Source organism: Nicotiana sylvestris, chromosome 1 (genome assembly GCF_000393655.2).
Source record: "Nicotiana sylvestris chromosome 1, ASM39365v2, whole genome shotgun sequence".
Taxonomy (NCBI): Eukaryota; Viridiplantae; Streptophyta; class Magnoliopsida; order Solanales; family Solanaceae; genus Nicotiana; species Nicotiana sylvestris.
This window is the reverse complement of record NC_091057.1, coordinates 16,596,887-16,668,827: the sequence shown is the minus strand read 5'-3', so window position 1 is coordinate 16,668,827 and position 71,941 is coordinate 16,596,887. Positions and strand designations below refer to the sequence as shown.

General features: G+C 35.6%; 4 protein-coding genes across 9 annotated transcripts; 2 read left to right on the top strand and 2 right to left on the bottom strand.

Moving 5' to 3' along the window:
• The first annotated feature begins 20,928 nt into the window (after positions 1–20,928).
• On the top strand, positions 20,929–26,189 carry LOC104234156 (uncharacterized). Its single transcript, XM_009787669.2, has 11 exons — positions 20,929–21,117; positions 21,200–21,271; positions 22,466–22,561; positions 22,643–22,718; positions 22,992–23,057; positions 23,177–23,256; positions 23,348–23,434; positions 23,538–23,675; positions 24,340–24,442; positions 24,731–24,939; positions 25,725–26,189. The coding sequence occupies exons 1-11, from the start codon at positions 21,049–21,051 to the stop codon at positions 25,791–25,793; spliced, it is 1,065 nt and encodes a 354-aa protein (XP_009785971.1). The 5' UTR covers positions 20,929–21,048; the 3' UTR covers positions 25,794–26,189.
• A 652-nt stretch (positions 26,190–26,841) lies between these two features.
• Positions 26,842–32,501, top strand: LOC104234155 (protein disulfide isomerase pTAC5, chloroplastic). 2 transcript variants are annotated; one of them, XM_009787667.2, is made up of 7 exons: positions 26,842–27,289; positions 28,286–28,522; positions 29,682–29,777; positions 29,886–30,008; positions 31,104–31,347; positions 32,013–32,050; positions 32,144–32,501. In XM_009787667.2, exons 1-7 carry the CDS (start codon positions 26,912–26,914, stop codon positions 32,246–32,248), a joined length of 1,221 nt encoding a protein of 406 aa, XP_009785969.1. In that variant the 5' UTR covers positions 26,842–26,911; the 3' UTR covers positions 32,249–32,501. The 2 variants fall into 2 exon arrangements, with proteins under 2 accessions (XP_009785969.1, XP_009785970.1); XM_009787668.2 differs by having other exon boundaries at positions 26,843–27,289; positions 32,147–32,501.
• Positions 32,502–32,666: 165 nt separating this feature from the next.
• Positions 32,667–44,230, bottom strand: LOC104234154 (glutathione reductase, chloroplastic). 5 transcript variants are annotated; one of them, XM_070168199.1, is made up of 18 exons: positions 44,141–44,230; positions 42,506–42,656; positions 41,661–41,725; positions 40,893–40,962; positions 40,682–40,753; positions 40,115–40,318; positions 39,660–39,733; positions 39,477–39,560; positions 39,130–39,217; positions 38,580–38,661; positions 37,981–38,054; positions 36,447–36,554; positions 36,246–36,310; positions 35,008–35,121; positions 34,482–34,581; positions 33,405–33,458; positions 32,965–33,061; positions 32,667–32,828 (listed from the first exon to the last, which is right to left on the bottom strand). In XM_070168199.1, exons 2-17 carry the CDS (start codon positions 42,644–42,646, stop codon positions 32,969–32,971), a joined length of 1,488 nt encoding a protein of 495 aa, XP_070024300.1. In that variant the 5' UTR covers positions 42,647–42,656; positions 44,141–44,230; the 3' UTR covers positions 32,667–32,828; positions 32,965–32,968. The 5 variants fall into 5 exon arrangements, with proteins under 5 accessions (XP_070024300.1, XP_009785966.1, XP_009785968.1 ...); XM_009787664.2 differs by lacking the exon at positions 44,141–44,230 and adding an exon at positions 43,634–43,755; XM_009787666.2 differs by having other exon boundaries at positions 32,667–33,061.
• A 4,193-nt stretch (positions 44,231–48,423) lies between these two features.
• Positions 48,424–61,879, bottom strand: LOC104234153 (uncharacterized). The gene is made up of 18 exons (XM_009787662.2): positions 61,188–61,879; positions 60,422–60,532; positions 60,261–60,317; positions 60,083–60,159; positions 59,889–59,988; positions 57,437–57,510; positions 56,733–56,833; positions 56,541–56,644; positions 55,489–55,542; positions 55,334–55,389; positions 55,205–55,243; positions 54,107–54,245; positions 53,720–53,904; positions 53,254–53,321; positions 53,091–53,163; positions 51,916–51,977; positions 49,858–51,055; positions 48,424–48,914 (listed from the first exon to the last, which is right to left on the bottom strand). Exons 1-18 carry the CDS (start codon positions 61,266–61,268, stop codon positions 48,665–48,667), a joined length of 2,829 nt encoding a protein of 942 aa, XP_009785964.1. The 5' UTR covers positions 61,269–61,879; the 3' UTR covers positions 48,424–48,664.
• Positions 61,880–71,941: the final 10,062 nt, after the last annotated feature.

Sequence of the window (71,941 nt, the reverse complement as noted above, 5' to 3'; positions counted from 1 at the left end):
GACTTCGTCTCGCCCTTCTTTGCCTAAATCATTCCACCATAGCCGCAACTGGAGGGGGATTTTATTCATGATTGAAAAAGGTTCATTTTGAGTCGTGCTCATTCTGCACATTTATTAATGTGATTAAACAAAAGAAAATTTATTTGACTCAAAACGATTTGATTATTTTTCATAAAAGAAAGACCCGATTTTCCGAACACAACCTTTCAGCACTTCAGGGACGAAGATTTTAAGGTTGTGTGAGTCAACCGATCAATAATCCAAAAAATGACAGAAGTGGCCGTTTATGCAAAGTCAGTCTTCCGACGTCCTTTTTGGGAACATTCGGCTATTTTTGATAAAAACGGCATCACCCGACTCATTTATGACTCTTTGCTTGTTTTTCAAATAAAAAATAAAAATCTGATATTGCAAACACTGCCTTTCAGCGCCTCGGGGACGAAGATTTTAAGGCTGTGTGGGGAAATCAGTCAAAAATCTAAAAAATGACTAAAGGTAGCCGTTTATGCAAAGTCAGCCTTCCGGCGTCCTATTTGGGAGCATTCGGCTATTTCTGACAAAAACAGCATCGCCCAACTCTAGGACGAAAAATTAAAAATTTTGACATTTTTTGGGCTATTTTTGCAAAATGGGAGGTTGGACCCGACGAGGGTTGCCTACGTATCTCACGCCCTGTGAGAATCAAACCGGCGTAGTTCGCCCAACATAAACTAAACTTGTAAACAAGACTCCTTTCTTTTCAAATAAATCAAACTAATTTTTTTTTTCATTTTTCAAAATTTCGGCAGGGTTTTGACACTACTTGGACATTGGTTTTATTTTTCTAAAAATAAGTAGTTTTCTCCTTACACTGCTATATTTTTTTTCTTTTTCATAATTTTTCAAAAATTCCCGATTTTAGAAGCCGGTCAGCATGCAGATCTGAAGCTAATAAATGTGCAAAACAAACAGGATGCAGCAGGATGGTCTTTTTTCATTTCAGGTTGCTTGTCCTAGACGGATCCAACCCCTGTATTGAGTCCCCTAAGTCAAATACAACATGATGCAAATAAACGTTCCTACTAGGGATCCGGCATGAAGTCAAGTTATTCTAGGTTCAACTGGGTATATGTTCTAGACAGTGTACCCGAGCGGACAACTCGAGTTGAGGAAGGAGCTCCTTTCCGGGAACCAAAAGGCCAGCCGACTTAGAAACTTTCGAGCCTCTTTTATTTCAGGGTATGACACTAACAGAATAGGGAGTCTCAACCAGTAAGCACATCCCCGGAGGTGAGAAGAGAAGGTTTCGGCACAGTTTACATGTACAATTCAAATAATATCAAAGCGGTAAAAAAAAAGCATCATTTTGCACATATAGGCCAAAACATGTAATAAGATCAAATAATAAATAAAGCCAAATATAACAATTCATCTAAGCTCGAATTCTGAACCCTGAACCAGAGATTCTGGGTTACCGAAGTCCCCAGCGGAGTCGCCAGAGCTGTCACACCTCCTTTTTGCCCGCGCCGCCGCAAAGTCGCGCGGAAGGGAGTTTTTCCAATTAAAAGACAATCGAAATGGGATTTATTTATTTATTTCAGAGTCTCCACTTGGGAGATTTATGGTGTCCCAAGTCACTGGTTTAATCCCGAATCGAGGAAAAGAATGACTCTGTTTAACAGTCTGCGAACCAGAAATCCGGATAAGGAATTCTGTTAATCCGGGAGAAGGTCATTCCCAAGTTCTGTGGTTCTAGCACAGTCGTTCAACTGTTATATTCGGCTTAATTATCTGATTTTATACAAATACGAACTTATGTGCAAATTCTAACTCTTTACCGCTTTTATTTTTATTATTTTACAGAGAATTGCAACGTTGTGAAAATGTATCTCGAACCACGTCACAATCAATGTACCCGTGGTCGTCGACACATTTCGACTCCGTTGAGATTTGGATTTGGGTCACATCAATGTACACCCACGTTCAAGAAAGTAAATTATTAAAGGCGCGCCTAAAGCGACTAGCGCATTATTATTTTTGAGAAGGCCGTGAAATCTTGCTAAAATGGCCCATCCGAAGTCTAATTAATTATTAACCATTTATTGAGGGCCCCGCAGCTTGCGTTTTATTTGGCGAGGCTCGTCTCATTAATTTTTAAAGGACAATCCTAAAGTGACTACATTTCTATTAAATTCGTCTCTAAAATAAAAGAGAAAAAATCCTAATTAATTACATGCTTGAAAAAAAGGCTTAACATATTAAATGCTAGATTAAGACAAATGTTAACGGAAAGGAATATTACTAAAATTGAAATTATAAATAAAATACGGAATCGACAAATAATATATTCAAAAGAAACTAATTATCCTATAACTAGATTAAACTCGCATTGTTAGATGACTTGAACCGTTGGAATTAATTATTTACAACTATTTGAAACTAGAATCAATCTTAATTACTAATGCATATTCGAAAGTTTATTAAATTTAAACGTTAACTCGTCTTGTTTGAACTCAAATCATGCCATAATGCCTAATTCACGAAGTTAATTTAAATTCATGCTTTAACTAAATTTAGCTACATGTTCACGGTTAACCTACTGTTGACAATATTAAAACCTTCATAGCTAGTGAACTAATCAGTTTTGCCAAGCCGATTCACTAAAGACCAACTTATGTTATTTTTCTCTTATTCCAATTATTAAACAGTTTGACAATAATGAGCATGCTTAAATATATACTACCTAATAATCAAACTAAAGCAGAGTATTATTTAATACATCACTACAAGATACCTGGTATTGGAAGTAAAAGAAGAGGAAGATCAGCATTAGCAAAGCAACAAGAACAATCAGCAATAACAGTAGCAAATTGAACACCCAGGGATGGATTTTAAAACCAACAGAGATGATTCCACATCCAATAACAGATTCAAAAATAACCCGACAGCAATACCAATACCAGAAACCCAAGCATTCAATGAAACAGCCCTCCAAAACCAAAAGAAAACCCAGGAAAACCAATCTGAAAATCAGTAGTACCAAATGCAAACCACAGAAGCAGTAACAATATTCTGATCCTCAGAAGTAAAGAAAGGCTTCACTTTCAGTTTTTTAATTCTCAAAGACTGAATTTCTTAAGTTCTGACAAATCAGTTTTCTTTTCAACTTAAGCTCTGAATTTTTGATGATAAAATCTAGTCTATTTTTTTTTAACTCTCTAACTCTTACTCTCCAAGATTGTTTTTAAAAAGTCCCTCTTTTAGTATTTTTCAGCCGATCCCCTTCAGTCTTCTTCTCCACCCTTTTTATACAAGTCTGTCTTTCTTTTAAAACTACTGCCCGACCCCTTTTTTCCACTAAAAATCTGAATTTTCCACTTAAAATCCACTAAGGAAGCTTTTCCTTATTTTCAGCCCCCCATTCCCCCCCAATTCCTTTTTGTTCCCCATTATCACATTAATTTAAGGACACTAACATCCCACTAACAAAACACTAACATTAACATATTATTCCTACTGTTTCATTCTCAAATTACCCCTGAAACCCCTTAATATTACTGCCTATCAGTTGTACCAACTCACCTAAGGAGGAAAGTTAATCATTTGACTAAACTAATTCCCATATGATCACCTAAATTACTACAGCCATAAACCAATTCTAGCTAGTAATTTTAAGGCAGAAAAATACATCAAATACAAGAGTTTCAATGATTCAGAACAATGCTCATAATCAAACAGAATCTTAATTAATCGGACAACTAACAATTGAAAACTATAAACAATAGAATGCCAAATGATTCAAACTATACGAACAACCTAATCAACGAAGCTTAATTAATTGATTACATATTACAATTGACACGAAACAATTAGACACAGAGAATCAGGCAATTCACGGGTAATTTCAGTGGTATTGACAGAAACAGGGACTAACAGGAAACTAATTAATCGACGCAACTTATTAATCGATTATACATACACAATTGGTAACAACAAATAGAATCAAACATACAAATAGGATGATTCATGGCTTTGTACAACACAGGGGACTTATGAAACTAATTATTCGACGACATTAATCAAATCGAATGTGTAGTTTATAACAGGTACAATTTAATCAACAAAAGAAAAATCGACCAAATAAAAAGGTCACTGGGATGAGAGAATGAATTGATAAAGAAAGGAAAAATCAATAAAACTAAACTAAACAGATAAACAGATATAAACACATACAAAACGGAACCAACCGGAAAGGACAAATACCTCAAGAACTCGGACACTAGACGATCCTGACTTGAACTCTGACTCGTATCTTTTTTTGAGGTCGAACGGACCTTAATCGAGTGTTCTCAACTGAGAACACTTTGACTAAGGTCCATTGAACACCCAAAACCTCTTTGATTTGGACAGAATTCCAGGCTTGGGTTTTTTTAGGGTTCTTGGGCTTGATTTGGGGCTCGAGTGTTTCTATCCAGATTCGAACAGAACCAAAGGTATTTAAGGTATGAGGGAGGCCAGGGGGTGCTGTGGTGTAAGTTTGGGGCCGGTTGGCGTAGGTTCATGTTTGGCTCGAATCTTCAAATGAATATTCGAGAAGTTCCAGGAAGATTCGAGCTAAACGGTTACTGGATTTGGATTGAGGGTGGTCAGGTGGTCTTAGGGTGTTGGTTTGGTGACCGGCGACGTTGTTGTCGCCGGGTTTCAGGCGGAGGTAACCTAAGGCGGCTAGGGTTTGGTCTGGCTCGTCTCTGAGTTAGAGAGACGATGAACAGGGAAAGGGGGGTGTTTGGTTTGGGGGGGCTGGGGTAAGAGATTAAGTTTATATAAGGGAGGGGTGGTTTGATCTTGGCCGTTGGATCAATCACGATCAACGGCCTAGATCAATTCACTTAAGGGGGACGACATCGTTCGGTCTCATTCAGAGACTGGGTCAACCCGGGTCGAAATGGACCGGGTTGTAAGGGAAGCTTGGGACCGCTGGATCAATGGAAATGGACGTCTTAGATCGACATGCCTGAAACGGCGCCGTTTCAACTATGCAGGGGCTGAACTGGACCGTTCGATCAGTTTCATCATCGTCTCAGATCTGAGACGCCAATACGGCATCGTTTGGGGTTATCTGAGACCAGGCAATGGACTGGGTCATGCATTGGTATTGATTTGCGCCCAATTTCATTTTAAACTTTTGGCCCAATCCGAGTTTTCTTCATTTTTTTCATTCTTTTCTTCTTCTTTTTCTTTCTTTTAATTCCTAATTAACAAAAATTCTACATTAAATTGTGAAATCAAAATTAGCCTTATAATATATTAATCAACCCTTAACAACAATTAATACACAAGTAAAAATATTTAATTAAAAATAAAATCACACGATTGCACATTTAAATGACAAAAAATAGACTAAGTGCATATTTTTGTGATTTTCTTCTTTTAAAACCAAATTATGTTTTAATTAATTCCTAATTGTAAGAAATAAAAATCCTAAGTGCACATGCCACATATTTTTTATTATTTCAATTAATTATAACAGGATAAACATTCACAGACAAAAACACAAATAATTATCCAAAAATGCCACGTCAATCCTAAAAATTGTACACCAAAAAAATTTTGTTTTATTTTTTGATTTCTCTTGGAGTAGTTTTCGTGAAGCAAAAATCACGTGCTCACACTATCTACTTGGTTCGATGCTCTTACATTATGTCTGTCTTGGTCGTCCTCTAAACATCGTTTCTTCTGGCTCGACGAGTGTCGAAAATGCTTGATGTAGAATAGGCCATGTCGTCTTTCACCGCCTTGCCGCCTAGACGGGACATTGGTCAGCTTGACAGCAACGGTCAGATTTTGACCAATACAATTAGTCCCTCCGTCTGTCGGGGTCGTCCCCTGTCGGGCCAGGCAGACGGATTATGATTGCTACGAATTCGAGAGAAATCTGACTGCTTGTTCCTCGGTTATGCTTTTTAGGTTTCAAGTGGGATGACGACGTTATTTCAATATTCTTGGACCGTTGCGGCTGTTTCGGAACCGAAACATCGTTTGGCATTGAAGCGTTGCTTTGTGGCTACCGCTATTATGACAAACTTTCCTGGGGAACCGAAACATTTTGTGCCCTATCATATTCGATTGGCGACTCTTGGGTTTCGTGCTTGGGGGATTTATGTCTCTTATAAATAGAAGGAACTCATCATTTGATTGACACACTTCTTTGCCTTTTGCTTGAAAGAATTCTGCAGATATACTTTCTTTCTGATACTCCGAGTTTTTGTTTGCCCTCAGTTAATCTGAAAGCTTTCATCCTTTCTTTCCATTGTCTTTTTGCCGCATCATCTTGACAAAATGGTTGGTGATTCCTCTCGTACCGATCTTCATGTTACAATTCCGGCATCGAAAAATGTTGCTCAAGACACTGGAGGGGCAGAAGTGGTGGAAGACAAGGAGGTCCCGTCTGTAGTTGAGATTTTGCCTCGTCCTGGGAGAGAATTGACCAACTTCAGCAGTCGTGTCGGGGCGGAGCTAGAACCTGTCCCTTCTGTTATGAGAGAAGAAGACATTACAGAGTTGAAAGCTAGGTAGGGTATTCCCAGTTACGTTGACATGCGATTGGCGATAGGGAACGACATAGTTCATTTTGACCGTCCTGGGTACTGCATGTTTTACGCCAACCCCTTTCTTATTGGATACACACTTCCTCTCCCTCTCCTAGTGGAAGATTTCTGCCGTTTTTATGAGGTATGCCCCGCCCAACTTTCGACGTACATGTACAATTTGTTCCTTATGTTGCTCAAGTTTGCGGAACTCGCCAGTCGTGAGGTCACTTTGGATCACATGCTCAATATCTTCGCCCCATAGATTATCTGCGGCATGATGTTTCACATGCGTCCTTGGTGGTCGAAGAGTCTGGTGGTGAAAATGGATGACAGGGATAACCGTCGTTTCTACGAGAATTATTTCTATGTGCGGACCGAGCACATTGTGGCGGATCCAATGGGGTTCCCTGAGAAGTGGAACTTTGCACGTAAGTTTCTTATGTTTTTAGTCGGAGATATATCCGACCACTTTCTGCTACAGTACTAAACCCTTTTATGTCTCCGCAACCGAGAAATTGCCTCCTCCATCTGTCGAAGGTATCCGCGAGTGGGTGAGCACCATCCTTCCCCATACGGTGGGGGTTCGCACATGGTCGACCTTTTATGAAAAATTTGGACGCAGACCCCTTACAAGTGAGATGTTTCTGTTTGTTATTTTTCCTCTCCTTTACTTAGTTTCCCATGTGATGTTTGTCGATGCTAGGGAGAGTGCGGAGAGCAAGAGCTCCTACATTGGCTTTTTGTCAGCTGACCTCGTCTGCTCGCCCTGTTACAGCACCTGCCGCTCGGCCTTTATCGAGGGTTACTTCAGTCGAGTCGACGACTGTAGTTATTTCTGCAGAGGACACTTCTCAAACTGAGGTCCCGACTTGTGTTGCTTGTCATAAGGATGAATCTCTCCGTGCTGAGGAAGAAGAAGGGACGTCCAAGAGGTGGTGAGTGGAATTCGAGGCAGCCCCTCCAACTGTAATTCACATGGACGACTCTCCCTTGATAGAATCCGGGGCGAGGGTTGATACCGCTCCGCCCATAGAGATGGAGACCATCGTCGTATCTGCCCCGTTGACGGAGATTCCTGCTGCTGTTGTTGATCATCATCTTGTCGTGATGGGGGGACAGATTTTCAAGGCTGCCCGTTGTAGTTTCGGACGTACCCTCGTCCTCCGTACCTGGTCTTGCTTCCTCCTCAGCTACTGAAAGAGGAAAGGCGTTGTGGTCGACGATTATGAATCCGAGTCGGACCTCCATCCTGATGATGTTAGGATGTTTGAAGAGGGTATTACCCACTCTGTGGTTCGTGCGTAAGGGTCGGCCCGTATTCTTGAGATTTCTTCGGATGTTAATCTCCTGGGGAACACAAAGGATCTGGTACCACAGTTCGACATTTTGTGTTCTGCTTCAGAGAATGAGGCTCTCTGGAACGTTCCTGATGTCGATTTGATGAATGAAGTGGCCGTTATGGGATTGAGGGTACGTTGCACTTTTCTTTTATACTTCTCTCATTTTTCTTGTTGATATGGCTTTAACCCATCTTCTCATTTTTCAGACGTACATGGTGGAAGTGGAGAGCATGGGCAGGGCCGACATTTGGGCCAAGCTTTTCTTGAAGATTTTGGAAAAGTATCGACGGTATCGCGACAAATGTCGTGAGATACACAAACGACTGAATGAGAATCCTGGTGCTCGATCTCTCGGCGAGGAATTGGAGAAGAGAGATCAGCTGTTGATGGATACCATTCGTAGGAACAGTGTGCTCAAAGAGCAGCTTCGCGTGAAGGATTAATAGCTCAAGGTAGGAAAGGGGGTGGCCGGCAGAGTGTGATTATCTGCAGGGGAGGCTGAGGTCAATGCAGGCTAAAATAGACCAAAACCTTATCAAGGTCGAGGCGATGAGTGCATAGTGGATGGGAAAGATGGCCGATTTGGAGAGAAAGGTTGTTAGGCTAGAGAGTATCAAGAGTACTTGGTCTGCGGCTTCAGCAAGAGCGACAGCCCTGGAGAACACTATCCGCGTCCTACAGTCTGAGCGGGAATCAGAGAGAGCAACGACAATGCTAATGGAGGCAAGGCTTAAGGAGCGCATTGATGAGATCGAACGGGAAGCTTCGACCTTAGGAGATCGGGTCGCCGCCCTTGAGGCTGAAAAGGAGCGACTGCTGGCTCAGATTGAGTCTTCCTCCGCCGTCGTTCCCACGAGCTTTGGGTTCATGCTAAAGCTCATCGGGATATATACAAGAGCCTGTGGGAGGTGGGCAATACTACTGAGGCCGCCTATGAAGGAGCACGAGCAAAGGCGCGAGAGGCCCGTATCAACTATGGTTATGACTCTACGACTCCGGAGGTCGAAGGGGGCGCGAATGATGAGGGAGAGCTTCCTAGAGATGCTGGTGGCGGTGATGACGCCGAGTGAAAGAATGTTGTCTTAGTTTGTTTTCTATTTGTATTATATTCATCGTCGATTGTCGCTGTTCCTTTCTCTTTTTTTATTGTTGGCTTGGGTCGTATGTAATCTGCGGCCATTAGCGTGGTGACCTTGTATAAAGAAGAATTCTTTCATTGTTATCTGCCCCGTACTTTATCTTTGTTTTCGCTTTTTGTGACTTTGGCGCGAGATGGATTCTCGCATGGCGAGTCCCGGTCTTTTCTTCCCTTTTTGCTTACTGACGGCCCTTGGCCTTAGATATATTTTGAACTTTTCCCTTTGGCGATGGCTCGTGGCCTTGAGGGTGTGATTTCGAACTTTTGTCGAAATATCGACCCCGTCGTTATTTGATTAAAGTCTAACTTCTTCTTTTTGGAGAAGGCCCTTGGCCTTAAAGCGTGTAATTTCGAACTTATTGAAATAGTAACTCATCGTCGTTTGATCGAGGTTGAACTCCTCCTTTTGGAGAAGGCCCTTGGCCTTAGAGGATGTTATTTCGAACTTATCGAAATAGTAACCCGTCCTCGTTCGATCGAGGTCGAACTCTTCTTTTTGGCGAAGGACCCTGACGTTAAAGGGTGTTATTTTGAACTTATTGAAATAGTAACTCATCATCGTTCGATCGAGGTCGAACTCTTCCTTTTGGCGAAGGCCCCTGGCCTTAAAGGGTGTTATTTGGAACTTATCAAAATAGTAACCTATCGTCGTTCGATCAAGGTCGAACTCTTCTATTTGGCGAAGGCCCCTGGCGTTAAAGGGTGTTATTTCGAACTTATTGAAATAGTAAACCGTCGTCGTTCGATCGAGGTCGAACTCTTCTTTTTACCGAAGGCCCTTGGCCTTAAAGGTTGTTATTTCAAACTTATCGAAATAGTAACCCGTCGTCGTTCGATCGAGGTCGAACTCTTCTTTTTGGCGAAGGCCCTTGGTTTTAAAGGGTGTTATTTTGAACTTATCAAAATAGTAACCCGTTGTCGTTCGATCGAGGTCGAACTCTTCTTTTTGGCGAAGGCCCTTGGCCTTAAAGGGTGTTATCTCGAAATTATCAAAATAGTATCCCGTCGTCGATCGATAGAGGTTGAACTCTTCTTTTTGGCGAAGGCCCCTAGCCTTAAAGGGTGTTATTTCAAACTTATCGAAATAGTAACCCGTCGTCGTTCGATCGAGGTCGAACTCTTCTTTTTGGCTAAGGCCCCTAGCCTTAAAGGGTGTTATTTCAAACTTACCGAAATAGTAACCCGTCGTCGTTCGATCGAGGTCGAACTCTTCTTTTGGCGAAGGCCCCTAGCCTTAAAGGGTGTTATTTCAAACTTATCGAAATAGTAACCCGTCGTCATTCGATCGAGGTCGAACTCTTCTTTTTAGCGAAGGCCCCTGGCCTTAAAGGGTGTTATTTCGAACTTATCGATATAGTAACCCGTCGTCGTTCGATCGAGGTCGAACTCTTCCTTTTGGCGAAGGCCCCTGGCCTTAAAGGGCATTATTTCGAACTTATCGAAATAGTAACCCGTCGTCGTTCGATCGAGGTCGAACTCTTCTTTTTGGCGAAGGCCCCTGGCCTTAAAGTGTGTTGTTTCGAACTTATCGAAATAGTAACCCGTTGTCGTTCGATCGAGGTCGAACTCTTCTTTTCGGCGAAAGCCCCTGACCTTAAAGGGTGTTATTTCGAACTTATCGAAATAGTAACTCGTTGTCATTCCAGTTTTTGGAGAATCAGACATCCTCTGGGGGAGTCCCAGTTCGTTTGACATTGTTTGCATCAGAGAGTGTAATGTCGGAGAGTACGAAACGTTGTTGTTTCGCTTATGTTCGTTATGTGCACACATTGTAGTTTCCTTATCTGATCCCTGCCTTCCAGATTGGAGGTGTCACCGGCGAGCGGTATTTCGGTTGTCTTGTAGTAGTTTCTCATTCTTTAATAGAGATGTTTCTTTGCTTGCTCGCCCGCGCGACATTTGTGGTCCTGCTTGAGCAGGGAGCAGAAGGTGAGTTAAAATGATACTTTCCTTTCCCCCATCTGATGGACTGGTGAATGAGAGCAGGTTTGTAGCGTTGCTCGTTTTGTTTGGCATTTCGATGGTTGATGGGGCGAGGATTTCTAAATGCGATGACTCTACTTGGCTCTCCTTCCCCTTCTATGTTGCACCTTTGTCCCGCGTGGGTTGGGTTTTGCCCTAGCGTTTTTTTCAGCGGGTAATCGTATTTCTTATCTTTGATCTGGAAGAGACTAGGAAATTTTACTAAGAAATCCCCACAGACGGCGCCAAATTGTTTGACTCAAAAGATATTGAAATATTTTTGAATAAATCAATCAAATAAAGTGAAGGGGTTAATCTTAGTGAAACATAATGAATTCCAGATCAATGAGCTAACTGAATAAGTAGCATATAAGTAAAACAGAGGTAACCAATCTTATTGGAACTTTCGTTGCGTCTCTCATTAATCAATGGGGGAGGTTATTTTACATATCCTCCTTCCGAGATTGTTGTATTGTTCCTTTTGTGTTTAGGAAGATTACAGAAGAGGGAAGTAAGGAGAGAGGGAGAAGCCCCAGAACCCCTTAATCGAAGGTTTTTCCTTACTATATATAGTCATGAGACCTTTGCAATCTACTTGGTCCGACGCTCTTACACTATATCTGTCTTGATCGTCCTCTAAACATCGTTTCTTCTGGCTTGACGGGTATCGAGAATGCTTGATGTGGAATAGACCATGTCGTCTTTCACCGCCTTGCCGCCTAGACGGAACGTTGGTCAGCTTGACGGTAGCGGTCAGATTTTAACGAATACAATACCGCCATAAAGGTCATAATTAGTTGGGGTTGAATTGTTTGGATTTGCTTCTTGCCCTTTTAATTATTAATTTATTTCTTACCATCTGACTCTAATGTTAATTTTAATTTTTTGATTGTTGTTCAGGCTTACTGTGGCAAGAATCAACTTCAATATTTTTGCCATCTTTCCGTTTCTTCTTTGCTTATGAGAATATTTAGTCAACCAAAGATGGAAGATCTCAATTCTCAGCTGTGTATATCATGTATCAATGGATTTGAATTGATGGTGTTAGGATAATATTTGTATTTGTTCAGTGTACAGTAAGAGTCTTAATATAGATTGCATTAGCAGTCTTAAATATTAAATGTGTAATAGGTAGGTTAAAGAAAAGAGAAATGAAGAATGTAAAAATTTTGTCTCCACTATTATTTTATACATAAACAAACATTTGTAGTATTTTGAAGAAATTAAAAGAGTCGTTGATAATAGTATAAATCATATAAGGTAGCCAAAGCAGAACATAGCTTACGAGTTACCACCTTAGTGATACAAATATACATAGGAAAATTAATAAATATTCTAAGAATGACACGGCCAAATAATATGTTTTTGTACCTTATAAATAATGGCAATGCAATTACAAATATGTAAATTATTTTAATCGTGATCCTTTGGAGGGACAAGCAATGTCCAATTATATTTTGAATTTCAAATATTAGTTTAGTAACAATGGTAATTTTTTATATACATGAATTAGTTCTATTCTATTGCTCTAACAAATGTTACTATTAGAACACCTATGCAATTAATATTTTACTATCTTTTGTACGAATTATGTGATATTTGACTTGAAATATTGTGCAAACGTACGAGTATAGAGACTAGTATTATTATAAAAGCCCGAATAATTTATGCTAAATGTTGAACGACTAAAATATCCTCAAAATATTGATCGACTTTCATAACCTTAAATATTTATATAAGTTGAGGATACAATTGTAAATCACCTAAGGCTGGAATTCTTTTCTCATTTAAACTACACTTGACAAGCCTACAAAGTTGATTTTGGGTCAAACTAACTTGGAATTTGCAACTAAATATATCACTTAATTAATTAATAAGTGTTTCAACGTGGATATGAAGCAAATTATGGAAGAAAAAAGAAAAATCGAACATAACTTAAGAATTTATTATTGTGACCACTTTGAGAATATTCTGCTCACGAATATTCAAGACTGCTGCTGCTACCTTTTGCTTTAAATTGTTGTTAAATTTTGTACATGGTGAGTAACAATTCAGAATATCTATTCAACTAAAATTTTATAATTTTTGATACGCACTTTGTAATATTTCACACAAGATATTCTAAACCACTTTACCTCTTTACTTAAATTTTCTTTTATGCCAAGGAAATTTAACAACTTTTACATAATTAAAAAATATAGTTTTGCTCTATTTGTAAATATAATTTTCAAATGAAGAAGATTCACTTGAGTCCCTATTCTTTAACCTTGCTCTGTCACTAAATATATTTGTGCGTCGCAAGAACATAGAGAATAATCTATATCTTTATTATTATAAAAGTACAAATATTCTTACGCTAAATGTTAATGACAAAAATTATTCTTGACATATTGATAGACTTTTATGCCCTAAATTATTTCTTTAAAGAAGCAATATGATATTGGATAAAATTATAGTATTGAGTATAATTCTTTTCGAACTCTACATCATCACTCCCAATAGGCTTGCTATAGATGATAGAATTTCTAATTCTTCTTGGACATCAACACTTCAACGCCAACTTTCCTTGTACAAGATAGAATCCTAATTCTTTTCTTTTAAAGATTTCAAGTTGTGATACAAGTTAAGGAGTGTCTCTACTCCTTCTTTGTTTTAAGTAGGGTTTCATAAAAATCCGAAAAATCAAACCAAACCGAAAACCAAACCAAATCGACTAAAAAATCGATACTTTTTGGTTTGATTTGGTTTTGGTTTTGAATTTTAAAAACCGATCAAATTTGGTTTGGTTTGGTTTGGTTTTGGTTTTAATTACAAAAAAAACGAAAAAAAAAACACGAACCAAACCGACTATAGGAGTAGCTATTTCAAATTTATTATTACACCTATATATATGTATATTTTTATACAAAGTTTCAAAAATTTAATGGTAAATGTTAATAGTTTGCACTTTTAGTATAGTTCTTTACCTTTACATTCTAGTTTGATTGGTAGTTTTCTTTTGTTAAGTGTAAGAATCCATTTCGTGTTAAAAATAATATATTTTTAATTGAGTCCTTAAATTATTCATCACTATTTGATTCAATCATCATCAATATATCTTGGTAAATAATAGATTTCTCAAAGGGCAATTGATTTGAAAGTGTTACATTGAAAATGTGGTCGCCGGAATATGTGCTTGGTAGTGTATGTCTTATATTTAAGAAAAACCAGACAAATAACCGAAAAAACCGAAAAATCGACAAAATCCGACATAAACCGAATCGAGAAAAAATCGACTTAATTGGTTTGGTTTGGTTCTAATATTTGAAAAACCGACTTACTTGGTTTGGTTTCTTTTAAGGGAAAAACCGAACCATGAACACCCCTAGTTTTAAGGAGTGTCTCTACTACTATATCACTCCCAAATATAAATATTTTACTACTAATATTTTTCAAGTCTTTCTCGAGTTTGATGAACAAGAATCTAACGGGAAATAGATGAACACATGCAATCTGAATATTCTATGGGAATTGAGTAAAAATTTAAATAGCCCGAAATTAATTATATCTTTTAGTTCCTATCACATTAATTTATTTAATTAAAGTATTTTTATTTTATTTATATAAAACATTTTTAACAGATTTTAAATCCAAAAGGGTGACTTTTAATTTCTAAAGAAGTGGTTGTTGCAAAGTGCCTCTTCCCAAAGGTTGTCTTAATTAGTTATAAAACACATTCATTTTTTAACAAACTCCTAAAGACATTATAAATATTTGGTACTGTTCCAAACAAACACAATAATCGTTTTGAATTCCTTCTTCTTCTCACTGCTATTTTTTACAATTCATAAAAAAAATTTGGGAGAAAATTTGAGTTAATTATTGAAATTCGACTTTCATTGGCTTTGTAAAATCTAGGAAAATTTTTGCTACCATTCCTGCAACAATATAATTGAAATACTTAAAATTCTTAAGAATAGTAATTACACTATCAAACCCAGTATATTTCATAGTACCATATTTTGCAATCTATTTTGAATATCTATGTACGTGTTATTATTATCGTGCAACGCATGTTCATAGAGACTAGTACTATATTAAAAACACGAAAGCCCTTAGCGAAATGTTGTTTGCATTTTTGACCCTTTTAAAATAAAGTTCACAAACAAAATAGTCATTTGAAATGAAATCAACTAAAATTTTAGCTATACACGTTTTCTTATTTGAATTGTTTAAGATATTCCACTATATTTAGAACCTTTGAAGTTTACTATAATTATACGACGTTGACTTTTCTTCACCTTTTTACCCCCCAAAAAACGTATCTACACTAAACTAATAGTTAGGAATTTGTTTTCAACTTCAATTCCTACAAAATTGCGTAAGAAGGAAAATGAATCTATTTTTGTTATGAAAATTTTTTCTTGAAATTTTTGCTGCTTGTCAAGCAGTAAAAGAAAAAAAGTCTTTGAAAACTTTTCCTTCCTGTCTGATAACCAAAAGATAGCATAACTTGTTAATTTGATCCTTTGAAATATGTTCCTTAACCTTTTTCTTTTATTTCACAATATCAAAATAGTTATTTTTTCTAAAAACAAAAAAATCCCAAACGTAAATAAAAAATTATCGTTTCAAGAAAGTACAAAATTCTCCTCAAAGTGTTATTAATTCCTAATTTAAAAATAAAAAAAGGACATATACTGAGTGTAATTATAATTTTATCTAATATAAAATATACTTACGAAAAGTAAAAAAAAAAGTCCATCTACAAGTTTAAAAAATAAGAAGAAAAATAAAACATTCCTAAATTTCTCACATAAATAAAAGAAAAGTAAAAAAAATAAAAAAATGCATTCCTAAAATTCATAAATAAATAAATGAGAAAAGTATGTTTTCAATAAGGAATTAGATTTTGTTCAATTCCTAAAATCAAAGTTAACTAAAAGAGAATTATAGAATATTATCTTTTCAACATGTAATGAAATCATAATTAAAGAGAAAATATTTTATTAAAAAGGAAATTCTAACTACTTTCGTTATGGAATTTTCTTTTTGGGGAACACTGATCCGTACCAAACAAAAACTTAAGGAGTCTTTTCTTAACCCTTTTTTATTTATATTTTGAATTTTAGAGATGTTATATTTTTACTTTAAATAAAATTTAATTTCTTAAAAAGTGTCAAATTCATTTTAATTTGATGTAAAGTAACGAACCATCCTTATTTTTTTATAAAATTATATTTAACATTAATTTGTCACCAAAACTAAGAATATTATAATTTATAAAATTATTTATGGATAGGATACGCTCATTATGCGTGTACCCCGTATTAACAAATATAAAACATTTGGAACAATACTATTGAATTATGTACAGTTAAAATGCAGCTGTTAAGTCTCATTCCTAAAGTATTTCTAATATTATTTATTTTGAGTTAAAGAGATAACAATTATGAACATTGGATAATTTTAATTTAATTGCATTATTTATTAAAGTAGTATTTGTATTTTTGATACATAAATTCTATAGAAAGCGTTTCTGAATAAAGGGCAATGGACATTCATACTATATTAAAAGATGGAAACCCTCAGCGAAATATTATTTACTTTTTTTGTACTTTGAAATTAATTAAAATTTTGATCATTAAATATTTTCTTATTTAAATTATGTAGGAAGTCATAATATTTAAAACTTTAACATAAATATATCTGGGAGAAATAAGAGTCATAATAATTAGGACGTTTTCTTGTCCTTATATTTGCTTAGGTCCAAGGGGAAAATTCTATATACACTTTGTCACAATTAAAAGAGAGACACGATGTATTTTATGTGTAGGTGAATTGAAGATGAAAGTAGAGCAAAAGGGATACTTAAACGTTGAGAGTGGGCTCGAAAACAGTGAAGAAGAGAGACCTGGCGAGGCCAGGCAAAGGACAACTTAACCAGGCGAGGCCAGGCAAAGGCCAGCTTAACCAGGCTTTAGCCTGGCGAGGCCAGCCAATAACCAGGCTGAGGTTGGCGTTAGGCTGGCGCTGCAAGGAAAAAGCCAGGCTGAGGCTGGCGTTAGGCTGGCGACGCAGGCCTGGGGCCAGGTCCAGTCCGAATTTTGAAAACTTTATTTGTTTCCCGGCTTGACTGGGATTTGACCTACATGTTTAGGTCTTGTCCTACACCTATAAATAGACCTAAAAAGGTCACTTTTGAGGGGAGATCTAGTTTGGACATACTTTAAACCGAGGGAGAGCACAGAGCCGTCTTGGAGACCGGAGATTCAACCTAAGGAGGCAAGAACACACTAGGAGCAATGCGGAGAATTCTTCTACGAGTTTTTCACTTCCTTCTTCCTATTTTCATTATTGTTTATGAATTCTAGTATTGTAGTTATGCATACTATTATGAATAGCTAATTTGTTATCTAGGGTTTTGATGGAACCTATTGGAGGATGATTTTCCTGTTACGTTAATATAGTTTTGCCGTAGTATTTTCTCTTTTATTCAACTATGTTATTATTGTGGTTGGTTGAAGAACTCTCAATCGACTGTACCTATTTAGTGTGTATTACTCGGAAGAGAGTGCATATTTAGGTAGTTTTTGAATAACATCACTCCTAACGTATATGAGGGATCAATACGGAGGATTTAAAGGTAGGATTAAGGATAACGAAACCTTGGTACGATACCGAGTGAGTCGTACTTAATGCCAGCTAGCGTAATTCGAGAGAATATGTCTAGTACATTGTGGTAGTTACTCGGGAGAGAATTACAACACTCAGAGCGCTCATGATCAGTAGAAAATACTTAGGCGAAATTATAAAAGATGTAGCGGAAAGGATTCCGACAATTGGGGAAATCATAACTCTAAACCTCCTTAATCTTGTCTCTAATCCTTAGTATCTTTAGATGTTAATTTACTATTTTAATTTGTTAGTTAATTAGTTAAATACAAGAATCTTAATATCTATAAGTTAGGAATTGTTCAAGCTTGTCTTCTTGGTGATAGTGAACAGTTGTAGCTAAACCTTAGTTCTCTGTAGGATTCGACTCCGGACTTGTAAACTGGATTATATTTGCAACGACTGCTTAGTCCTTTTTATAAGGCATAGTTGGGCGTGATCAAATATGTGTATAAATTATATAAATTTCTTAACACAAATATACTGTTTAAGCAAAAAATATTAGATTTGACCGAACCTGTAATCGGACTTCTACCTCCGCCCTTGTCTATAACTAATGTTTTGAATAGTCATAATAAGTTGAACAAAACTTTAAGATAATAGTTTATATTAAGATCACTTCTTAAGGCCAAAAATCAAAATAATTATAAATATATACCTACATCGAATATTTATGCCAACCTAACAAATACCTTGGTACAGGTAAGTTTTACTATCCAAATAGTTTAGACTATTTAAATTTCATTCATATATAAGTAGTTTTTAGGGGTTTAATTAGAATTTCGAGATATCCAAAAAGAGAAAATACATAAAGTACTCATTAAATTTGTCCGAAAAAATTATTTACACACCTAAATTTTTCGGGCGACCTTTTATCCCACTATTCACATCTAAACTAAATTTAATACCTCCTTCAACTTTACTGTTATTACAAGGCTCTACTTCCTAAGCTCATTTGATTTCTGAAAATAATTAACTAATATAGTAATATTTATTGATTTTTAATGACTAATTTTCCAGTAAAACAATCAAAACAAATGAAAAATGAAAAGATCAAATTTTTTTTGTAATTATTCAGGTGTGCGCGCCTCCATTATTCCATGGGGTACTTGTTGCTTTCCACTTCTCATCGACATAAGTATCGCTAACTCTGTCTATCAAAGATTAGACAGATGGAAAAAATCGTCTAATATTTTTTATCTCCGTTGAGAGACATCATAATTCTTCGCCCAGTTCAAATTAAAAATCAAACATAGATATTTCCATTTTAAGGGTTCAAAAGGGAACGACCCTTCAATTTTACAAACTAATTGAAACTGAAATTGAAGAAAAAATAGACACAAAGGGAGGGGAACAGTCCATTCTATATATATATATAATCGGTGCTTTAATTGTTCTTCTTCAACCATTTTTCTTTTAAACTCCTGTTCGGTTTAAATTATTTTACAATATTCACATAAAACAAGTCCTAAATATCATATTCTTTTACTTTACTTAATTTAGTTGTATACAGATTCAATAAGGCACCTAACCTAAGTTTGGACATAGAAAAAACTTTTGGACAAAATACGAAATTGGTTGACCGTTATAAACTAATTGTATTATCTAGCCAAAAAATACATATACAAATAAAATAATATTTTGTTGGCTATATTTTGGGAGCGGCTAAACTTATATATTTCTCAAAACTTTTTAGTTAGGAGAGTACAATCTTGGGCTTCTAGAATGGACTACCGCACTCTTGGGCCTGCTATCTTGTATTTGGGCTAAGTTTTCATGGTCCATTGTGTGCGCTTTCTCATTTTGATCATTTGATTATTAGAGCAAGTCGTTGGCAAAGTTATACAAGTCTCTTAAAAGCATCAAAATTTGGGAATGACATTACATTTCTTTTGTTTTGCACTTGTGCATGTAATGCAAGCGAATATCTGCAAAAAAGTTGTCGTAAAGTTTTGTAGTTGAAGCGATTTCTCCTTCCTTCTCCCTCATTTTCTTTTTCGTTTTCTCGTCTGAAGTTTCGTATTAACTATATAATAAGTGAAAGTTCATAAGGTACGACGAAGAGTGATTTTGTGGTAACATTCTTTCTTATGGGCCTTTTGATACCTTTGATTTCTCTCTTGGCGATACGCGTTTACCATAATTGGCTTGGAACTTGGAAAAAACGATATGGAGAGCTGAATTTCATACCGTTTTGCAATATCGAAACTTTAGACTTGTGTTTCAGTTGCAACACTTTTTAACTTCAAATAAATTTTCTAGAAATTTTAGACCGATTATCTAAACACACAAAAGAACTTAAACTATCAATAAACAAATGTATGTCTAAACTTTGGACCACTGTCTAGATATTACTTTATAACCAAACTTTAGTTTTCTGGAGCTGGTAGTGTAACTTTTTATTCTTCCGTATGTGAACAACATAGGTTATATTTATAAAACTTTTTAAAATATGGCCAAAGTATAAACTGCGACTGTCCCGGTTAAATTCAAAAATACAAAATAAAAAAAAAAAAAAGGGTGAAGTGCACCAGTAACCTCTTTAAAGCATGCTATTTAAAATATATTTAAAAATTAGTCAATTTATCCACACTTCAAGACTAAGTGTTTCTGAATTTTTGTTCAGGACTTAGGGGTCGTTGTTGGAAAATAAGTTATCCCAAGATTAATTATTCCGGAATTGTTACCCTATTCTCCCGTAGGAATAAAAATAATACTACAATCCAGGAATATCTAATCATGGGATTAGTTACATCGTGATTTTACCCCAACAAAACATGGGATAATCTTATCTCATATTTAATCCGGGGTTTAATTATCCCTTAACCCTTGTACCAAACGAGCCCTTAGTGTCCTAAATTTTTGAGGTGCTAATTTGAAATCCTGGATTAAGTGTCTTGAATTTCTGAACTGCTAATTTAAAATTCAGGACATATTCAAACTTTAGGACACGATGTCCTTAGGTTTAAACTTGAAAAAATGACACTGTATAGTTGCTGTAAAAATAATAACCGAAAAATGTATAAATTTGTATATTTTTTGAATATATACATTCTATATGTTATATACAAAAATTATACAAATTTATACTTTTTTTCGGTTGCCAGACATAAATAGTTTCTGGCGCGGGCTAAAAGTGATAATACCCCTTTAAACTTCACGACGTTGAAGTTTGAGCAAATTAGTTAATCCTTAAATTAATTCTAAATTGTGGACATATTTTAAATATCATGCTTAAAAGTGGCTACCTGTGTCATTCCTGGCTACAACTTTAGTACGTTGTCGTTTTGTGATTCTAAATGTCCTTCAATCTCAATTTCTTCTTCCTCCCAAAACCACATAGATCAGATTCATCAGATTCAAACCCCCCATCTCTCTCTAAGCAATGGATCCAAAAAAATCTTCACACACATTCACTTTTCTAATACTTCTCTCCCTCTTCCTCCATTCTACTGTAAGTATTTTTCTTCCTTTTGTATTTGGATCGATTAAATAGTAAAATTTCTGAATTTAATGTTTGAAACTTTTGATCTCAGGTTGCTGATGGATCCTCCTCGGTGTTTTTCCTCGACAACCCGTCTCACCGTTACTTCCATGCTTCTTCTGAGGTATTCAATTGTGTACTTTTTTGTTCTATTGTGATTGGTTAAGGTAGTAATTTGTAGCATTTAGATGCTGTTGAGATTGGGAAACTTAGGAAGAATATTGTTGTGCACATTTTTGGGCACTTGGGATTGGTGTAATTAGAAGTAAAGAAGTGAAATTGATAGTAAGTTTAGGGATAGAAATCTTAGCAACTTACAGTTACTGCTTTGGAGCTAAATATCGAAAGCTATCACATGTCAACTAGCTTGAGATTGAGCAAAAAAAAAAAAAAAAAGAATAAAAGTGTTTGTTCGTTTGTGTGTTTGATAATTTTAAGTCAAATTACTTAGTGTTAGCATGAATAGAGAAGAACGGGTTTAGATGATTCATATATTTAACTCCAAGTATTTTGGAATTGAGGTTGCGTAGTTGATTGGTTGATTGATCGCTTGGTACTTGCAAGTCAACTTACACAAAAATAATGTATTGGTGATTCATTTATCTGTTTGGTGATCTCTCTTAGATTCAGCAAAGAGTTTTGCAAGTAATCGAAGGTGAAATATGTTGTGGATCATGTTTGTCGGAGAATATGCTACATAGGTTGACTTGAGAGCATAACTTTAGGAGCTTTCCATTATTAATCTACATTAAGTCAATGCCTCAACGAGACGAGCTCATAGCTTAATTACTTTCAAAAGCAGCTTAATGCTTGATATTTGTGGCATGAGAGCATTGAACAATGATGTCCGTAGTCAAATAAACATCAAATAGGCTGAGCTGAGTGGTTTATATAGAATCTGTTACCTTTCTATTTCAAAAAAAGGCGGAGCCCAACATTAGAAGGCTCCTTCCTAGGCGGGCTAGGGGAAGACGAATATATACAGCATTACCTCCTTTTCGGAGAAACTGGCTCCAAGATTCGTATGCTGGTCACTCGTAGAAACGCAGAGCACTTCTCCATTGCTCCAAGGTCCCTCCTCTACAAATAAACATCAAATACAAACAAAAAAAATCTGAAGCCTCTCCAACTAATGTTTTAATGTTCCGTTACAAGACTACATACTCTGGTAATAGGTAGTTTTCTGCAACATTAAGGCAGTGCATTATTGGGTTCTCATATCGATATTTTGTATGAATTTACTCATCCATCTTTTTCCATAACACCATATCTTGATCATTTTGTATTGACTAACTGCGTGATTGTCTTTCGGGCACAGATTGGTTCCATGGCTCTTTCCGAAGTTGGTGCTGCTATATCAGTCTTGCTTGGTTTTGCACCTCCTGTAACTCTCTCAGCTTCTAGTTCATTGAAGGTAGGAAAGCTGAATCTTGTAGTAGCAAATCTTTTGAATATAAAGCAAATCGTACATCATCAATATTCATATTGGTTGCAGTTGAATGAAGTACTCGTACCAAATCCATTTGATAGACCACGTTCTGTCGTCATCCTAGAAGTTACCGGAGCTGAAGGTATGCAAGCTGGGATGACTATATTTCATAGTACATTAATATTCTTACTGAGTTTCCCTTCTCTCTCTCTCTCTCTCTCTCTCTCTCTCTCTCTCTCTCTCTCTCTCTCTCCCTCCCTCTCTCTCTCTCTCTCTCTCTCTCTCTCTCTCTCTCTCCCTCTCTTTAAGCTAAAGAACATACTTGTGGAATATTCTACTGTGCTTGCTTGGCTTTTCTGCTTCTGATCTGGTGATTATATAGAATTGTGCTTATTTATGTCCTGTGCTGTAACAGGGGTTTCTATTGAGGCCCTCAGAAGCAATGTAGTAAACGAAAATAAAGCTGACATTCAACTTCCAGGTAGTTGTCTTTATACATGTTATAAATTTCTGACTAGGTTTTATTAAATTGATATTTAAATTACTTGTAAAAAGAGAATTAGATTGGTATACTTAAATTTAATATTACGTTTTTTGCAGATGCAGATGAAGTATCTCTTTTTTCATTGGATGAACCAACAACAGATGCTGAATATTCAGACAAAGAACTAACTGACTTTGTTAGTGTTTGTTAGCACTTGCATGATTATCTCTCACATTGAGTAACTTCAAGGTCATTCTACTCACAAGAGGTTTGATTTTTGTATGTAGGCGTCATGGTTGAGTGGTTCATATGTGAGTGGAGAGCTGACAATTCCCTTGGAGGATGATGCAAATTTGAAATTTCAATTGACAAAGGTATTTTTGAGGTTTGACAACATGTATCATGGATTCATTCTTTTCTGGTCTTCTTTCATGTTCAGCCTAAATTTAGTGATGGTCCATTTCATTTGTCGCACAGGAAGCAGATCGAGAGTTTGTAACAAGTCTTGTTTCACTCACCCGTAAGATTCAAAGAGCAATCGAGATGCACCAAGATTTGTCAGGAGCTGTGCGCCGTCCTTCTGAGCTAATTTCTGGAAAATTTGATGGACTTAAGGTTACAAATTCTTCGAGACCTAGTCTCATTTTCTTTCTTTTTCCCTTTCCAAATTAAGCTTTAGCACAAGTACATGATACATCTCTTTTATCTTAAACATTGAATTTAAGATCATTTCTTTTAATCTGACCTCTCAAAAGAAATCATCTCTTTTAATCTGATCCTTCTCCTTTTCCCTTTTCCATTTTTGGAGGTACCATCCTAGTATTTTTGTCCCTTTTGTCTCTTATTATTCCTTCATTTCTGGATCTCTTGCTGTTCTGGACTGTCTGGATATCATATTAACAAAGTGTCTGAAGTACTGATTGTTCCTTAACTATTGATGATAACCGTCATTTCCAATTACCTGCATCACTGGATGTTTTGGCCTATGCCTCTCAAAAGTTAGAACTTCTGTTTTGATTCAGAGAAACCATCAATAGTTACACACTACTAGTGGCAGATGAGCCTATCATCCAAAAGGAAAGATGACACCAGCTGCAGATGATCATAATGTCTCTTATTATCTGTCATTTGTCTGGAAAAAGGAAGTTATATTTCTTCTAATTTCCATACCGGTCGTACTCTGAACTGTTTCACCTCAGTTTTAAATACATAAGAGACAAACATGAAACCTGTTATACTGGTTATACCAGCTCAATTGATCTTTTTGATCTTTTTGTAGGCTCTCAAAGAGCATTATGGAGCGGAAGGTGTTGCAAAAGGAACCAAATTGTTTAGTATTGCAATGTCGAAGATATTTGATTCCTTAACTGAAGCCTATAAAGGTTAGCTTTGTTCTCTGGTTTTGACAAAGTTGATAGTGTTTTAGCAGCTTCACCGATCTCTGATCTCTGTATTTGATTTATGATTGCAAGAGTTGATTTTAACCATTGGCAAAAGATACCTTAACACCGGAAGTTGCTTTTGAAGAAAAAAACTTGCCCTTCTTTTATGGAAAAAAATATATGCAGTAATTAGGAGAAGAATGTTTTCCTTTAGTTCTTCCTTTCTGATTCTTGTTATTAGATAACATTGAGTTCTGTTTTAAAGGAAACTCTGTATTACGCGTGCAGGTCACATTGTTGGAGTCATTGTCTGTAATGATACACCATCAGTAGCAGAGCCATTATTCAACGTCATTTTCACTTCTCCGCCAACTGCCCGCTGGCTGGAGGAAACAAAAGCTTTACCAAATACAACAGCTATTGAAGAAATTATATTGGTTAGACGAACTGTTGCATGGGTTACAGGGATCTTGCTTCTTATTGCCACTCTATTGGGAGTAAGTTTTTACTAACCAAACGCTAATGCATTTCAATGCTTCAATTTTCACCATTGAAAGAACTATTGCGCAATGAGTTTTCCATGTCCGTAGTTGTTGAACAATTGCATTAAGAGTTCCTTCTTATAGAAAGCCATGTCAAGTTTCCTTTGTCTGAGATAATCTTCAAACTCAGACGTGGGTGTATTGGACTGGATAAGTTTTTAGCTGTTTTTTGGTCTTTCCCCTTTAATTCTTTGCATAAGATCTCCAATAGCTAAAGATAGGGCACAATAGAAGAGAAAGATCCATATAGGTGAACCTACTAGTTGAGAATAGGTTTTTGACTTGGTAGAATACTTCTAATATTATGTTATTAATACTATTTATTTATATATACTTATTTTTTTTACTTTTATTTTGGTTTGGAAGGGGAGCCTTGGAGCAACGTAAAAGTTGTCTTTGTCTATCCTATAGGTCACCTATTCGAGCCGTGGAAGCAGCCACTAATGCTTGCATTAGGCAGCTGTCACATCACACCCCTTTGGGGTACCGTCCTTCCCCGGACCCTATGTGAACGCCGGATGCTTGAGCACCGGCTGGTTTTTTTACTTCATATCATCGACCACAACTTGTTTGGGACTAAGGCGTAGTTGTTGTAGTATAAGATCTCCCCTAGAAATTAGACCGTGATGATGATATTGTTGGATTTTAGCTTTCTTCCATAACATCTTATCATGTACTTCTCTGATTCGCCCCATACATTTATTTTGTTGCAATCTCATGGCGTCTTTAATTGGATGCAGATTTACTTCCTCCTCAACATGCCACTCACAAGGGACACCCTTCTCTATTCTAACGTGAAGCTCGACTAGAATTTTACAGCTGCTGCATTAAATCGCCGGGACATCAATGGTGCAGTCTGCCCATGATATTGTACAATTGTGATTCTCTCTCATTTCCTGTGATTTAAATTATTTTGTCAGTGGCAAAGATCACCTTATAGCTGTAATAAAGCTGGTTTCGCCTTCCGGGTTTTCACGGCACTAGGTGTTTGTAGCTTTATATATTGGAGACTTATTCATGGAAGCAAATGAGTAGTGGGCTGTTGTAGTGAAAAGGGGTTTGGAACTGATTATGTCTTTGCTATTGTGTATTCATTCAGATTTTGGTATGAAAGTTTTAAGTTGTTGTACACCAAAACCAAAATAATGGAAACTAGTGGCTGCTTCGATATTTTTGTTGATGAATAAGATTTTAAATTTTGACCATCCCTCTGTGTCTTAAAATAAATCTTGTATATTAGCTATGGGACTTACAAGTTTTTTAAGCTCAATCTTGAGCAATAGTTGACATTCTATCTCTCTGGAGGACACCAAACCAGAAGTGAACTAAAACCAATGTGTATTGAGGTTTCTTGTTCAGTTTGATAAATGGAAAAAAGAAAGCTGGAAATTGGAAATTATTTCCCTTCTTTTCATTATCTTTCCTACCTCTAGAAGCAGTTCGAATAATCAAGTTAAACCAACACTTGTAAATTAGTAAATTTTTGAAAAAATGAAATAAAAGTTTCTTGAGGTGTGGTTTGTTTTTATATAACCATGATAAATAAAAAGAAAAGTTTTATTAGTTTGATCTGCCAATTAAACTGATTACTACAGAAGAACAAACTAACAACAAAAAAAAGATTACGACCCAACTCATATAATATATTTTTTGGAAGCGGCTAAAAATATACATTTCACGATAGCTAATGGCTTCACTACGTTTGAGTTAGATTATAAAAATTACATATAAATAACTTTACAAAAATGTGTATATATGATAAAAGAATTTTAAAAAATGAAAAAGATTAGATCTGCGCATGATAGCACAAAGCAGTGTAGATATTCCCGCCAGCTAAAAATATCTTTGGGTAAATTTCCCATTATCCTGTAAAAACCGTTAACAAAATAACTGAACAAAAATCTCAAAGTTCTCTAACAGTACATCAATGGCATCTTCACTACCACTGAGTTTCCACATCATCCCACAGAACAACAACACACTAAAATCCCTCTCACTTTCACACCAAACACACACTTCAACTTCATTTCTCTCCGCACAGTACTCCTCAACAACATCGCTCTCAGTATCTCACATTTGCTATAGTAGTTTGCCGGAACGGGAGGAATCGCGGTGGTTAAGGGAAGAGCAACGGTGGTTGAGGGAGGAGGCGCGGTGGTTAAGAGAAGAGAAACGGTGGGAAGCAGAACGAGAAGCTTTGTTGCTCCAAATTCAGAGTTTACAGCTCCGTTTAAAGGAGCTTGAGAATAGGAAGAATTCTCTTCCAGAAGCTTCTACTGTTGCTAATATTGCTAAATTATTGCAGGTGTGTGGTGCATATGGATCTATTTGACTTATCGACACTATCCAAATGCCCTATAAAAAGAAAAAAACGAAGTGAAATCATCCAATTTAGGCCCAGTTCAGTTTTACTTAAAGCTTTTTTCGATCATAATTTTGGAGTTATACCATGATTATTGCTTCATTAGAATTGATTATTTAGACTTAATTATCTTTTCATTGAAATATTGATTAACTTGTTATAGCCGGTTAGTTACTACTTTTATCCCAAAAAAAAAAAGGCAGTTCGGTGCACGAACTATCCCATATCACGCAGGGTTCGGGTAAGGGTGTACCCCAAGGGGTATGATGTAGGCAGTCTAACCTAATGCAAGCATCAGTGGCTGATTCTACGACTCAAACACGTGACCTATAGGTCACACGGAGCCAACTTTACCGTTACTACAAGGCTCTCCTTCATTTTTAGCAAGTTGCCATTTAATGATTATCAAGAGACTAGTTGTTTAAATAGCTTTAACACCATCTAACTTAAGCTCTAATAATAAAGGCCTCTATTAACTACTTTTTAGATAATTAGTATAGTAGTATCATTTTCATGATCCAAAAACTAAACAGCAGGCTCACTAGTCCATATTTGTTTGATTAAAATTTGAAGGTCTAAATTGCTAAGTATACTCTTTAGAGTGTGATCATGTTTATTAAACTTTATTATTTATAAGTATCAAATTTATGCATTCGAGGCTTTAAATTTATTTCTCGTTTTCTTTTTTGAGAATTCAACTTGGAAATTCACCTTCTTTAAAATAAAGTTTCACATTTTCATGAGTTTCTGAGATTAGTAAAATGGCTATCCATTGGTAAAATATTCATGATTTGTTTGTTTGTTTGTTTTCAAGTGATTCTTGGATCATGGTAAATGTGTTACTGTAGCTCTGAGAATTTAAGGAAAACTAACACAAGTAAAAACAGAAGGAAAGAGTATACTGTTGATTTTCTTTATGTTGCTTTTTTGGTTTTCTAGCTGCTGAAGGAGGGGGAGCTGGGAAAGAACGTTAATGTGATTACAGAAAGCGGGTCGATATCTGTGCCATTAATTTTAGAAGCAGCAAAAGAAAATGAGGTTATAGTTAAAGAAGCAGTAGAGCAGGAGAAGGTGATTAGGGAAGTTCCTAAAGAATCAGAAAGAGAGGGTAAAGAAGCCAAGAAGAGGCGGCCATTGAGAATGGGATCTGAAGGAGATGAAGTTCGCCTGATGCAGGTCTGCTAACTTAAAGTTACCATGTCTTTTTTATCACAGTGATTTGGTTAATTCATCGCTCCTGCTTGTTTGATTGATTATTTGCTCTATTTTTTATTTTGACATATACTGGATTTATGGCAAAAGTTAATGCAGTCTATCCATTTAAAGAAGAACAAGTGCCAAAATAGATTGTAGTCTTAAAGAAACTGTCACTTGGAACCAGGAAGTAATGAGAACTATGTGTAAATAGACTTTTTCTGGAGGTGAGTTGGAAGAGAAGGTGTTTTTTGTTTCATGTCATGCTACACAGCAATGAAGTGATGGAGCTGTTGTTATTGAAGGTATTTTGATGCAATGTTGAGATTGCCAAACAATTAAGCCGAGAAACAAAAACTAGTATGTTTAATCGTTTCGCTATTGTATTTCTGTCTAAAGACTCCTACAGCTGCTGAAAATCCATTATGAAGACTTAGATTTATGTCTCAACCTGTAAATTTCAGACCCAATTGTTCATTTGCTCAACACTTGCGTTTTCTTTCTTCCTTCCTTCAGCTGAGCTTATCTGTTATTTGATCTTCACATGACAAGTATTGTCCAACATGTACAGGCTGGTCGTCTTGTGCCAGCGTCACCAAGTAGTCCAAGATAAATACTCAATGATGGCTTTTGATACCTCAATGAACTTAATTAGTAGGAAACTAAAAGGATCAAAAGTGTTATTGTCTCAAATATAAATCAACCAAAAGCATATATTTTCTTATGATTCTTTTCTTCAGTGTTTTGATTAATCAAGCTGACTTTACTGAGGTATCATGGATGTGACAGAGGATAGATTGCCTCTTGTCCTTTTATTCTGATCAATAAAGAGATATAAGGCTTCTGTTTTGGAGTCGCTATTCATACTTGAGTTTATCTTCTTAACTGAATGGACTGACGATTACAGAAAACTGTGTAAATTCGACTTCCTTATTCCCTGTGGTCAACTTTATATAAGGTTTTTTGTGTGTTGAGGACTCCTGAAACTTGGATTGTGTTGGATCACATAAACATAAATGTTATGCCTCATTGTCATGGATTAGTTCTTGATTTGCTTTATTTATTTAGGCATCAGTCTCTCCTTTGTGGGTTCTATATTGTTCTAATTTAGTGCATCACCTAATTATGTTCGCCTTTTTAGGAACAATTGTTAACATTGGGCTTTTATTGCGGGGAGGAAGATATGGAATTCTCCAGCTTCACTAGTGGGACTGAGCGTGCTGTGAAAACTTGGCAGGTATGTTGTAAGCTCCATCTTATTATCAGGAGAGTCTCAAATTATATTTGGGTTAGCTGTGTGTAATATACAGATGATTCATATGTTCTCTCATATCCCCTTGGGCAGGCTTCATCTGGTGTCCCAGAAGATGGCGTTATGACTTCAGAACTTCTTGAAAAATTATATATGGTGCAAAAGATTGACGGATTGAGGGAAAATCCCAAACAACCAGATGGAACTGAAGCAAAGGTGTGTTATCCCTTCTAACTGACATAAAAATGTCCATGCTGATATCTTTGGCTCCCTATAAATTTTGAACTTGAAACCTCTATTAATCCCAAATATTTGGTTTATCTTTTTTCTTTTGTGTAATTCGTTAAGTCAAGAGGTTTAGCTGACATCATTCTAGAATATAAGCCATCGCCCCTGTCTGGTCTAGTATGAGCGTTCTTCCATGAGACTGTAATATCTCTTAGTGTGTCATTCATAGGAAATCTTAAAGAGATGTACTTGTTACAAACTCATACCACCTTTTCAAATAGATCTAGTATGATGAAAATCAAGGAATAGGAAAAATGAAATTCAGTAGGTGCATTCATATGATTCAACTCGTTGTGACTAAAGTTATAAATTTTTCAATCACGGAAAGAAAATTGACCCATTTGTTGCCTTTGACAGATCACAACTGCTTGGTGAATTACCCATTATTAGGGACTGATTGAATCTAATTTTTGCCACTGTAGTTAATTCTAATGTAGTTGACATTGTCGATACTGAAAGATGATTATGGATGTATGCATAGTGAATCTCACCTGCCAACGAATTGGTTGCTAAATTCAAGGACATTTGGCGGTCCTTGAACTTTAGAAATAGCTGAGGCATTGATAGACAGACTATGCATGCGAAGAATTGTTCTTTCTAGGTTCCACTGCTTATTCTTTTTTTTCAGTCTAGCATCCCTGTTTCCCTGGTCAGCATATTACACAAATTTGAAAAATTGCCGAGGGGAAGCATTCTTGCAGTTTTTTGGGGGGGTTGGGGGGATGAATGGGAAACCTGTCACTAAATTGTTGCGAATGGCTATGTGCACTGAGGGTAGACAGTGTCACTGAGTAATGAGAAGCAATAAGGTAACCATATACGAGACTTGGATACACGTGATCACAATGATAAACATGACAAATTTTTCTTTTTTATCATTCTTTACCTGTTTGGATGGAATTGTACTGGAACTACATCATCAGTGTGAGTTGCCAATGCCTGTTGTAATTCAGATTCATCCTGTAAAATCATAAGTAATCTCAGACTATTATGGTTTATAATTCAATGTTCTTTCCTCCTCAGACTTGTGCAAATGGTGCCCCAGTTGCATCTATCATGGAAATAGAGGAAGTTCAGCAGACAGTTGTGAAAGAAGATAGTGTGTCTGAAACCGAGGTGTCACATCATCGAGTCTTTCTCCTTGGAGAGAACCGATGGGAAGAACCTTCCAGACTTACTACAAGTAGGAAACCGGCGGAGACTACTGGTGGCAGTACCACCACAAAGTGTCTTACTTGTCGCGGAGAAGGTCGCCTGTTATGCATGGGTATATACTCTGTCCCTTCTCGTCTTTGCACTTTTTAGTACTAATTTTTAAAGAACAAGAATTTTTTTTATTCAAGATGGAATAACGGGGGGATTATTGTCAAACCTTCTGATGATGCCGCCCTATCTTACTATGCACGTTGTTTGGGTAAAAGAAAGATCATTGTTATTAGTATCCTTTTTCGAAGCCTGAGTTTCTCATAAGTAGTAATCCAAATTGTAATTAACAATGTCAAACAAGTGAATACAGTTACTGTGAGAATGATCTACTTGTGAAAAAAGGAACTTCTTGTTCTTGATTATGTGGTAGCAACTCTGCCTATGTGAGTGCTCACATTGCCAATCAAGCTTGGATAAAGGAGGAAATCTTGCAGTAGGTAGGACAGCCAGCATAAAACAAGTCAAGTGTAGATGATTCCTCACAATACAGGATGCATTGTTTTGTTCTTGTGACAGCAAACTAATGTAAGTTTTCCCCGTGAGAATTATAGCAGTTGAAAGATCAAATCAAGGAACATTTGTAACTTGTTAAATTTTCACCAGAGGTACATCGCAATGCTAGTCATTTTCTGTGATCATCTGTTCCCGTGGCTAACTTTGAGACCGCCTTGCGCAAAATCATGTCTTTTAAAGCTTTCTTCTTAACATACTTCTATTTTTGTGCAGAATGTGATGGGACTGGTGAGCCAAACATTGAGGAACAGGTTAGAGGACTCTGAAAACTTTCCGTAACTGTAGTTTTTATGGCCATTTTCATTTCTAAATTGCTTATAAACTTATGTTGGAAATTTTTTTAGCAGTTTATGGAATGGATAGATGAAGGAATGAAGTGTCCCTATTGTGAAGGTCATGGATTCGTAACTTGCGATGTTTGTGAAGGCAAAAAGATAGTGAAAGCTTAGTGGATATATGTGCAGTTGTATATCACTCCCAAATACAGTTTTCTACTTTTGATTCTTCACCTCTGATGGTAGATAGACCAGAGGTCAATTGTATACGTGGATATTTAAGAGGGGCCAGAAAGAAAACACAAGCTCTCTATAACAGTCTCATTTGTTCCGATATTTTTTGGTTGCTATAGAGAAGTGTTGTTATAGAGGATATATATTATAACATAAAAATCGGTTCTGAAAAGAATATAGCTTTTGTATTGAATGGTTGTCATATAGATGTTGTTATAGAGAAGTCTTGACTGTATTTGATTTCATGATAGTGCCACGCATATAAATGTGTATAATAAAAACACAGAAAACCTTCATAGTTTTGGTGATTACAGAAGAGGTACAACAAGATAAAATTATAAATTGAAGATGATAGAGATACTAAACGCGTAAATTATATTATAATATTATCGCCAAATCATTGCGAAGTGAAACTTGCTGCTAATACAATTATCAAAAACCAAACTAGTTTTGTTCAACATGCAGATGTTATTTGCCAGCATTCTCTGTTGGTCCTCGACATATTTTAAACCAATAAAAACTGCATCATGTAGCAAAAACTATGAAGGGTTAAATAGATTTTTCACTACCCTATATATTTGTAAATATTGTACGAAGTATTTTTTCTTTTCCTCAAAGCTCCATCTATGTGGTAGTATAGTTTCATCACATCTTACATCTTCATAGATTTGTCTTTGGTTTGTTTGAAGAGACGCGCCTCGTCTCTGAACGCATGGTCACAAACTCCTCTGCAGCTGAAGGGTGAATTCCCACCTGGAGTAATAAATAGAAGGAAAATAAATGAAAATAATATATAGCTTGGTTAGAAAAGACAGAAAACTGAAACAAAAAATAGCACGAAACAACTCAATATCACCATTCTTTAGTGATGAGGATTCGGTCTATAGGGCAACCATTCTAGGGAGTAGTTTTTTTGAGAAGGTAACAAATATTATTCACAAAATTGTACAGAGTGGGAAAAATCCAAGAAGCATATCCCTCTTCTACCCTTGGACGGATTCTATGAAATCAATTATTGAATGTGTTACTTTCAACAATTCTATTGTAATAAAAAACTTGGTCTTTTAGGAAGAGATTGTAACAATAATAGACTTACTGTACTGTCAAACTGTTCCTTGGTTGCTCCACACTTTAGTGCAATGGCAATGCCCTGTTGGAGGAAGAAAAGATTTTTGTCAAGCAAATGAATATATAGAAACCCTAGAGTAATGGCAAAAGGAAGAAATCCACAAGGGGCATTAATGATGAAAATTTAAAGCTCATCCATCATCCCGGAAGAAGCCATATTGTCACTTGATTCTATTATTTACTTAAATTAAGAAGAGAAAAAAAAATCAAACATTTCATTTTCCGAGATTGACGCCCTTTCTTCCATCTCCATATCAAAAGGCAATTCTCATTTCTTAGGCACTGGGGAGAAAAATCATTGAAGATTACCCATCAAAAAAAAAAATCATTGAAAATTTATGTTCCCTTTTTGGAGCCAATAGTGGGAGAAAGAGTAGCAAAACTTGCTCACATAGTGCATGTAGGGAAGCAATGATGCAGGAAAAATGAAGACAAGTGAGTGATAACCTAATATTAAGGGCCCTCCACCTCTAACCATGAGGTTTTAGAGGTTCACTTCAGCAAGCAAAGTGGGGTAAGCCACTATTGAGACTCCTGAGTGTGGGGTTTCAGCGGTGAGGTTTACCATACCTAGAGGACAAAATGGACGAGCGGAAGAATGAAAACACACACGGGATGCATATCAACAAAACCATGAAAGCATGTCCTACATGTTGGGAATTGGACCCCACACTACAAAGATGACAAAGGCAGTGGGGCATAACATTTATAAGTAGAAAGACATTCAGCAAAGACATGTGAACTACGAAACATAAAAGGGAAGACACAGTTTGAGGGTCACTTAATGATGGAAGCTGTCAACATTTTTATGGAACAAAAAGGCTGCCACCCTCAATGACGATGAAAATTAATTGAGCAGTCATATTCTGCTATGAAGACTGAAATGACCCCAACTACGTGGCATAATACTCAAAATTATTCACAGTTGAGAAACTCATCCTGGAACTCATAAAAGAGGAAATATACAAGGTTGAAATTACCAAAAACATAGAAAATGTAAGTGTACGAATAAATTATATGCAGCAATGACGAAGAAAATACATGCCTGCATGATTTCAGGTGCATCTGGACCGCACATGGATGCCCCCAAAACTTTATCTGTCTCGGCCTCAACAAGAAGCTTCATTACTGACTTCTCTTGCCGTCTGTTACATTATGAATGTTAGGAATTAGTTGCCACAGTTCTACTTTTTATTAGTGTAATCGATTTGAAACATCATGCCATCGAAGAACCTAATTATATAATAAAATGGAACACTGCTCAAGATTCAACACATAACACGTCTCCAAGATTCAACACTGCAGTCGTTCAATCACATGAATGTGACATACAAGAAACCTGTGGTTATCCAATATCCAGTACTCATAACATATGCTGATATTACCATTTTGAACAAATAAAAAGATACTGAAAAGAAAAAATGGGTCACCATTGTAGCTTTAGCTTATTTGCACACAAGAACCGATTTAAGAGCCAGGTTAAGAAGAATTAGCTGTAATATATTGGTCTTTAATGGTACTCATTTGGGGCAACCTACTGACAACAAATCAAAAAGTAATTAGGTGGGTACCCAGAAATGGTGTTCTTCATTGGATTGAATGTTGACGTGTAAACTGAAACTTCACCATTTACTTGCTCTATGGCCTGTTCTTCGCTAAGCCCCACAACAGAGAGAGGCGGGATGCTGTCCAGCAAAAAATAAGATGCTTGTTATAGATCCAACCAAAAACACGAAACGAGATTATAATCTCAGTGATTAACCTCAAAGAACTACTTTCTACCAGGTAAGGGCTTACTTCACAACATTGAAGCAACCAATTTCAAAAGCGTGACAAAGAAAATGAGAACTGATAAAAATAGTATCCATTGACACTTCCGAGCTAAAGTAACTGCCACTATTGGTATTAATTGCCAATTTTCTTCTCTAGATAATTTGGTATCACTAAAAGAATTCACCCGCAGTCTTCTTAGAATCATCTATTTCATTGATTAGTTTTCATCAATTGACATCAATGTTGTAAAGACAATGGACTTTGGGTCTAATTCAACCACAAAAATAGCTCATGACTTGAGGATTGTCCAAGACAGTATAAAGAGACTACACTACAGTTCATTCCCTCAACCTATGTGAGACATTTTAACACTCTCATAGGCTCAGTACAGGACATCTGGAGAGTAGATAACATAATTTGGGCCTAACATCTAGAAACATAACAGGGATTGGTCTGACTTTGTTATGATGTAAAGAAAATGGACCTTAGGCCTAACTCAACTCTAAAAGCTAGCTTATGAGTTGAGTATTCTCCAAAATCATTCATAAACTACATGCTATTCCTTATGTTAAACACTCTAACAGACTTGATCACCAATAAGGACTCACTTCTGCTGCTGTCCTCAAACCACTTCCCAATATGTTTCCATAAGCTTTTTTTTGAGATTGAACTCAAGAAGCCATTTTCTTTGGAGAATGTTTACATCAGCTGTCCTATGAGATGGAATTCAAGTAGCCAATTTCTTTGGTGTCATGTTTTTCCCGCTAGAACTCAGCTCTCTATGAACGGATGTCAAAGTTATTTACTTCCTCAAAGAGACTTGGTAACTCTAACAACTATATACTGGAAGATCTTTCTCAAATTGATTATACTAGTTTGAATTATACTGATAAAGAATGCCAGTTAGGAAATGATATACACTTTGTAAAGGACTAGGACAAGCTATTTGGGATGCAGCGTTACAACAGATCACAATAAGGTTTTTTTTTTGGGGGGTGGGGGGTTTAACAGTCAAGAAGGTATATCAAAGAGGTACCAGAACACAGCACATGGGATATGCAAGTAGTCAGGCTTGGTAGGTTTTCCACCGAAAACAGTTTTCTGCAGACATGAAGCACAACAAAAGTAAGCAGTTATCTTTCAGAAGATAACAACAAGAGCAACAATAGCAAACCCGAGAATCCAACTTAAGGTCAAATATAAAAAATTAGCAGATAAAAGCATAAGAAAAAGTTACCGCGAAACAGGTTCCTTCCATCAAAGCAACTGGAGTAAGATTCATTCGATTGGTAACATCACCGATGGCCCAAATGCTCGGTACATTGGTGCGAGAGTACTCATCTACCTGGAACAGAACATGCAGGTATCTCTCAAGACAATAACATGAAAAATATTTTACTTCACTGGGAAATACAGCAATTTGCTAAACAGTTACCAATAAAATGGAAATATTGAATACAGAATGAAACAGAAGCATGTTTACAGAACTGATGCTAGTAAGAAAATTAATGAAATCATATAATCTGAAAGAGGGTATTCATGATCCAATGATATAGGTCGATTGATTTTTGTTGATTTATAACAATATTAACTAGTATAGATTCACAGACAGCCAAGCAAGCTATGTTTTTCACTTGGTTGGAAGTATAAAAGGGGAGGTGCAATCTTCTACATGTGAGAACACACTAAAGACGTGAATGACATGTTGCTACACTTCGAAGTATCTATCAAAATATAGTGGGCAATGCTGGCTGCAGTCGAGAATGTGGTGTTCAGCTAAACTGTCAAAATAGGAAAAAAGATGTAAGGTGTAGCTCCATTTGGCTCTTTGTAGGCACCTTGGAGAGAAAGGAATAGTGTTTGAAGGTGTGAAAAATGATCTGTAAAGATTAGGGCATGTTTTCTATTTCTAGTTATTTTTGGGTGCATCCACGAGATTCCTGATAGTATAGATGATTGGATGTTATCTGTAAAAAAACACATCTTCGTGCAAGTCCTCTACTCTTTTTCTCCACGTGCAAGTTTTTTTTTTTTTTTTGATTTGCACCGGGTGTCCGAGTCTCTTTTTTCTATTTTTTTGCAAGTTCTCTACTTTAGTATACCACCTGTATACTTAAACTTTTTCGACAGCCTCAATGAGATTATTCTTTATAGAAAACAACTGTTCTTGATTGAAAAAGAAAAAAAAAGCAATTATTCATTAACTTAAGTTAGTACTGAATATAAAAAATACTGAATTATTATCAATTTAAAAGCAAGAAATTATTTTGCGAAAAATTTAGAAGCGAGAAATTAAGAAACCATATGAATCATGCATAGTGACTAGCATTGGAAACCAACTAACGTTAGAATTTCATAAACTGGAAAAAAGGAAGTAGCATTTGAAGACTCATAATGCAACTTTTCCCCTTATTTTAGACTCTTCAATGTGCGTGGTGGATCAGCAGACAAGATGAACAGGGATGCACATTAAATAAAAGTAACCCAGATGAATAAAACCACCCACACTAAACATAAATTATACTCAGTTAATCCTAAAGTCCTGTAACTGCCTCATCAAATCTCATTCCTCATAACACATTCAATAGATGACCTTATCCCATTAAAAGTGAGAAACTTCACGTTCAACTTTATAGCTCAAATCACATTTGCAAATATGTGGACCACATCTAACAAAACCCACAATCCCCCACCAATTGTCATTTCATAGATTTTCATGAAGAAAATAAATCAGGAAACTTGAAGAATAGGATAAAGCATGTTCTAATAACCTTCACGGCTTGCATCTTGTCAAGCTCAACACCAACAGCATCCAGATTCAACCTTTTTGTGTTAGGGAGACGACCTGCAATACATAGTACTGAGCTGCTTAGACTTTGCCGAAAAATGAAAGGGGTTTTTAGAAAAGGATAAAAAGGCATTGTTAAGAGACACAAGCACTGAAGTAACTAGAAAATGGTTCAATATTAGTCTTGGCAACAGACAGGAATACAGAAAGGGGAGAGAAGAATAGGTGGAACTTCCAGTTGTATTCCACTGCAAGTCTAAGCAATTGGATTAACAATATTTACAAGCAATGCTATTTTTTGTCATTCTTGATGCTTTATTCTGTACAATAGGGAAATGTATTCCAGAACTTATGTCAAAATATTGGTTATAGGTCATGTCAAATTTCAATCAAACCAGAGGTCTGAGAATCACTTTTATATTTGATGGTAGTACTGAACCTAATTCCCAGATGTGAGTTTAACTTGTGAGGATTGAGGAGAGTATACTTGGACAACCAAAATCTATTTTTGACCAACCCAATAGACTTGGTCACCATCTTCTTACTTCAGTCCTATTGACTATAATCATGATATAAAATTACCAGTTGCAAAGAGCACAACGTCTGCCAATATCACTTCACCATGGTCTGTGTGCACTTTGATACCATCCTCTGTCTTTTCAAACTGAAATATTAGATTGCAGTTAGAGCTAGAAAATATGAAATGCAATTACTCGAATCATAGGCCATAAAATCATAGCAATGAAAATCAACAGTAAAACTATGTTTTCTTCGGTTAAATGGAGTAGGAGAACTTTCTTTTTATAGGTAAAATGGAGTAGGAGATAGGTAGCGCCTCCTTTTTTTTGGTTGGGGGGGGGGAGGGGGAGGGTAGAGGATAGGTAGTGCCATTAGAAAGTAACGTGCAGGATAACCAATCAACGTAAATTATTTGCTTTCTTTTTTGCAGTCCATTTCAAACTGGATAAAGAGATGATTTAATTTCTCTTTTACTTCTTTCCCTGTCATATCAAACTGTAATTGTTGAAGACTAAAACCTTATGCAAATATGGAAAAATTCAACAACTTCCTGTGGAACTACCACCGAAAAACAAGCTGTTCAGCCTCTACACAGCCATGGGAAGCAAAGTACCTTAGTCAATGTCGTGCAAGGATGCATGGTGATTCCTCTGCCTTCAAGATTTCTTGCAACAGCAGCTCGCATTTCATCATCAAAACCTCTGTCCAGTTTGGTAATATAATAATGTCACATGAGGTGTCACAAACTTATAACCATTAGAAATCACCAAACTTCATGTCTTACAGTGATCCACTAGAATAGCATTTGTCTTCTAATATTGATTTACATAATTATAGTTCAATGACTGCAGTAGTGGAGGCTGCTAGTCAATGTACTGTAGAGTCTCACTTCGACAAGAACCCACTAACTCTTTTTAGAAAAATAGAATAAAGATAATGTACAATACGACATATTTTCACCTCAGTGGAAGTTCCTTTCTGAAACATAGATCCACTGTTGCACCCATTCCTCGCCATATTGAAGCAAACTCAACAGCAATGTACCTGTGACCATGGAAGTATAAAACCTATTTCACATCCTAATTCATCAACGCAAACGAATTCAACAAAACAAAGAAAACAAAGATATGGATATGTACAAACCCTCCACCAAGTATCACAACACGCTTTGGTAACTCTTCCAAGCTCAAGGCTTCATCTGAAGTTATGGCTAGCTCCTATTTGCACAACATATAGTAAGCAATTAAGAAAGAGAAAAAGTAAAAGACATAGAGAATAGCAAATTAGATGCAAGATAACCAAGGAAAAGAAGGGGACAAGATAATACAATCAGCAAAGAGGAAAGATAAAAGAGAAACTACTAATTTATATTATTTTTTTTAAAGATGGAAGAGAAACCATGTAGATAGGGGCCGAGGAGGGAGCAAAATAATAATCAATGACATTGCTAAACTTCCAACTAAACTTATCTCACACAGATTCTAGATTCAAGTTTTTCATAGATGTAAAAAACATGCCAAAGCAGAGCTCCTCAAAGTTTAAGCTCCACTCAACCAGGTTGTTGCAATAATTGTGAATTTTAGATGAATCTGACTCACCTGTCCCGGAATTCCTGGACGATGAGCCCTACTACCAGTTGCAATTAGAATGTGCTTCGCCGAATAGCTTATCTTGGTGCCATCCAGTTGAATTACCTCAACTTCATTTGGACCTATCACCCTTCCCTCACCTTCAAAGAGTTTAACTCCTGCATTTGAAAGTAGCCTCTTATAGATCCCATTTAACCGTACAATCTCTTCAGTCTGCAAATTTGCAACACAACATTAGCACTTTGAATTTATTTATCACTAAAAAGGAAAAACACAAGGGCTAAAAAAATGGACATTTCTGTTTCTGCATGTAAAAGACATTAGTTTGATGAGGCATCCGCATATTAGCCTCCGCAGTGAATACCGTATAAAAGCTATCTAATGTGTGTTTCATTTGCCAGACGATGTTGTTGCTCCAGTCAAAATTTCTTGTTTATAAGGAGGTCAAGCTCTCCACAATTTCTCCACTGTACTTTCCCAGAGAAATGGCAAGTTCTAAGATAGAATTTTTAGATGAATTACTGACTCAGTCCCTATCACATACAAAGTTACAGTTCTCAAAGAAGTTTGAACTACCTTCTTATGCAAAAGTTTCTTCCAGTTGAAATTGACTCTCTCATTCACTTCCCATCCATAATTCCTTGCATCCTGCAGGTCAACAAAAGCATCAATAGACTAAATTATCGGCTTGCTCTATACTGTTGTGTTCTCAAACTTAGCTAAAGGGTGGAAAGATAGAAATAGATAGCTTTGTAAGCCAAAAGATTTTGTAGGTGTGAAGTTTCACCTCCAGCTCCGGCCCATAGGCTGCTCCATAAACCAAAATCTTTTTAGGGACACAACCACGAATAACGCACCTGCATAAAAATGAAACTAGGGCTTAAGTTTTACTATCAGGAACTACTGACTAACATAAACAAACTTGACATAGATTTTTCCTTTCGTTCGATAATGAACCTAATAGCTGATGGGAAATGGGAAATATTGCAAACTCTTCATCACAGAGCACCATTACTTAACATTGAAGGAACAAGAGATGAAAACCCCAATGACCGGCATATATATGGACATATTTATAGATAGAAAAATTAGAATTTTTTGTGTGTTTATTTACCTTCTTATATACATAACTGAACTCTGAATAGTCACTTCCATAAAACATACTTGACATAATTAGAAGTAATAATATTACTGGTATAAGTTGTGTAGAGTGCGGATGATTTTAGATACCTCACAGACAACATCTTCAATGTTCTTACAGTGGCATACAGAATTACTTTGTTGTGCAGAATAAGCTGTTCCACTAATATTTTTCTAATTCAAAAATATGCACGGACAGTACTGGCTATATTATATTTTCATACTGCTACCGAATGCTTCTACCACATGAGTATTTTTATTTTAATGAAGAACAATCCTTATTCTTAAGGGGCAACATACGGACTACATGAAAGAGCCCGTTTCCAATTATAGCTATAAACCAATATAAGCAAAGCCATAAACACAAAATAGTCTGCAACTAAAAAGGTTATAAGCCAAAGCATGATAAACTTACGTTCCACCAACTCCCCCACTAAGTTCAGAGCTGATAGGATGAAATGGAAGCTCACAGATCGCAACCTTCAAACACCATTATCAAATTCTTGAGAAAAGGAAAGACGAAATAGTTCTTTTCAAGGACTAACAAAAAATAAGTAAACATCTGCGGTAAGAACAAGCAAAGGAATAAGAAAAAACATGTTTCAATACAACCCTTGAGAAGAGATGACAAAAAACCTCGAAAGTTCTAATTAAGCATATCACTTATAGATTACTTCAGTTAATGGAACATAACACGTAAAGCCATCAGATAAAATCTTAAAGATGCTGCATCTTAAATTTATCAACATTTGATTATGCTGGTTTCTCCATCCACCTATCTGTGACTAGAAAGCTCTGTCTGTTTAATTGAGTTTCACAGAGAGAAACTTAAAATACCACCTGAATGGAATAATCAAGACTTACGATGGACACCAATTATCTAGATTAGCTAGTACAGAAGAGACCACTGACTACTCAAACCAACAAATAAGGGGACAAATCATTATGACTGCTTATTCAGCTCGCCATTGCTCTTCAATTATGCAAACTGAAATTCATGGCTCATGATCACACAGACAATAAAAACAAATAACCGACAAATGAAACCCTGGGACAAACTTTTATTAGCTTCAGCACATATTTCAACTTGTCATATCCATCAGCAAAACCAATGGAAATTCAACCGTTTCAAGCAACCTTAAAGCTACAGTTGAATGGAAAGATCCCAAAGACTCCGATTCATTGTTTCGAACTAACTACTATGTATCATTAAAATTAAAATAATACAAATCATAAGCAAATTGCAGAAGTACTATATACCTTAGCTCCATATTGGGCAGAAAATCGACCAGCTCGAACCCCACCACTTCCAGCACCTATTACGAACAAATCAAAGTCATAGTGCTGTTCTTCTTGACCGGATTTGTCCAACTCTCCATCAATCAGCATCTTCCTAGCCATGATTACAAGTCTGTACAAACAAAACCAACAAAGGACAATTACCACAAACAGTAAAAAAAATCACCACTACTTCTATATCCTGTTTAGCAGCAAAGAATATGTCAGAAAGAGAAAGGGGAAAAAAAAGAACCCTTGTGATAAGCACATGAGAATTACCAAAAACACTTAGCGTTTCGAAAAATCATAAACCCCAATATTTGAACCGACCAATTAACTCAAAGATGCCTAAAATGATAAAAAGAAGAAACTGCTTTGTAAATAACTCACAAAAATAACACCTTAAAACAGTAACTAGATTTTATATTTTTTTTACAACGGTGTTGTCCGGGCTAGCTTGCCCTCACTCACTATTTCACCAAATACTTAGTACCTCTGACCAGCATAGGTACTGTAACTCTGTCCATCAAGGCTTAGACAGATGTGAAAAAATCACCTAGTATTTTTTGCACCTAAGACCTCATGGTTCTCCTCCCAGTTCATCGACCAGTAGAGCACACCATCGGGTGCCTCGTAAACCCCAATAATCGAACTGACCAATTAATTTAAAGATGCCTGAAATAATAAAGAAGCAACTAATTTGTAAATTAACCTGAAAAATAACACCATAAAACAGTACTAGATCTGTTTATACTTTTCTGAAGAGGACCATTTATTTCTTACATCAAGCCAAGATTCTTTTTTTAGGATGGTGGTGTCCGTGCTAGCTTGGGTACACGGACACTATTCCACCATGCTACCTCCCACCAGCACAGGTACCAAGTAGCCCTATCCACCAAGACTTAGTCAGATGAAATGAAATCGCCTTATGTTTCTTTTTTTTTTCCTCCGCTAGGATTTGAACCACATACTCATGGTTCTCCTCCTACTTCGTTAACCACTGGGCCGCACCCTTGGTGCCTAGATCTATTTTACTTTTCTGAAGGGGACTCTTAATTCTTATATCAGACCAAGATTCTAAGCAACAAACTTAAGAAAGAATCACAATACCTTAATGAGTATGAAGCAGATAGTAACCGAGTAAAATTGATTTCTTTCAGCTCAAGGAAATAGTACAAGGATCCTATGAAACTAAAACAAACCTGGTCTATATATACTCTAAAAGACGTGTGGGAATTGCATAGCTGGGGTTGAATTAAAATATACAAATAAAGAATCATTTATCTGGTTTTTTAAATTAAAAATAAAATTATAGAATGATTTATATAATAATCTTAGTCAAAGAAAAAAGTTGTCAGTGACTACGTCAAACACAATGGAACAGAAGAGAAGTCAAAAAATAAAATGATTTTTATTTCCAAATACAATAATTTTCCTTTTAATATCACAATAGAACAGTAAAACAAAATACAAAACAAATTCCTTTTCGATAACCCTAAAATCAATTCTCTCACAATCAAATTCAAACACGCAAAAAAAAAACTAAAATATTAGAGGATTTCGCTGAATGCTGAAAAAATGGAGTTACGAGTCGTTAGAGAGAGAGAACGAGATTACTTTTACTCGCCGCCGGTAGACGATTGCCGGAGAACTCAACAGAGAATTAATTGTAAGTGCTGCTTTGCTGCAGAGTGTAGAAAACCTGTGACTGAGAAAGGAGAATCCGTATTTATAAAAATCGGATGAACCGGCACTGACCGGTTCAGCTACGAGAGTATGCAAAGACCGGAATTGATGATTAGTACGATAATTAGAGTATATTAGTAATAGATTTTGAAAAACTAATTTCCTTTCGTATCGTATGACAACCAACTAATAAATTAACCAAACCAGTCCCAAATAGTAGTAGGTTTATCAAAATTAAATTTAGATTAAAATATATAATATTGTAGGAAAATAAAAAGTCATTTATAGTACCTTATTTTTCAAATTAGACTTAGTGCTCCAATTAGTAGTGTTCATTGAGTGAAACATAATTTAGAGAAATTGTCTTATGATTAAGACTATTAAATGTCTTCCTTAAGAATTGTAGAAAAATTATAAAAGACAAATAATATGGATCGAAGAGAGGACTGATTAGTTCATTATATTTTGTATTCATCATTTTTTCCTTTAATTGTATTCTATTCTTAATTAATACGCATTGGTTTCGAGATTCTCAAGTACTTTATAGTTTGAATAAATTTCGAACTACATAAAGTATTAAAGTACAACTATTCCATTTGTTTAGGTATGGTTGATTGGTTGTTAATTGTTATAATGAAACTTCTCATATCTTATTTTTAGAGGAAATATGGAGTTTAGTGGACTTAATAATTGAACAAAATATGTCATTTTCCATAGGTATATATAGGACTAATTTTTTTCTTTTTGAGATTTTGATAGAAGACATGTCATGCTTACTGCTTAGCCATCACAGAAGCTGAGTGGTGATATTGCTAGAATAAAATATGCACTTATTAAAGTGTTTGTTGTACAATATTACAAAAAGAATTATTACAACTTTATATCTCAAAAATTTAGGTATAACTTTCTTTAAAAATTTAAGCATCATATTAAACTTTGGTTTTAGGCTCCGCATATACTTGAGTCGTCCCTGTTAGACCACCATTCTTATTTATCTTTTTTTCTCAAATTTTCACAACTTTTTCCTTTTTTTTCCCTTCTTCTATTCATTTTCGCTTGTGATGTTAAATCCTTTACATAAAGTTTCGGTTTTGAAATTAATTGTTCTTTCAGTTACAGCTTTATGCAATCATGGATTTCTCCAAAAAAAATTCAGTTACACCTTTATATATGCATCACTTAATTACATAATTGAATGAAATCTTCATCTTTATATTTTTAAACCACTATATAAACAAACATACTATATCCAAACACCATGCAGAATGGTTTAGCATAAATTGGTTTATTGCTCTGATGAGTGATGAATGAGGTCATGGGACAAGCCATTAGCAATTCAAAGTCATTTTCTAATTTTACGTATGGCATCAACACCACTACTATATATTTGGAACTCCGGTTGTATCAGCATCATATCATACTATATAAACAGGGGCGGATGCAATGTCTTACTAGCAGGTTGAACCCATAACTTTCGACGCGGAGCAAAAATTTATATGTAAAAATTTATTAAAATTATAATAATAGTAGGTATGAACCCATAACTTTAAAAATATAATGGGTTCAATGTTAAAACCCTTAAAAGTTGAACCCATAAAATTGAAATCCTGAATCTGCCTCTGTATATAAATACTAGCTCTTCCTTGATCCAAAACCAGTCCCATGGACGTCGCAAAAGGAGTCAAGCTTCCGCTAGGAGTTTAAAGTTTCGTGGATATCATGGGGGGTGAAGCAAGCGACGAATAAATGAAGCAGGGGCAGGGGCGGATCTACCTAGGAGATTAGGGGTGGTATGGCACCCGGTCGCTCGGGTATTTTATTTATGTACTGATGTTTTACTAAAAAAATATAAATATTAAAAGAATAGCACCCCAAAGTCACAATTGATTGTGGGTGCCACGGGTAAGCTGCCCAATTTCCAGACACGTGACTCGGGATCGAAACTAAACGCATTCTGTAGCTGGTGCTTGTCGTTTTAGTTCTCTTCTTACTTTCTTCTTCATTTTTGTATTTTATCTACTCTTTTTTATATTTGTTCTCTTCTAAAATCTACTTTTCTTTTTAATTTATAGTTTTGCGTATGTATTCTTTTTATTTTTAGAGCAAAAAATTATTCTGAAATATTGAATGAAGGTTATTGAATCGAAGGTCTATTGGAAAGAAAGGGTAAGATTACGTACACGCTAATCCCCCCCTTTTGGGATTATACTGAATTTATTATTGTTGTTGTTGTTGTTGTATTCACCCAATATTATATTTTCTTTACTATACAATTTATTTTTAAAGTGATGACAACGATAAAAATGATATTAATCTAGCTCTATGTAGATTAAATAAGTGTATTTGCTAACTTAATTTTTTTTTTATGTTTTTATTCATATTTAATAGAATTTGAATTGAGCGAATTAGATCGAGCTGGACAAAACTTATTCTGTTTGGTGATCACGTATTTATATGCACCAAAAATCTGCTAAATTAAATTGAATTATTTCTAAATGGATCGTACCGAACCGAACTAAATCAATATGGGTTTAACCGACAAAATGTATACCCTAATTCAATCTCCTTCGGTAGTAGTAGGTTTGCATTAAAAATAGTGGCACCCATAATCATCAAAACCTGGATCCGCCTCTGAGCAGGGGATCAGAAGCATTGTGTTCTTCTCAACCATTTTGATATATCTTTTTACATGGACTTGTGTGAATGTAGCTTTGTTTCTCCATGAAAGTTTCACTTCCCTCTCATGTTTTTCCATTGAAGCACTTTGATTGTTGATATACCAAAAATGAACACTTCGAATTTGTAGGCTAAAATGATAAAGAGTATTCCTGGAAAATTCTATTTTTTGTGGATTTTGCATCAACTAATTAGGAAGAAATATTATAGTCCAATTAAAAATTTCGCATGCGAAGATTGATGAAAAAAAGAGAGCAATAAAGTCACAACAACGTGTTGAAAACCTTCCTGTGCTAAATTTATGAGGATTGTTTTGTCTTAGAACTCTTTTAATCACTTTTGTAAGCGAACTTGAGTAATTGGTACAATAAACTTTTAGGGAGAAGATTAAGCAATACATATGGAGTATCTTAAAAGGACATTAGGACAATAAGAACCGGGTATTTTTAGGAGAAAATCGCATCTTGATTAATTGATAGACATTTTGTAAAGCATAACTTCATTTTTATTTTATTTTTCAAATCTCATATTGTTTATGTCCAAACGCCTCCTAAGTTTTACCAAAAATCATGTCGGTTGAATTTATGAACTTTTTTAGTTTATCTTATTAAAAAAAATTAGATTTCGCAAATATTATAATTACTTTTAATATTTGGGTATAAGAAGAAATTAAATCATAAATCTAATGATATCTTTTATATGAAATTCACTAGTTGAAATATAAAAAAAGAAGACTTGAAGTCGGCTCAACTACCAATCCATAAAACTGTCGGGTATGAAAAGGTGAAGAGGGGCCATAATTTCTCTTTTCTTTTTAATGAAGATATTGATGTTTAAATTTGATTGCTATTCGGCAAAATATTATATGGACATTTTCCCTACATATACTCACAGTCACAGGGACATGGCTAATAACCAGCCATACAAAATATTTGTCCTTTTCTAGTTCGCCTCGTCAATTTCTAATAAATTAAACTATCAATCATATTAATATTACATCAGTATCCACATAAAAGTGTTGGAAAAGAAAGTTATTTTAAAACATTAGAAAAGACTAAAAAGCAAAATGATGGAAAAAAAGTTACTATTTGAAAAACGGAATCGACCATAAACTTTATCTCTTAGATCCGAGGGCGTTTTCCCAAAGCTAACTGCGCAAAATCACATGTTAACTTGGTGTATAATCTTCCATCAACACTTTAAATCGTTAATACGTCTTTTGTACTTTCTGAAAATGTTAGAAAAGACTAAGAAGCAAAATGTTAGAAAAGAAAGGGGTGTTATTTGAGAAACAGAGTCGATTATACTTCTGCCGTGGCAAATACTTGGTGTATAATCTTAGCGGGATCTTCCTTCAGCGTTTTAATGCCTTTCGTACTTGGCTAGAAATGACCTAACGCTAGAATATAGTTGACAAAATTTGAGATCACTACATAAATTTGAACAAATGATTTCATAATGCCTCAACCCGACGCAACTCCGTATTGCTCCATTTAAACCCGTCTCAGTCCAGTACTGTAAAAACTTAGTTTCACCTATGCACCAAGAAAATTTCATTTTTCGTGTAATATACACCAGAAGAAGTCTGTTACAAAGTTATGCTCATTGATAAACAAAAACCAAATTCTCATACTAACTTTCGTCATTATATCTATATCGAGTCCTAGTACCGGAGATTGCTTTATTGCCTTTGGTGTTAAGAGATTTGTCGAACAGCCACCTTCGCTGTTCCCCTAGACGGAAGTAAGGGAATGAATATCTACAAAAGATTAAAAACTCTTAGCAAGAACAGCGAAAGATAGAACCGTTGAAACATTTAGCTTTTTCTACTATTTTCCGGACGCCTGTCTCCTGAGGAGTGTAGGGGGACACTTGAATTCTGTCCATTATATTGATCTTGGGGGCATCAAGGATTGTCTTAGGCATCGATAACGCCCACTGCATGCCCCAAATTGAGAGAGGCCTCATATATATCAGAGATCGAAAATGTCCATCCATCGTCCAACCTTCAGGCGTTTGAAATGAGTATCTGCATGATAAAATGGAAAGATAAAGCCACATAAGAAACCTAAAGCAAAGAGCACAAACTAGCAAATTATACTGTTAGCTTATATGTTGGCAAGTTAATTAAGTCACAGAATAAAAAGATGTTTGAACCAGTCAAAAGCGATAGGGTTAAATGTTGATAAAATAAAATGGATTCTCCCATAAGCAATCCTTTTATCTTCAACATTGCCACCGTTCATGGGACAAAACAGATTGGAGGAATGGCGGCCAGGTTCTTTTGGAGTGTTGTGATGAAGGTAAGAAATATCATCCGGCATCACTGTCCTTTAGCACTTTAGGAGGCTAAAGGACATTTGCAGTACAGAGAGAAACGTATTGATGAATGAAATTACTTCTGCACAGCTGCTGGATTTAACATATAAGGTTATCAATCAAAAAAGGCACTTTTGGTATGGTGTACTGTACATAATTTGTTGGTGAGAGATATCCTAGGTTTCAATATCTCTCCATTGTTTGGCCAGACTTGGTGCAAGCAATAGAAGGGCATATGCCACAGTTAAATTAGACGAGAGAGTGCCGGAAATTTCCACAACAAGATCGGATAAAATGCAATGTAGTTGTTTTATGTGATGGATTACTTGATATGTTATGGATTTATCAAAAAATAATGCTGTTATGAATCAAGAGTTATGCCTAACTAATCGATCAAATATGTACTGTATGATCTCTTTCTTGTTATCAGTGTGTTCACTTGCTATTCTTAAAGCAATGTATAGTACTTCTACTTAAAAGTAGTGTCCCTCATGCTTCAAACATTTAGGTGTCCGAGTCTGATGTCATGTTGATAAACAGGAGTAGCAAAATTAACTCATGGAGTTGCCTAATGTTTACTTGCATATCATCCAGCTATTTATCATGTAAAAGTTCACCAAATGATACACGGGAAGAATGATATAGCAACGTACCCAAAGCCATCCTCTGACCAGCCTGCAATGAATATGCCTTCAGCTGTAGTGAACGCCTGCTCCTCCATACCAGCATGAAGCATGGTAGCAGCCAAACCATACGTGACACCAGTCCATATCTCGCGGGATTGCATGCAAGTCTCATCCACCTTTCCATTTGGATGCATTCCATTTACTGCACCCATTCTGCCACCACGAACTTTCATGACATTGAAGTCATAAATTTTTTGAAGAGTACTCTTGATCTTTACGCCATCGAAGAGATCGGGCAAGCCGGATGATGCCATGTACCACTGTCCAGCGAGCTGATCGGCCTGAATTGACTTACTGTTGCTACTAGATCCACTGTCATAGTTAAAATATGACCCGTTCCACAATTTTGCCTCAAACACTGTCTTGGCTTTTATCAATCTACCTTTGCATTTTTCTGCAAAGGCGTAGTCACCTACGTGCATGGCCATTGCAGCTGCAGCTTGAAGTGCAGCTAGCCATAAACCACCACAGTAAGCACTTATTCCGTGAACCGTCCATGTATCATACGTTTGATCAGGGAAACCATCGTTTTCAATTAGACCATCATTGTCACGATCAAATTGATCCATATATTCAATTGCAGCACATACAGAAGGCCAGACATCTGTAGCAAAGGAGAAATCTCCCGTTGCAGCAAAGTCCCTATATACCTGAAGCACAAACTTCGGATTAAGATCCTTCCATTTACTAGTATCATGTATGTTATAGGCATTCATTTCGTGCCAAGGATCATGCATTCCAAGATCGTGAGGAATAGCCCCCCTCGCCTTCCGTATTCCCCAATTACCCTCCGCCAGAAACTTCACTTTTCTTCCATCTTCACACAAGACTGCTTTGGCAAACTCCCGCTGGATGCTGAGCTCAATTTTAGGAAATAAAGCAAGAAGTGCAAAAGAGGCATAGAAGTGCACATCATATGTACACCACATAATATATTCTACACCTTCCAAGTATAGAAACCTACCCACATCATCACTGTCAGTAATAATTGATTCTGAAATCTTATCAGAACTTGAGAAATGGTTGTCTTCCCCATAACCATTATATGCCGTCTGTTCCACTTGTACACCATTTTTATAATTCGATTTGACTTTAGTTACTTTGACTTCATTGCTCGGTCTCTTTATTCTGGTACTAACCGAGTCTGAAGAAGGAACACCAGAGTCTACAAAAGTGAGAGTAAAGACAAGATCAACAAATTAATGATTTAACGAATTTAAAGATAATAATGAGCCACTCTTTGTTCCAGAGCAACATGTTGAACAGGTAGTATATCCAGGCAACAGATGAGTGATGAAACCCAATTCTCTCCATGAAATTGTCTATTTGACGTACGTACATAATACAAATCTGCTAGAGCTTATACTGAAATATCTGATTCAGCTGAGTAAAATAACATTGTGACATTTTAAGGACAGAGTAGAATATTGAGAGAGAGAGAGATTTATGAATCAAGAGACTTCCTATGGAGACCTTCTAATCAAGGTAAGCATGATATCCTGAGACTTTGGTAACCCCACTATCGAAAGTGATTGAAGTAGTGGCGGAAAATACAGGAGACTAAGAAGATGCCACAAAATCCTATCCACTGCTAAGATATAACTACCCAATTATCCATGAAATAATAAAGATCAATAAAATACGATTAAGTCATAGGACATTTTCATCTCCTCCTTACACCTCTGCAAGTAAAATTTTGAGAGGCTCAGACCGCGTGGCCACTCCACCTAGAGTCCCACAAACTATTGACTTAGTAGATGCTGCCGACTTTTGGAAGAATTCCACTCAAGGTTCAAAAGAATAACAGAAGAGAGCAGCAGAAGCAATCACGTGTCTTCCCTCAGCCCACAAAAACCTCTACTCATCTGTGTAGACTAGGAAGCACACCCAATCATCCATTCAGAACCAATAGGCGTTTCAAGGGGTAAAATGAGAGATTTAATATAGCACTTATAATGTGGGATTCATTCAAGAAATTAAGATAATAATAAGCTTATATTGTAGAATGAACGAAAAGAAGAATACCAATCCACAATGTTCCACCAGCCACCAGAAAATACAGCTCGTTAAACAGTGTAAACTTGTACCTGTAAAATTCAGAAGTCGTAATAGTTCAGCACTCCACCAGACATACATTCGATCGCTATGTGAACAGAGCATATAAAATACTAATATTCAGCTACAACTCATAAAAACGTACAAACACAAAATAGTGAAATATGAACTTTGTAAATGGCAGTAAATATAAACAAGCTACCAATAGCTAGAAGAAAGAGCGAAAAGTACAAAAGTAATACAACAACGAAGCCTCAGTCTCAAACAAGTTGGAGTCTGCTATATCAATCCTTAGTAATCATGTTTATCCATTTAAACTCGAACCAAATTTATACAAATAAGCATAAAAAGTATTAGAAGAAATCCTTAATATTTTCTACCGGCATAGAAATCTCTGACAAGGCTAAAAAATTCCTAAAAAGCTTAGGACCTAAAGTAAATGTACTAACATGACTAAAACATATTCTCAAGTCCCAACTATTCGGTATCGCCTACATACTTTTTTTTCTTCCATTGAGCCCTAAGTCTGCATGGATTCCAAGAGGAAAAAGTATAAAAGTAATAGCAATTTAAAAATACAAGTAAATTGTCAAAACAACTAACTTCAAAATTGTTATCATTCGGGCCTTAAAAGAAAAGGCCACAGCGGTTCTCCCTTCACATTCTTCACCTGTCCCATTCCATGTCTGACCACTCGAATGGCATGTGTCAAAAGGAAAGACTAAAATAATGGTCAACCATGATAGGCTCTAGCATGTATTTTCCAACCTCACTTCACGTACCGTGTTTGACTTCAAAATAACACTGATGAACAACTAGTTCTGTGGTTTATAAGAAAATTATGAAATGTTGCCGGACTACTTTAATTACGCACAATATAGTTGTTTCAAATGGACCACTCATATGTGGAATTATTTGAATCTTCCACATGCAGGAACACAGAAAGCAAGGAGTATATATAATTTATTATGTGATAAAATCTTGGTAAAAATTCTATGTAATTGGATGTATGCAGTGTTGATAAGTCGTACAGATCTTATCGCAAAGTTGTTCATGTTAATTTTATTTTAACCTTCCTTTCTCATATTATGCACATGCTCGTGATGATAACTAATGCAAAAACTCTATTAAACATTCAAACTTACCATTCTGGTAGCCTAACATCATTAAGGATAGGATTCTGCCATTTTTCAATTTCTTCTTCCCACAGCTTATAATCTGATCAATGTAAGAGAATAATAACGCCATCAATTAGTAAGCACAACTAAGAAATTAAACAGGAGCCTAAGCAGAAAAGGAGACACTCACTTGTCAAAGAATGATGAACCAAATCTACAGCAGCCCTTTCAGAAGTTCCATAGAACCGTGTGTACCTCCTGTAGCAAACCCCAACACCCAGGAGAAGGAAAATAAAAGAAAGAAAAAGAATAAGACAAGTATCCCCTAACAGATAGGACTTCAAGGAAAATTAATAGCTTCACAAACTCGACTCTAAAATATGATAATAGCTTGACAAACTTGACTCTAAAATATGACGAACTCCTGATATAATGATGACGGAGATTCCTTTCTTGTTGCCTATTCACCTCCTTATGTTTTACATTTTCGAGGATAATTGTGCTGAACACATTTATAATCAAAATACTTATGTTTTAGAATTTAGACAAAAGGTAAATATGCAGTAGTCTCAAAAATCCTAAATTTTAACAATATGGGAACACAATCGAGTGTACGTCCAACATTCAGGAGGAGTAACCCAAACATGAAATATTACCTATAATATGACTTTCCTTTCATGAATTTAACTTGAGGAGATGACCAAGCAACAGCAAATGCCACGGTACATTTTCCATGTGGTTCAACCCATGCGGATGCAGAAACTGCAGCACAATGTGTCTCCCCAGGTGATGATGGCATGCTTGGTCCTCTGCTGAAGTTCTCTCGATCAAAATGCCCATCCTTAAAAAACATACAAGGCAATCATGAGAAACATATATAATAAAGCCAAATAGAACTAGTGTTGATAGAAATTTTTAAACCCTATAGACTGATGCAGGACTTGTCTCCAGATACGATAAAAAGGACGATAATGGACCATCTGTTCAAGGTTCAATGACGCACCGGAAAGTCTTAACTATCAGAAAATAGTTTAAGCTATTACCTCAACCATTTTACCCCACATATCCTTTGCTGTTACACAGCTTCCCTCAGCCAGGCCGAAACAGGGTAAAACAGTAACGCTGACATTCTGAGTTTCGCATGCAGCTACAGCGAAAGTAACAGGAGGATTTTCTTTTGTCCTGCAGCCCAGCCAACAACACAACAATTAACATGACACTCAAAATTTCAACTCACAAAAGTGGGCCCACAAAAGAGGGGAAAACCCCGACCGTGATGCATGGAATAAAAGTCATTTTCCCTTTTGTAATGACCAAAGATATCAGTTTCCCCAGAGGGACACCCCTCAGAAAGGTCAATAATTGTTACTAGCAATTAACACCATGTTCTTATCCTCACTAAATGCAACTCCCGAACATCACCAAGGGAAAACCGCCAAATCACGGCACTACAGTAATAAGCAACAAAGCACTAGCTTGCTAAACCAGAAAGAAAATATAAGCTTGTTATCATTTTAATCTTTTGCTCTACGCAAAAGTCAGTCTGTCATATGGATTAGTTAATACTGTACACAGACATCCCCTTGCCGCTTCGAGTTCAATCACGTGCTTCAAAACCTCACAGTGGCTAACTTTCTCATTAAAGTAAATGTTCAAATGAGAAAAGTTTCGAAGTCCCTCATATCTCGTATGGTTAAAACAGAGGAAAATTGTCCAAAACCAATATGAGTTCTTTGATGGTCAAAAGTTTATACTAAAAAAAGAATAATGGATGATTATTCTATAATGGCTGAAAGAATTAAGCCCGTCCCTTGTTTTAAGAGCAGCTCTTAGCTCAAGAGAAGGGATCAACTAAGACTTAAGAGCCCAGAAATATAAGGATATTTTGATAGCACTATGAAACACTATTCTCCAACTTAATCCTAGATCTTGTATTTTATTGACTAGTCAAATCGTCAGTATAAAAGAAGACATATTTAGTGTCTCTCTGGAAGTTGTTTGTAACTTTTGACATCTTAGAGATCCACAATTGCCCTTTTTCACTTCTCCAGTCACAACCTTTCCTTACAAGAAAACTGAAAATACCAAGGAACATCTGCAAACCAACCGTCATATCTAGCTAATAAGGTTTGATGACTTGCTTGTGATGTAGGAGTACGCCAGAGACTCCATCTTCACCTCTGTCAAAAGGAAGATAAATAAGGGTTGAAAATCAATTGCAAAACCACAAGTATATGGAAGAAAATAGAGATTGAATGATAAATACTCACATAAATGGTTCGTTCACGTGATCTCCTGATAGGTGTGAGACACCTCCAATTGAATTCTGTATAAAACAAATAATTGTGACTGAATATTGAATAATCCCATAGTATTTTACTGAATCGAACACAATCGCAACAACCAGAAGTGTGGAACCACTTACCGCCCATGTAAGAAGAAGGCTAACTTGTGCCCTTTCCTTCCCAGTGTTCACCAACTACCAAAGAAACAAAAGAAAAACGCTAATAAGCACACAAGAGGAGCAGTTAATTAAGTCCCTCAGATCAAATTTAATGCTGATATTAGGTAACATCACTTCATTAATTTCCAAAAGAATTATGACTTCTTGCATTAGAGTTAAGCATGTTTGCATTTTACAAAAATTTTATGGATCTAATAAGTCCAAAAACAGCATGTTGGAAGATATTTGTTGAAGTTTTGTCATCATCTTATCAACTGATCTTGATTTTTTTTGTTGATAAAATAGATAAAATCTTATCAACTAATCTTGATATACATCACAAGTATCATGCATAAATAGAACTTTCTATAGCTCTATCATTTGTCTACGTCAATAAAAAATATGGTCTATTACAAACAATAAAGAACGTCGTTAGACAAGATCTCTAATTGTGCAGAGTTCATACCGAACACTCAAATCGGGTTGTAAAATAGCTCAAAGAAGTGACAACGAAATTCTGCGACAATAACACAGGGATAACAGTAGAAATAACAGATACTCCTACTGCACAATAGGAGTATTCCCCCCTAACAGAGAGACAAATATGTTTACTTTTCCTCAAATGACACAATTGACTTTCTTGCAAAAAGAAACAGCTAACAGTGAATAAAGAACGCAAAAAGTGATAATTGGCATTTACGATTCTGAGTATTGAAGATAGCATTTATGAAAATACTGATCCGGATGAACCATTAACGTGACTTTTAATTCCACCACAAGACAAGATCTTCATAAATGATAGCTCGTGCTGCAAAGTTGCATTTAGCATCCTCAATTGTGTTTCACTTCGTGATCATGCAATAGATGTATGAATTATATTATGGTCAAAGGGAAGTCATGAATCATAAGAATGGCAATTTTATTTTCTAAGTCATTGAATTACAGTTACTTCATCAGATTAAGGTATCACATGATTCTAGAGAACGAGAAGCAGCATAGAAAGGTTATATAGCAGGACTTTAAAGTATGCATACAGTGTAAACAAAAACAGATGTAGGAAGACTGCTCTCTCTGTAGTCATGTGGGATGAATGGTGATATTTGCCGACAAGAAACTTTCAGTTCTGGGTCTGGTTCACCTGGATATGAAAGGAAAAATCAAAATGAAATCTATAGAACTGAGTCAACATATCAGAAAAGAAATACTCTAGCTGAGTAGCACAGTACCATCATATACTGTCCAAGCCCTAGGAAAGAGTGCATGATATGTAGAATGCTGTCCACTCAGATTCCAGCCCCACGACGATATACCATGATCACTTACTTTCCTGTAAGAGGAAGAAAATATAGACATAAGAATCTTCTCATTTTACCTTTCCCTCCTTTTCTATTCCCTCTTGAAATGTAAAGGAATTCAGCTATCAGGTCAGGGTGTTTCAGAGTGAAGCTTATTTACTTCATGATAAACAAATCAATTCGCACCTCGTTTCAACATAGTACACCTCCTGTACGCATTAGCACAAAAGCTACCGGTGCCAGTTTAATTGAATTACCAATAGTATGGCACCAAAGGGACTCTTTTCATTTTCTATCTTCGAGACAAATTTCAGCAAGTTGGTCCATCAGCTACTAAACTTTCTCTTTATTTCGACAGAAGATTCTTTTTTTTTTTGCCGCTAAATATGGTATGTGATCGAGTTTGGAAGTTGATTTTTCTTTTAGTTCGAAGATTCCAGTGATCTAGCTAATGAATGCAAGAAATGGATCAAAAATATCAGAAACTGAAGGAAGATGGATGTTAAGGAACATAAGTGTTCTCAGAACGCCCTCCTCCACTCCCCCATCGCCCCACCCCCCAAAAAAATAGATGAAGAAATCTACTATCAGTCGGCATGAAGTTGAAATTACTCCTCAGACACTTAGTTCCTTACCCTAGCCCTTCATGTTCTCCCGGAGATAAAACGGATGCATACTTTTTGTTTCCTCCATCCCGGGATATAAAAATCTGCATTAAAAAAGAAATCATGATAAATTAAGTGCTTTAATCATACATCCAAGACAAAAAAAAAAAGTCTTCCCAAGCAACAAATCACAGGCCTTGTTATAACTAACTGCTTCAAATACTTCTTTTTTTAGGTACTTGAAAGCATATCACGATACAGAACTGTTAACTCTACCAAATGCATATAATCGCTCTAGAAAACCAGCTGGATCGGCTAGCCCCAACTTACAGATCTGCAATGGAATCGTGTCCTTCAAGTGTGTATTGCTCTGTAACGATTCATCTCCAACAAAGTTTTATCATAAATTCCTTTGAAACCCGATATGGATTTGATTCAATAATGAAACTGTGATTGGTCATTGGTTCGACTAACACATAAAACACCATAATCTCTACACCTTCCGTACATCTTAAAACAATATATAGTACCTGCCGACATCACATGTACTAACTTCAAGATGAAAGATTCCAATCTAAGCAACATGATTTCTGACTCACTACTCTCGTCTATATCAGTGGGGACAATTCTTTCATTTTTGTTTTTCCAGCCCCTCTTCTGTGTAGTCAACTAAGTTGCGCGGACTCTTCGATTTTGGTGTCGTCCCCGTCTCGATACGAGACGGGGACGGGAGTGTGATACGTCCCAGATTCGGTCAATTGACTTCAGACACTTTGACCAGAGTCCATCAACAAATTTGGGAGAAAAATTGAGATTTTGATTTCTCAAAATCAAAAATAAAACAGATTTAGGAGAATGAAAGAATAATGTCCATCTTGGAGAGATAAACTTACATGAATATTGTTTAGGTTTGTTAGCGGTCTATGTTGTGTTCACATTGTTGTTTTGCATAGTTTTGTGTTATTGTCCTTTCGTTGCTGTTATTTTCTTTCTGGCATCTTTTTTGTTACAGGTCTTTTTCTGATATTATTGTCTCTTCTGTTGAGCTGAGAGTCTCCCGGAAACAGCCTATCTACCCTTTTCTGGGTAGGGGTAAGGTTTGCGTACACCCTACTCTTCCCAGACCCCACTAGTGGGATTATACTGGGTATGTTGTTGTTATTGGAGAGAAAGATTGAATTTTACAATATTCATGTAAGTTTTTCACATAATATCTCTCAAAATTTACAATATTTTTATAGCTCTATTTTTTATCAGCTGAATCCTCGCACCCGTATCCATATCCGGATCCGCACCCCCGAATCTTAAAATTTAGATTTTGCCGATCCGTCCCCATATCGGATACCCACACCCGAGTCCAAGCAACTTAGGTAGTCAACTACTCCATGAGGCATGAGGATAGACAGGTGGTTGCATTTGTTCAATTCCCATATGTTCATAGAACAATGAGGCCCTTTGGATGCCACTCGCCCCATGGAAAATCTCATAGAAAACAAATACCTCTCAGTAAACATTATTACACCAATTTTAGCCAATTTCTAAAAAGACAAAAGGGAGCAGCATTACAGCTCATTAACTACTCAAACGCCAACCTTCAAATAAGGCATATGCTAAATGTTCAAGAACTGCTTAATTAGTAGAAATTCTTGAATGATGATTCTTACGAGCGAGTTATCAACCCGCCAAGTTTTTCGTTATGAGTGCTTAAACATTATGTTTACCATGATAAGGCTAAATTTGACTCACTTTTAAAGTATCAAGATTACGGTAAATACCAGCAACGATGAGCTATTTTAAAAGCCATTTGATAGTGTCATAGAATGTTAGACTTGGTATTAATTAGTTCCTCATTAGTTAAATATAAGATGTGGATAGCGTATTGTACTCCGCTATCATTGAGTTATCTTTTGTCTCTTCTCTCATCTAATTTTCTCACATGCTATAACTCTTGATTGCCGGTCCAGCCAAAGTTTTTCCTTCTTTTCGTAATTATGCTATTCTTACCTCTATTGACAATTCCAGCAGTCAGCAACACTGCTACCTTTCATCATCTTCTGGCCACTATTCTGGCCATTGTTCCAGCGGCAACTTTTGCGCCAAGATATTAATGACGGCACTCTCAACAAGCTTCCAGTGGCCGGAAATTTTTGGACAAGATTCAGTGACCAAAACATTTCTGACCAGAGGTCTTGTGGTAACTTTTTGGAAGGGTACTCGGCTACTATTTCAATAATCAAACATAGGTTGATTTCACTATCTTGTGGTTGAAAAGGTTATTAGAATGTAAAGTTCAAAGTGTCAATGTTACTTTTAGTCCTATGATAATCTTTTGTTAGTGAAATATAAGATGTGGTTTGTAGATAAAAGTGGTATAACTCTAGCTCATACATCTTGAGCTTACACTGAGTGCTCCTCATTCGTTCATAATATCCAAATAAAGATATGAACTGAAAGAATATAGTGTTGAAGGATAGAGCATTACTGAGAACTGATTGGCCATGATTGGAGAAGTCTCACATGTTCCAGGAAGAATCTGGAAGTGCTTGAACTCGCCTCTGAAGCCTCTGGATATGCTGCCGCTCCTGTGATGTTATAAGTTTGATATCTCATCAGATCAATAAAAGAATTCCAATACAGCAGAACAGCTGTTCACTAGTTTATACTCTATACACTAACCCCATCCCTCCAAGTGGAACACCCTGAGATGCTGATGGTTTGCAGCGTTCTCGTGTAAAGGGATCAATTGGAGCTTTCTGCACATGTAAGAGAATGGTAGGACCTTTCAGAAATCACAGCACTCATTCAAAGCATGAAATTATACTTGTAACTGTATAGATGAGACCAAGAAAGTTACCCTTCCATAGGATGCTTCTTCCCTTACATATGACCATAGACGTATACCAAGCCGAACCTAAAAAAAATAAACAAAGATTACAAGGCAAAGCAACAAGTCAAAATCCAGGAGAATTTTCCTATATGACAATAGTGGTAAAAGCCTAAAACAGACATGCATACCATTTTTATTGCCTCCGTGAATGTTACACTAAATTCTTTTAACTTGCTAGCATGACTATTTAGTTTCCTTCTCCAAGCTTGAGATGGTGGTGCAGCACTATCAAAATCAAACTGCAGCAAGCAAAACACAAGATCATTAAAACTATTTTAAAAAATTGAACATCATTAAAGTGAAAGATCAAAAAGCAACTCCCTACAATATGAAAACAAACAAACAAAATAAAACACAAAAATAAAGGAGATAAAATTGGAACTATGTTGCAGGACCAATATTAAGACATACAAGAAAGAAAAACAATTAACTTCAAAACAACTTCAAACGTCATTAACAACATTTTCCCTGGCATAGTGAAGCATGTCTTTTAGCTTTCAAGTTCAGCATATATTCACAATTACATTCAACTGGTCTCATTATTTTCCGTGGCATAAACGCACAGCCTGATGCACTAGACATCGAGCGTTCACACAGGATCCGGTGAAAGACCGTGGTGTGATGTAGACCACCTACCCTAATACAAGCAATTTATTGCTGCTTGCATGGCTCAAACCGTGAGCCATAGATCACACGGAGACAACTTTACCGCCGCTCCAAGGCTCCCCTTTTATTTTCCATAGCATAAAACAACAAATTTTGTTGCAACAACTAACAAGTTGAGGTCAGCTATAAACAACAAAAAGAATTTGTTCCTTACAAAAAATATATATATCACCAGCTAATTAACAAGGTAGTTAGTTAGATAGATAACCCATCATCAGAAGAACTTACCAATTGTAAAGTTGCTTTACTGATATATTCTTCAGGTGGCCATGAGTTCTTTCTACAATGAAACAAAGTTCCACTCACCATTTTTATTCGCCTTATTAAAACACTCAAAGACCAAACCTTTCTCCAATCAAAATACCCTCAAAACCATTTACCAAACAGTGCCTTAAGCCAACAAATACAAGGGGGGAAAGTCCAAACTTGGCTTCAAGTTTTCCAAGAAAACCCCAACAAATAAGCAATCTACTAATCTTCTCTTCAACTACACTACAAAACTTTGATCAAAATTCAGTTTGATCCCAAAATCTCAGAAAAACCAAACACAGAGCCAAAATTAGACCAGATAATGATAAACCCAGTAGTATTATAAAGGTGGGATTTTTTGGGATTCCCCAAAATTCAATTCTGGGTATATAGAAATTAATCAAAGAATATTGTGGGGCTTTTTCTTGGGTTTATTGCATATATTTTTTTTTTTTTAGCTATCGAGCATTGAGAGGATCCAACAGGTGTAAACCAGGAGTTCTGAAACTGTGTCAAACAGTTGCCAGGTGTATCATCAAAGAAGAATTTATTTTTATTTTTACTGTGGGATATGAACCCACGCCTTTTGACTAGTTTTTTGGGGTTAATGTAATGGTCTTCTCTGTAGAGAGAGAAAAAAATGTTTCTAGATAGAGAAAGAGAAAGAGAAAGGACAGTTGCAGAGAGAGAAGTTTTCAATTTAATAATCATAGGATAGTGATATAAGAAGCTGTCACTTTAATTTGCGATGGCTTTGGATAAAAAATTATCAGGGTAGAGCTCTCATCTTGTACGGGGAATGAGGGATAAAATTGTAATATAATTAATTATCACGAAATTGTAATATTATTTTATCTTTTTAGAAAATTCAAATAATAATTTTAAAATAACTATTTCGAGATAATTATGAAATAACTTGTTTCATAATCAATATCAAACGACAAGTATTGAATAGTCTGTTGATATGTTACACATGTATTTTATGTGATCAATATAAATTTTTAAAAATTATATAAATAATATTAGAATATGTGCATAAGATATAAAAGAAAATTTGAAGATCAGAAAGTACCAGTTCAATTTGCAGATATAAAATAATTAATAACTTCTATATATGTCATCATATGTAAAACTTGTTAAACTAAATTTTACTTGGATAACATTTTATGTTATTAGAGGGACATAAAGAGACTGATGATTATATTTGATACAGGACGGTGAAATTGATTACCTAAAACTTTGATTTTTCTTTCTCCTCTAATTCTACCAAAAGAGTTATTTTTTTATTGTCCTTTCCACATTATTAATTGGATAGTATCAAAGAAAGAAAGCAACAGTAGTAATAAAAATGAATAATAATAATAATAATAATAAAAGGTGTTCTAAACTAGAGCCACGACCTCCCTCGGAAAAGAAAAAAATCGCTTGGACTACCTATTAACTTTCTATCTTAATACTCAACCTTCATGCTCTCTATCTAGGATTATGTTCCGATCAGTTAAAGGTGTGTCATGTCCTAGTTAATCACATCTCCCCCAATTCTTCTTCGACCTACCTCTACCTTTATTTAAACCTATCATTGCCAACATATCGAATCCCACACTGGGGTATCGGTGCCCCTCCTCTTCATATGCCGAAACCACCTTAACCTCGCTTTCTTCATCTTGTCCACCACACGAAGGTTACTCCACCTTACATTGTATATCTTCGTTCCTAATTTTTTGTCTCCTAATATATCCACACATCAATTATTTAATCATTCTCATTTTCATTAATTACTTTCATCTTTTAAATGTATGAGTTTTTGACTAGTTAACACTCTACCATATACAACAGTTAATGTTCTAATGACAAGTATATATTAGGAAGACCAAGTAAAAATAAAAAAAGTTAAAAGTAGATATTGGTACCTCAATTTTGGTTGGCGGAAAAATAAAAAGCTCTATTTCATTCCTCATAGCCATAATAACATGCCTTGGTATGCATGATTTGTAATGAATAAATAGCATTTCCTGTCAATTCCAAACCGTAACAATAATTACTACTATGTAAAGCTTATTACCGGCTTTGTTGTGCTTGAAAACCCCACTTTTTTCCTTTTTCACATAATTAAGGAAATCAGAGATTGAAAAATAAAAAGAAATCGAATGATTAGGAATACTTGAATTTTGTGCAAATAGAACACGAAATAGTAATTATTTACCAGTGAATTATAACTTGATTCTCAAAAACATTTTAGTTTGAATAAATGTTTAAAAGGGAAAATTTAGGATTCGTATTAAATTATAACACTTCCTTGAAACACTAAAGTTTATGGACTAAAGAATAAATAGGTGGGACGTAACAATATACTTTGGTACATAAATTATTAACCTGATATACAATATCCTATACTTCGTTAAACTAAATGAAAATATTGGACTAAATTATCTTGTTGTCAATTATGCGTCTTTAGGGGCGGAGTCAGCCCTTCGATTGAACCTAATAGTTTTGGTTCAAACCGTATATTTATCTTAAAAAATTATTTAATATACACAAAATTTTAATTTAGAACCCAGTAACTTAAATGAACTAGAATCCTGAACCCATAAACTTGAAATCCTGACTTTCCCTCTAGCGTATCTCCTAAAATTCGGTAACTCGTTCTCATAATTTTTTACCTATTTCCTTAAAATTCATGAGTTTGAGGAGAGAAATTTGTAAGGCATTAAGTTATTTCCCTTTTAAGCTTAATTTGCATAATTAAGGAAAGAATTAAAACTCATAACGTTTTCAATTTGGTTTATTATCCATGTCTAAAAAGTTGAGAAAATGCATAGCTAAAGAATAAATGTTTTAAACGCCTAGGCAATAATAGGCAACGAGAGATGTATCATTTTCTAGAATGTATATTTATTTTTCTCGATACGCAATTGAACTTCTTTACTTTGAAAAACTGCACATGCATTGAACCGATTTTAATTAATGATAGTTTCTTCTGGATGAAAATTAGCTCCTTAGGAAATTAATCAATTAACCAAATCAAGTTATTAATAATTTAAACTAAAATAATCTATATCATTACATATGAAACTCCTTATTAAAATGGCAGACTAATTTAAAATGACTTCAAATACGATGCCACTTTCTATCCACATAAAGAAATAGTAACCATTTGGTATTCCAAGTTTCCAACACAAGGAATAAAGTACCTAAAAGAATTCTAGAATACATGTCAAAATCTTGATAATAACAACTTTATTTCTTTTTTAAGGAAGACCCTATATTCTTTTAATTTTCCCCCAATCCCTTTAATTATATGTTCAAGAATAAAATTACGAGTTCGGCATTATATTTTCTCTTTTCAATATATATATATATATATATTGAGAAGAAAGAAGAATTATCACACATATAATATATATCTACTTTTTTTAATAAATTCTAAATTTGTATTTTCTAATTGATTTCTTGATTTTGATGAATTATAAGACAAGCGAGTTCTTTTCTCATATTTCTCAATTTTACTACCTACTAGTATCAATTTTAATTTTTGGATCATTGTTGGTACCAAATCTTAATCAACGTATAAATTGTTTTTTTTTTTTCCTTCTAAAACATAAGTTTTTTTTCAAGGTCCTAAGATCATGTATGGTGTTGATGCATGTCAAGTACCAAAAGGTCAAGACAAGTGGGACCGATTATGATGAGGATTTGGGGCCATCAAGATTGAATTGAAAAGAAATCAAGGGGTAGGCCAAAAAGTCATAAAATGAGTGGTTGACGTTACACGGCCATCCATTTTAGACCATTTTTGTTATATTTCTACCACTAGAAATCTAGTAGTGTTTGATGTCTAAAACCATTTTCCCCCGGTAAAGTCTAAAACCAAATATCACGTTTTCGTTTGATTATTCCGATTAGAAAATAATTTTTATATAAAATTCAGTACTCCTCTGTTCTAATTTATGTGAATTTATTTGACTGGGTATGAAGTTTAAGAAAAAATGAAGACTTTTAGAATTTGTGGTCCTAAACAAGTCAAAAAAGGACCCAGAGTATTTGTGTGGTTATAAAAGCTTATCATTAAGGGTAGAATTGTAAGTTTAAGCTAAATTGTTACCAAATTTAGAAAGGGGTATTCTTTTTGGAACGGACCAAAAAAGAAATAGGTTCACATAAACTGAAACAGAGGAAGTATTATTTAATCTGCATTTGATTAGCATTCTATCCTAAGAATAATTTTGTACGAGATCCAGTGGCAGAACTAATGCCCCGCTTGTCCATAATTTTTTTTTCAAAAATATGTTTGTCCAAGAAATTTTGCAAATTTTTTAAAAAATTTCGAAAATAAATTTTTCAAAAACCCAAAAGTGGTCATTTTCAGAAGAAAAAAAAATTCTCACTCATTTTCAAGTGAAATGCATGTCCAAACATAATTTCAAATCTCAAATATACCATTTTTTAATTTAACTTTGCATACAACTTTTTTCAAAATTTAGAATTTTTATGTCCAAACGCCTACCAAGTGTGTTGAAGAAGATTCAATTGAATTCACTTATATTGTAAATTATATTGTACAAATATGATAAAATCAAAATTTTGGTATATATATAAATTGTTGAATCCCTAAATAATTAAATTTTTCACTAACTATGCAAGTTTGCATTTTTTGAATCCCATTATTATTATTATTAGGATTCAATAAGCATTAACGTATACAAAGATCAACGTTATGGAAAAGCATCTAAAAGAAAAAAAATATTATTGAGTTCATCTTTTCATTTTTTTATTTTTAATTTAAAAACTAAAAACAAAAGTGAAATGACAAACTTTTATAAACAAAGTGAAATTTTATAATGATTGTGATTAACATAAAGAAAGTATGCATATGACAGGGAAAAAAAAAGGGCAACCGGGTGCACTAAGGTGCCGCTATGTGTGCTGTCCGCGGAAGGACCGGACCACAAAGGTCTATTGTATGCAACCTTACCTTGAATCTCTGCAAGAGGCTATTTCTACAATTCGAACTCGTGACATCATGGTCACATAACAGTAACTTTACCAGTTACATCAAGGCTCCCGGTATGCATGTGACGAAAATTAAAAATAAAAAAATAAATAAAAAAAGACCAAGGAAATGAGGGGGCAATTACAGCTATATCAATTTTTAAGTCGGGTGTCGGCCAGTGCATGTGAAAGCAAAAATTTAATTTATAATTATTTAGCAGCTATTGACAGAAATAATTATTCTTTTTAAAAGGTATCAAACCAGTGGCTACGAAACTGGATCAAACGTTAATTCAGATGATAGCCATAGTAGGCGTTTGGACATAAAAAATATAATTTTTGAAAAAATAATAATTAATATTTGGAGTTAAGTTAAAAATTGGTATTCGAAAATTGGAGTTATATTTGCACATGCATTTTACTTGAGAAAATATTGCAGTTTTGTAAATTATTTTTTTTAAAATTTTTTTAAAAAAGTGATCTTTTCGAAAAACTCAGTTTCAAAAAATTTCTAAAAACTTGCAAAAATTCATGAACAAACACATTTTTTTCTAAAAAAAGAATTCACAAAATGAAATTTTTGTATCGGGCAAAGGGGTCCTTAGTCTTGTATAGAAAAAATTCAGCCTCGTGGGGCCCTTAGTTTTCATTGTCAAATAAATGAATAATTCATAATCAAAGGTTGACGAATGACTTATGTTTGATTTTGCAAAATTTTAAGGTCTAATATTTTCAATTCTGTGGTTTGCTTTTGTAGTAGGAGGACTGATGATAAGCGTTGAGTGTCCAATGTCATGTTATTGACATCTACAAATTGATAAGAAAATTTTACGCACTCATAATGTTTACATTAAATCGATATATATTTCAAGACCTGGCAATTTTGTTGGACGCTCATAAATATTTACCTTCTTCTATCTTCCCATCTTTCACAAATCATGGCCACCCTCCCCAAAAAAATACGCCTTCGCCAAAATATTTATCCGTCATTAGAGTATATTGAAAATATAATTAAATAAATAAATAAGTACATGCTTTTTTTTAATAACTTAAACTTTTAAATAAAGTATTCATACAATAATTTTTAAAGAATTAGATGTAAAACCGTTGAAGGTGCACAATATTACAACATCTCTTATTTTTTTAAATCATAAATCAAACTACCTTTATTAATTAGAATCTTGTTACTCTTTTAGCAGTTCACAAATATGTGATTATGAATATGCTCCTCCTTTCGTATAGTGATGTTATGATTGCAAATTTGGACATTTAGCATAAAGAGAAAATAAAATTATAGAAGCAAATACACAATTAATTGTTCCCTTTTAGACAAACTTTTCCAAATTTTGGCATTTTGTTACCATATTGCTTCTGCTTTGTCCCTTTTCTCTTTCTCTCGTGACTTTTTTTCTTTTTCCCTTTTAAAGAACAAAGAAATACCAAATTAAATAACGTGTGGGTTAGGAACCTATTCTAGTAGTTCCTTAACGTATAAGATCCTTAGGAGCAAAGTAACCTTGTGTCTATAAATGATTGATGCAATCATGTTAATGTTGTTTTTTCCCAAGTTAGTTTGTGCATGCCTCGACTAATTTTACAGGGTATTTGTTATCTTTCACGAGCATAAATATCGGGTAAATATCTCCATCAAAATTTTTATTTCTAAAACGGCAAAGGGCCAAATATACCCTTGTATTATGAGAAAAAAAATTAAATATACTATTCGTTATCCTTTGGGTTCAAATATACCCCGGGTGTAATACTATTGGTTCAAATATATCATTCATACTATTGGTTCAAATATACCCTTCTTCTGTTAAGTTTGATGAGGTGGATGTCACGTGACATGCTATATCAGTGCCTCTAGTCTATATATAAAAGACTAAAATTTGAAATACAATATTTTTCATGATAACAGTAATGGTAGCAATAGTGGTAGGGAAGAAAAGTTTACTGTTGGAGAAAAATATAAGGGAGCGGTAAAATGGGTTAGGGGCGCTGAGGTGGCAAGCCATGTGACATCTACCTCATCAAATGTCAGTGTCACGTAGGATTGAATATCCAATTTGGACAAAATTAATGGAAAATAGATATATTTAAACTAATAGTATTACGACGGGGTATATATTGTTGGGCTTTTGTTATTATTTGTTATTTATAACAAAAGAGGTATGAATGGAAAATGGTGGGAAAAGAGATGGATGGAAGTGAAATTTTGAATTAGTTCATTTTACTAATGCACTTTGTCCCTCATTGGTAGAAGGAAAGAAAATCTTTGTATATATATAGAGAAGCTCATCTTTTAGATCGTAAAGAGCTAAGAAGAAGGCAAGTCTCGCACCGTCGTCGTCGTCTCTCGCTCGTCTTCGGCTTCGCATTTGGTCAAAGATTAACTGATTAATCTTTTTGGACAAAATTCTTTTCAAATAATTAATTAATTAATTAACAAAATTCAATTTGGAATAACCCATGACCCGCGACCCGGTCCGGTCCGGCCCATTTTCTTTTCCGGATTATTTTAAATCCGTTTTAATTTTCCCTCAATATTTCCAACAGCTATGGATGTTCTGAAACAGTGTCAAATCTGTTCCAATTTGGGCTTTGTGCCAACTGTTTGAACCCTTAGGGGATCGTTAATGATATTTTCCTCACTGTTTGATTTCATACTTGTGCTCAGTCATGCCAGATCTTTCAATGTTTTCAAAACTCAGCTATGTTAATCTATTTTAGAAACCTTAAATGATGTTTTAAAAATATTTTGAGTTGAGCTGCATATTTTTTACTATTTCCCGAAGGGCTTATGAGATTCTGATTGAGTAAGGCCGAGGGCCTGTATTGTGAGGATACTTTTGGGTGGGGCTGCACGCCGCCACAATGATACACTAATTATGATAATGAGGCCGAGGGCCTGAGATTGTACGCCACGAGGTGGCTTGATCTTTATATGAGGCCGAGAGCCTGTTTATGATGCCACGAGATGACTTGATATTGCGTTTGGGCCGTAAAGGGCCCCTCCAGGAGTTTGCACACCTCTAGTGAGCGTAGGTACCCATTGTGACATGAGATATAGCCCGAGGGGCTGGTATTGTTTTGTGATATTGCCCGAGGGGCTGATTTGATGTTATTGTGCCCGAGGGGGAGTTCTGTCACAACCCAAAATCTAACCATGATTGTGATATCGCCTATCGTATTACAAGGCAAGTCTACTTCCCAAAATATTACTGCTAAATCGATTATAAGAATTTAATAAAATATTTTCAACATTTGAATTTCTCATAAACTAAATAACCTCTAAATATAATTAATATAAAATACGAAAACGAGTCCCAAACATCGGGGTATCACTAAGTCATGAGCATCTAAAACTATAAACTAAGATATATAAACTGTCTAACTATCCAAAAGAAGAAATGACAAGAGGAGTAACAAGTTTCTGCGGACACTAGCAACTACCTTGTAATCTCCACAGATAGTCGGCCTGAACTCAACGATCGTCGCACTCTAACTCACATGGATCTGCACATAAAGTGCAAGGTATAGTATGAGTACAACCACCTCAGTAGTAACAGAAATAACTAAGGAACTGAGCAGTAGTGACGAGCTAAGTAAAATAGTCCAATTATTTATTTTTCACAATTTTAAAAATAACAGGAATAAACAGGTAAATTCCATAACTCAGTAAATACCATAAAGAAATTTAATAGATAAATGCAGCAACAACAAAAGTAAATGCAACTTCACAACAATGTCACTCCATCACTCAGCACTTGAAGAAATGACGTCGAAGAACCGACGTCGAAACATAAGAAAAACGAGCACAACATAACCCAAACCTATTCGAAACTCACCTGAGACCCACGGTACCTCAACCAATAATTCCAACAAGTCATATATCACTGCCCGAACTTAGTCGAACCTCCGAAAAAAATACCAAAACACCAAATCAACCTCGAATTCAAGCCTAATAATTTCTAAACTTCCAACTTTCGGCAATTCAAGCCTAATTCTACCACGGACCTCCAAATTATATTTCGGACACACTCCTAAGTCTAAAATCACCAAATGAAGCTAATCGAATCATAAAAATCAAAATTCGAATTCGTTTACTCATAAGTCAACTTCCGATTGATTTCTAACTTAGCTTTCTAACTAAGAGACTAAGTATTCATTTCACTCCAAAACTACTCCGAACCCAAATCTACCAACTCGATACAACTCAACACAACTGAAAAATACATAAAGAAGCATAGATGGGGAAAATGGGGCTATAACCCTCAAAACGACAGGCCGGGTCATTACATCCTCCCTCTCTTAAACAAACGTTCGTCCTCGAACGAGTCTAAAAACATACCTGAATAGGTGAAACCTTCAGCTATACCTTCTCGTCACATTCAAATCATATGAACTCATCTCGCGGTCATATCATACTCATCACGTATCCATCCAGCCACTATTTTCACTAATAGGGACACTACCAAACATATAAGTATACAAGCACGCGCTCACACAATCCACACCTTAGTGCTCAAGCTACAGTCAAAACCCAGCCTCAAATCCTCCAGACTGGCCCAACATCAACATACAGAAATCACATCTCGCACCTCATCCAGGGAATCACAATCCGTCGATGCACAACTGATACCGAGCACTCATGTGCACATACGAATGCATTGAAAGAATTCAAAGAGTTACACTTCAAGATGGATCAATACTGCACGATAAGAATTCAAGAAGGTGAAGTTTTCCTAAAGGTTCTGCAACCTCTCGAAGATAAGTACAGACGTCTCCGTACCAATCCGCCAGACTCTACTTAACCCGCTCATAACTCGTGAGACCTATGTAACCTAGGCTCTGATACCACCTTGTCACGACCCAAAATCTAACCATGGTCGTGATGACGCCTATCGTGTTACAAGGCAAGCCTACTTCCCAAAATATTACTACTAAATCGATTATAAGAATTTAATAAAATATTTTCAACATTTGAATTTCTCATAAACTAAATAACCTCTAAATATAATTAATATAAAATACGAAAACGAGTCCTAAACATCGGGGTGTTACTAAGTCATGAGCGTCTAAAATAATAAACTAAGATATACAAACTGTCTAACTGTCCAAAAGAAGAAATGACAAGAGGAGTAACAAGGTCATGCGGACACTAGCAGCTACCTTGCAATCTCCACAGATAGCCGGCCTGAACTCAACGATCGCCGCGCTCTAATTCACTTGGATCTGCACATAAAGTGCAGGGTGTAGTATGAGTACAACCACTTCAGTAGTAAGACAAATAACTAAGGGGCTGAGTAGTATTGACGAGCTAAGTAAAACAATCCAATTATTTATTTTTCACAATTTTAAAAATAACAGGAATAAACAGGTAAATTCCATAACTCAGTAAATACCATAAAGAAATTTAACAGATAAATGCAGCAACAATAAAAGTAAATGCAACTTCACAGCAATGTCACTCCATCACTCAGCACTCGCACTTAGCACTCAACACTCAACACTTTGCGCTCACTTAGGGTGTGTACAGACACCGGAGGGGCTCCCAAAGCCCAAGCGCTAAGCATGGACAACTCACGTGCCATCATATAAATACCTGGATCTGCACGGTCAACTCACGTGCTACACGGACAACTCACGCGCTATGGTATCAATACCTGGACCCATACGATCAACTCACATGCTATGCGGACAACTCATACGCTATGGTATTAATATCCTCACAATCAGGCCCT

Excerpts from the sequence above, each read along its gene's own strand:
- LOC104234156 (XM_009787669.2), top strand. The coding sequence starts at position 21,049 with ATGGATCCAAAAAAATCTTCACACACATTCACTTTTCTAATACTTCTC. Across the intron at positions 22,562-22,642 it reads CAGCTTCTAGTTCATTGAAG|TTGAATGAAGTACTCGTACC; the intron begins GTAGGAAAGCTG and ends TATTGGTTGCAG. Across the intron at positions 23,058-23,176 it reads AGCTGACATTCAACTTCCAG|ATGCAGATGAAGTATCTCTT; the intron begins GTAGTTGTCTTT and ends CGTTTTTTGCAG.
- LOC104234155 (XM_009787667.2), top strand. The coding sequence starts at position 26,912 with ATGGCATCTTCACTACCACTGAGTTTCCACATCATCCCACAGAACAAC. Across the intron at positions 27,290-28,285 it reads ATATTGCTAAATTATTGCAG|CTGCTGAAGGAGGGGGAGCT; the intron begins GTGTGTGGTGCA and ends TTGGTTTTCTAG. Across the intron at positions 30,009-31,103 it reads CAGATGGAACTGAAGCAAAG|ACTTGTGCAAATGGTGCCCC; the intron begins GTGTGTTATCCC and ends TTTCCTCCTCAG.
- LOC104234154 (XM_009787665.2), bottom strand. The coding sequence starts at position 43,126 with ATGAACTGGGAGGAGAACCATGAGGTCTTAGGTGCAAAAAATACTAG. Across the intron at positions 40,963-41,660 it reads AGTGGGGGAGTTGGTGGAAC|GTGCGTTATTCGTGGTTGTG; the intron begins GTAAGTTTATCA and ends ATTTTTATGCAG. Across the intron at positions 33,459-34,481 it reads ATGCACCTGAAATCATGCAG|GGCATTGCCATTGCACTAAA; the intron begins GCATGTATTTTC and ends TTCCTCCAACAG.
- LOC104234153 (XM_009787662.2), bottom strand. The coding sequence starts at position 61,268 with ATGGTGAGTGGAACTTTGTTTCATTGTAGAAAGAACTCATGGCCACCT. Across the intron at positions 55,244-55,333 it reads CACGTGAACGAACCATTTAT|AGGTGAAGATGGAGTCTCTG; the intron begins GTGAGTATTTAT and ends TCCTTTTGACAG. Across the intron at positions 53,164-53,253 it reads GGTTCATCATTCTTTGACAA|ATTATAAGCTGTGGGAAGAA; the intron begins GTGAGTGTCTCC and ends TACATTGATCAG.